The sequence below is a fragment of the Thermochaetoides thermophila genome (genome assembly GCF_000221225.1).
Source record: "Thermochaetoides thermophila DSM 1495 unplaced genomic scaffold scf7180000011816, whole genome shotgun sequence".
Lineage (NCBI taxonomy): Eukaryota > Fungi > Ascomycota > Sordariomycetes > Sordariales > Chaetomiaceae > Thermochaetoides > Thermochaetoides thermophila.
The window spans coordinates 434,920-502,107 of record NW_006383032.1 but is presented as its reverse complement, the minus strand read 5'-3'; the positions used below and the strand labels follow the sequence as shown (position 1 = coordinate 502,107).

The 67,188-nt window shown below is 53.4% G+C and overlaps 16 protein-coding genes across 16 annotated transcripts in view; 7 read left to right on the top strand and 9 right to left on the bottom strand.

Annotated features, from left to right (window-relative positions):
- Positions 1-1,027: 1,027 nt before the first annotated feature.
- On the bottom strand, positions 1,028-3,588 carry CTHT_0022350 (uncharacterized protein; the record flags this gene model as incomplete). The annotated part of the gene is made up of 2 exons (XM_006692639.1): positions 1,028-3,388; positions 3,550-3,588. The coding sequence occupies 2 exons, from the start codon at positions 3,586-3,588 to the stop codon at positions 1,028-1,030; spliced, it is 2,400 nt and encodes a 799-aa protein (XP_006692702.1).
- Positions 3,589-8,740: 5,152 nt separating this feature from the next.
- Positions 8,741-10,387, top strand: CTHT_0022340 (putative sequence-specific DNA binding protein; the record flags this gene model as incomplete). Its single annotated transcript, XM_006692638.1, has 4 exons — positions 8,741-8,956; positions 9,131-9,329; positions 9,416-9,894; positions 10,064-10,387. The coding sequence occupies 4 exons, from the start codon at positions 8,741-8,743 to the stop codon at positions 10,385-10,387; spliced, it is 1,218 nt and encodes a 405-aa protein (XP_006692701.1).
- A 1,892-nt stretch (positions 10,388-12,279) lies between these two features.
- CTHT_0022330 (uncharacterized protein) lies at positions 12,280-13,697 on the top strand (the record flags this gene model as incomplete). The annotated part of the gene is made up of 5 exons (XM_006692637.1): positions 12,280-12,297; positions 12,538-12,556; positions 12,695-12,847; positions 12,918-13,010; positions 13,072-13,697. The coding sequence occupies 5 exons, from the start codon at positions 12,280-12,282 to the stop codon at positions 13,695-13,697; spliced, it is 909 nt and encodes a 302-aa protein (XP_006692700.1).
- A 1,154-nt stretch (positions 13,698-14,851) lies between these two features.
- On the top strand, positions 14,852-15,598 carry CTHT_0022320 (uncharacterized protein; the record flags this gene model as incomplete). The annotated part of the gene is made up of 1 exon (XM_006692636.1): positions 14,852-15,598. The coding sequence occupies one exon, from the start codon at positions 14,852-14,854 to the stop codon at positions 15,596-15,598; it is 747 nt and encodes a 248-aa protein (XP_006692699.1).
- Positions 15,599-15,826: 228 nt separating this feature from the next.
- Positions 15,827-17,750, bottom strand: CTHT_0022310 (uncharacterized protein; the record flags this gene model as incomplete). The annotated part of the gene is made up of 3 exons (XM_006692635.1): positions 15,827-16,717; positions 16,782-17,289; positions 17,347-17,750. The coding sequence occupies 3 exons, from the start codon at positions 17,748-17,750 to the stop codon at positions 15,827-15,829; spliced, it is 1,803 nt and encodes a 600-aa protein (XP_006692698.1).
- Positions 17,751-18,723: 973 nt separating this feature from the next.
- Positions 18,724-20,079, top strand: CTHT_0022300 (uncharacterized protein; the record flags this gene model as incomplete). The annotated part of the gene is made up of 3 exons (XM_006692634.1): positions 18,724-18,827; positions 19,099-19,327; positions 19,381-20,079. 3 exons carry the CDS (start codon positions 18,724-18,726, stop codon positions 20,077-20,079), a joined length of 1,032 nt encoding a protein of 343 aa, XP_006692697.1.
- A 7,437-nt stretch (positions 20,080-27,516) lies between these two features.
- CTHT_0022290 (uncharacterized protein) lies at positions 27,517-30,089 on the top strand (the record flags this gene model as incomplete). Its single annotated transcript, XM_006692633.1, has 6 exons — positions 27,517-28,491; positions 28,564-28,645; positions 28,709-29,056; positions 29,126-29,585; positions 29,666-29,753; positions 29,808-30,089. 6 exons carry the CDS (start codon positions 27,517-27,519, stop codon positions 30,087-30,089), a joined length of 2,235 nt encoding a protein of 744 aa, XP_006692696.1.
- A 3,506-nt stretch (positions 30,090-33,595) lies between these two features.
- On the bottom strand, positions 33,596-39,533 carry CTHT_0022280 (uncharacterized protein; the record flags this gene model as incomplete). Its single annotated transcript, XM_006692632.1, has 3 exons — positions 33,596-36,413; positions 37,203-38,837; positions 38,938-39,533. The coding sequence occupies 3 exons, from the start codon at positions 39,531-39,533 to the stop codon at positions 33,596-33,598; spliced, it is 5,049 nt and encodes a 1,682-aa protein (XP_006692695.1).
- A 1,226-nt stretch (positions 39,534-40,759) lies between these two features.
- On the bottom strand, positions 40,760-43,232 carry CTHT_0022270 (uncharacterized protein; the record flags this gene model as incomplete). Its single annotated transcript, XM_006692631.1, has 2 exons — positions 40,760-41,482; positions 41,535-43,232. The coding sequence occupies 2 exons, from the start codon at positions 43,230-43,232 to the stop codon at positions 40,760-40,762; spliced, it is 2,421 nt and encodes an 806-aa protein (XP_006692694.1).
- Positions 43,233-43,962: 730 nt separating this feature from the next.
- On the top strand, positions 43,963-44,514 carry CTHT_0022260 (uncharacterized protein; the record flags this gene model as incomplete). The annotated part of the gene is made up of 2 exons (XM_006692630.1): positions 43,963-44,014; positions 44,087-44,514. The coding sequence occupies 2 exons, from the start codon at positions 43,963-43,965 to the stop codon at positions 44,512-44,514; spliced, it is 480 nt and encodes a 159-aa protein (XP_006692693.1).
- A 365-nt stretch (positions 44,515-44,879) lies between these two features.
- Positions 44,880-46,241, bottom strand: CTHT_0022250 (uncharacterized protein; the record flags this gene model as incomplete). Its single annotated transcript, XM_006692629.1, has 1 exon — positions 44,880-46,241. The coding sequence occupies one exon, from the start codon at positions 46,239-46,241 to the stop codon at positions 44,880-44,882; it is 1,362 nt and encodes a 453-aa protein (XP_006692692.1).
- A 7,162-nt stretch (positions 46,242-53,403) lies between these two features.
- CTHT_0022240 (uncharacterized protein) lies at positions 53,404-54,763 on the bottom strand (the record flags this gene model as incomplete). Its single annotated transcript, XM_006692628.1, has 4 exons — positions 53,404-53,587; positions 53,746-53,855; positions 54,319-54,401; positions 54,604-54,763. 4 exons carry the CDS (start codon positions 54,761-54,763, stop codon positions 53,404-53,406), a joined length of 537 nt encoding a protein of 178 aa, XP_006692691.1.
- Positions 54,764-55,606: 843 nt separating this feature from the next.
- On the bottom strand, positions 55,607-56,619 carry CTHT_0022230 (putative FMN binding protein; the record flags this gene model as incomplete). The annotated part of the gene is made up of 2 exons (XM_006692627.1): positions 55,607-55,753; positions 55,813-56,619. 2 exons carry the CDS (start codon positions 56,617-56,619, stop codon positions 55,607-55,609), a joined length of 954 nt encoding a protein of 317 aa, XP_006692690.1.
- A 1,219-nt stretch (positions 56,620-57,838) lies between these two features.
- Positions 57,839-60,190, bottom strand: CTHT_0022220 (3',5'-cyclic-nucleotide phosphodiesterase-like protein; the record flags this gene model as incomplete). The annotated part of the gene is made up of 3 exons (XM_006692626.1): positions 57,839-59,102; positions 59,211-59,734; positions 60,065-60,190. The coding sequence occupies 3 exons, from the start codon at positions 60,188-60,190 to the stop codon at positions 57,839-57,841; spliced, it is 1,914 nt and encodes a 637-aa protein (XP_006692689.1).
- A 2,592-nt stretch (positions 60,191-62,782) lies between these two features.
- On the bottom strand, positions 62,783-65,233 carry CTHT_0022210 (uncharacterized protein; the record flags this gene model as incomplete). Its single annotated transcript, XM_006692625.1, has 1 exon — positions 62,783-65,233. The coding sequence occupies one exon, from the start codon at positions 65,231-65,233 to the stop codon at positions 62,783-62,785; it is 2,451 nt and encodes an 816-aa protein (XP_006692688.1).
- Positions 65,234-67,053: 1,820 nt separating this feature from the next.
- The window catches only part of CTHT_0022200 (uncharacterized protein), a gene marked incomplete at both ends in the record, with an annotated part of 5,843 nt that continues 5,708 nt past the window's right edge, over positions 67,054-67,188 (top strand). The window contains one exon of the mRNA XM_006692624.1: positions 67,054-67,113. Coding sequence (XP_006692687.1) covers positions 67,054-67,113 — 60 coding nt within the window. The remainder of the gene's footprint in view (positions 67,114-67,188) is intronic.

The following is a 67,188-nucleotide window of genomic DNA, read 5'->3' as shown; positions in this document are numbered from 1 at the left end:
ACACCCATAACATCCCCAATGCCAGAAGCACCATCCCAAACTGACACACGCCTGGCCGCGGGATACAAGCTGGCCACAGCCCCAACACACTGCAAGTGATATAAGTGCTGCATGGCAGCGGGAGCATGCTAGCCGGGCTGTGGAGGAGGGGCCAATGACACGTGGGTGGAATGACTGGTATGGATGGTTATCTTGGTATTGGGATGACGGAGGGGTGAAGGTTCTCCAGCAGAAGGTGCAGGTGAAGGGGACAGGGTCTGGGACAGAGGGCTGGGGAGATTGTGATGCTGGGGTCATTTCGGAAAAGAGAACTGGATTGATGTCAAGACGCTGAAGAGACGGCAGCTAACTCCATGAGTTGAATGGCCATTGGAGCTGGGAGATGAGAAGAGAGCAATATATCAAAAGTCTGAATGGATGACGCGAACACGGGAAATACTGAAGCTTCTACGACATAAGAAAGACCTCGATGAAGCGAACATGACACGACCCAAACACAGCACTACCAACAAGGGAACCGAGATTAGCAAGGCAAGAACCCTCTATGAGTTCTATTTACAAGGAAAGAACAATCAATGGATACAATAAGCAATTTACAATACTCCTACACACTGCGCCACACCAAAGATCCCATGCAATATTAACGCCCATTAGACCGACCACCGAACTGATCGCCCATGTTCTTTGCATTCCGAAAACGCCGCATCCGAATCATGCGAATGGAGAATATGAGATGGTTCTGACCCCCATCAAATGCAAGCGCAATGCCATACAATCAGGATGACCCAATCACTCAACTGAGGTGGGATTATGCTCGCGTAGAGCAACTTGTCCAAGCTACACTCGCGGTGTCACCCACATCGCCCGGACATGACCCTCAACACAAGTAGTCCAGTCCGGTCGTAGCCGAACACTCATTCACCAAACTGACAAAGTATCTGGCCAGCTGAAGACATGCTGTCTGTCGAACAAACTTCAGGCCCATCCAAGCCATGTTTACCAACGATCTGGCAAGACAACTTCACCTTTACTTCCTCATTTTAGGCCTAGCCAACGCACTCAGCCGACTCAGCGAGATACTAGTCTTCTTCTTAATCGGGCTAGGCGTAGCCGGCGTATGACCAGGTAGTTCGACCTTCTTCGGGCTACCAGCAGGCACAACCTTGCTAGGCGACCCGCCCGTCGTCACTGTTCCAGCAGGACCCTTCTTCATCACGCTGGCAGTAAGCCTCGGCGCAAGTAGGGCATCGCCCTCCGGCACAAGTTCCATCTTCTGCTTCTTGGCAGCGCGCTCAGCAGCTTCCTTCTCCGCATCCTCCTCATCCGAGGTCGGACGGTGCCGCTTCTTGTTAGACATGCCATGCGGCAGGGCAAGGAAGACGCTACGCTGCTTCTGAATGGTCGAAGGGGCCACATTCTCCTTGTTCGGGCTGGTGCTGGTTGAGACGACGGCTTCGACGACAGGGAGCTTCTCCGTGGGGAGGATTGAGGGCCGGACAGGGCGGATGGTGGCTTGGCCGGGGGACGAGCCGAGACTGATGGTCTTTTCGCTGCGGAAGGTGAACTCGCTGATGACGGGTTCGGCAGTAGAAGAAGTGGGTTTGCTGGGCGACTCCTTGGCAGGAGGCTCGGGGAGCGGGCGCGGGCCAGCAGCTTCCTGCTCGGCGAGCAAAGCATCGAGAGAAGGGTAGTAAACTTCTCCCAGCAGCTCTCTGGGCTTGGGCAGCTGAGGAATGTTGGAGGACTTGATGGGAGACGGTGAGTTCTGCGTCATGGCAGCGCGCTGTGTCTCAGGAGTAAAGGACACCTGCTTGGCAAGCTTGCGGCCAGGTGTGGTGGAAGGCACGGGTAGAGCACTCTTCTCTGGGCGATCCGGGGCTGGAGTCTTGGACGTGAGCGAGGCAGGCACGGGGAGAGCGCTCTTCATTTTGGCATCCCGAAGCAAGGCCTTCATCTTGTCCAGACCCATCTTCTCGAAGCGGGACTTCGACGGGCTCTTGACATCCTCCGTAGTAGTGGTAGGCTTGGCCTCTGGAGCAGGCTTAACCTCAGTGGTAGCCTTGGTCTCCGTAGCCTGTGTGGCCTTAGCTTCAGGAACCAGAGTAGTCTTCTTCTCGTTGCTCTCGGCAGCCTTGGCTGGAGCAGGCTTAGCACTTGGAGGGAAAATCCTGCTAGGAGAGTGAAGGTTGCTCGTCGTAGCAGATCTCGGGATACCACTGAGGGCTGGCTTAGAGAGGCTGACGGTCGGCTTCGATGGGGACTTGATCAGAGAGCTCTGGGCAGGGGTTTTGGAGGTTACAGTAGACGTCCGAGCGAGAGAAGCCTTCGTCGGAGTCAGGAGAGAAGAGGACAGAGTCGGCTTGGACCGAGGAATACCCGACACGGACTTGGGAGCTGGGATGGAGCTGCCGTCGCGTGACGAAGGACGTTTACTCGTCACATCTTCGTCCTTGTGCTGACGGGGGCGCTTCACACTATTCGGTGGCTCAGCAGTAGCAGCAGGAGCTTCCTTCTTGGCTGACCTGAGCCCGGGCGTAGCCTGCTTGGGACGAGTCGACTCCGATTCGTCAAGATTGGCTTTGTCTTGGGTCCGCTTGACACCCGGCTTGAGCGGGCCGATGTGAGCAAGACGGTCTGGATGATATCGGAGAACGGAGGGATGGTTTTCAATAGAGTCCATCTTCTTGAACTCGGCCATGTGAGCGGCACTGAAGCGGCCCGCCTTGCCCTTGGCACGAGCAATCTTGCGGTCAGCTGTCAGTTCTTCCTCGGTCTTCTCGGCCTCCTGCTGCGCACGCAGATCCTCCTTGAGCTTAGCGGCTTGCTCGCGGATATCGCCCATCATCTTCAGAGCCTCATCGCTCAGACTAATATCGACAGAGGCAGTAGTTGGCTTGGCTGCGGCAGTGGGAGTGTTGCGCGTCATGCGGAAAGTGAAGGCTGACGAGGGCACGGTAACCTTGGATGGGGTCGTTTGTGCAACGGCCGGAAGACCATCGCCGCGGTTTGCCGCCGGCTTGATGTCGGTGAACCCAAGACGCAGAGCAGACGAAGGAGGGCCCATAGTCGGGTGAACCTTGCTTGGATGCATTTCCGACATGGGCGGCTTCATGGGAGACGAGCCGCCAGGTGTCTTTGGAACCCGGACTGGGGACGGCGCACACGGTGCAGGCGGCTCGACATCATTCTGTTGTTTTTTCTCGGGAATTTCTGGCTCCTCGATTGGCTTGGTCTCAACAGGCTCAGGCTCGGCGGGCTTGGTTTCTTCAGCAGGTTGGGGCTCAGTTCGCTTCGCTCTGCCGCGTCTGCGCTTAACAGGCGGCGGCAGCTCGAGCAAAGGCTCTTCCTGCTCCTGAATGGGGGGAACCGGCGACGATTCCTCGGGGCTCTGGACGGACGCATCAGCTTGTTTTGCCTACAGGGGAATCCAAAAAAAAAAGAGCGTGTCAGCGTGCTTGCAATGACGATGGCAATGCAGACGCGACAATGGGCGGTGTATTTGTTTTGTTTACATCCAAAAAAAAAAACTCGGGAACGAAGTCAGCTCACCTTTTGCAGGCTGGCTATGCGCGCGGAACGGCGAACCATTGTGGTGACGCGCGCTGCAAGCAAAATAGAGCTCAAAAATGGGTTGAATGAAGCTAATTGACGGACGTGTTGCGAATAGATCGAGGGAAGGATGATGTCAGTCGGACGCGCGCGACATGGAATGTAAGATGGAGCTGTGCGTGGGCTGATGTTTGATTCGTCGTATGTGGAAAGTAAACAAACCCTCTGGGGGGGTCTAGAGTGTGGGCCTTGAACCGTGTGTAGCACAGTGCTAGGTCTAAGTCTACAGTACGCGTATGGTGTCTTGGCATCTTCGAACCTCAAACCCCTTTTCAACTTTGTCGACTGCTGTTGGCATCAACGTCACCTTCAAGTTGGCCTGCATCTGCAGACATAACATGAAAGGAGAGACCCCTCTTGGGTTAGAGCCACAGCCCTCTTAAATACGGCTTAATTTCGCCCAGTTGCCAATTTTTCTGTTCCCTCCCTAGCCATTCCCTCTCGATTGGCTCCTAAGCTCCCGATCATCCCGCGCGCAAAGTCAGCGCACCCCCAACTTCAGCCAGGCTCGGTAAGCTCACTTCCTTCAGCGGGTAACTTGAAACAGGAGTGCCATCGAACAAATGCCGCATATCACGGAGTTTTTGTCTCTTTTCGACTCGCTTGTAGACGCATTTTGGGATCGAGTTGAATTGCGGTTAGCCTTCGCTCCTCTGATATCTCCAGTCATCGAAGATGGTTGGACGTCACATCCAAGGCTAGGAAGAACTACTGTCCAAGTCCCCGAATCGCCTGAAGCTCATTTGTCGGGACACTACAACGCCATTGACCGTTATTGGAGGGGGTATAGGACATCGCCAAGTTTGTCGAAGCCTTGAAACTTCTTAGCTGATCACGTTAGTTGCGACCTCTAACATAACCACGACAACTCATCCCACATCAGGAATTCGGCACTCAGCAGCCAGGCTATAACTTTGAACGAGGATCTTGCGGGATCTTCTGACGATCGAGGGCGGCAGATGCAATTTCAAGAAAGTCGATGTTGGCAATACGTCTACAATTGTCATGTGAATCTTGCTTCCTGGGACGATACCAAAGATTTCGGCAATCACATTGTCGGTGAATGTGAGACTTCTCTGCTTTCAGCTGAGAACCAAAATGATGTCTGGAGTCTCAAGTCTGTTCGGGCATATCTTTGAGCCAGACAACGGCTTGAGGAACCGAAGCCAGACGATGAAACATGCCCAAAATCACAAGAAGTGCCGTCCAAGACTGTTCCCCCGTGTCATCGTCGGACCTCTGCCGTTGTCCGTGGTCAAAGAGACGGAAGGTTGGGGGTCATCCTGCTCGAACCCCTTGTTCTGAGGCGCTCAATCCGTGGGGTTGGTGTGGAACCCCACGAGCTCCCTGCAGGTCAGCGCATTGCGGGGGTGGGGCTGTCAAGACGCTCAACGACAGCCATGTTGCAGGTGGCTGTTGACTGTTCAGTGACGAGCCTTGCAACACGATGCTGTGGCAAGTTGAGCAAGTATAGGTACGTACGTAGGGAGGTGCTCCGTATGGAAGAGGCATGTTTGATCCTTCATGCAGAGTTCCCCGAGTTCCGGGATCCTAACCAGTGGCCTTCATTGAAGGACTCGGGCGAGCTCTGCCGCGTCCGGACCTCGCCGGTTTAGAGCAGCACAGCATGAGTCTCTCTAAGGAGGCTGACGGCTCAATCCTCGGCCGTCCTTATTGTTTCGCCTGCATTTCGCAGGTAATGATAATTGGGCAATCTTTTCCAATGTTATACATCGAGCACTCGGCTCATTCAGTCTTTGTCTGCTTGAACCTATCTGGAATCTAAAGCCGCTCCAGGATACCCGGTTATGGAGGGGCAATTCCAGAATTCGTTTTTTGTGGCGCTGTCAATTGTCGATCCCATCTTTTATTTTGACTCTGATCGTGGTCTGCTTGTATAGCGGTTCGACACTGTGGGGGTCGTCTTCGGAGACACACAACACTGGATGTCTTGGCTCGCTCAGGTGATCGCTGAAAATTTTAACATCCCTGAAGGCTTGGCAAGAACGTCAAGCAACGCGTCCCCGCCAACATGGTGATCAAAAGTCGATCTAAAGGGCGCGGAATCCGGTGACATCTGCAGGATGCACTGTCGGGATGTCATTACCTCCACTTCTAGCCCCTCACCACGACCCCAAAAGCGCCCCCTCTCCCCGGAATGACCGATGTCGGTGTCCTCGAGTCCCCTGACAGAGGACAGACGTCCTTCGCAGACAGACCGCTGACAATACGTGGCGCCCTGGAAATTCCTTGGACACAAGGTGTCTTGCAGCCCATGCATCTTCCTAGACAAAGAGCTTGTGCGAGGCTCTCTGCCCGGTTCGCGTGCATGCGAAAGCTTGGAACTGGATCCTACCTTGGGATGTTGCCTTTGAAAAAAAAAAAATCTGCAGTCACCGGCAACGGCAGAGTGTGCACGCCGCAAGCAGGTACACTGCAACGACTGCAACAGCACCTCGTCTGGAAAATGCCGAATGACGTTGGTCCCCGACGTCGCGACCCCCGTTTTGACTTGGGAATTGGGCTTGAGGGGTTCGACCAACCTGACTTGGAAGTCTTGTCCAGAAAGCTGAGCAGAGGTACAGCTTGCTTAAACACTGGGTGACCTTACTGGGCAATTAGTGGCGAATGCTACAAAGAGAACAACACTGCAGGCGACGGCCAAGAGCTCCGAAAAAAACGTAAATTGTGCTTTCCCACGGCATTCAGTTGATCAACTCAAGACAGCATTGCTTCCGCTCAATGTTGCCTCGAGATGCGATAATGATGTGCCCCCAAAATCTCGCTCAAAAGCTTCGTTGAAGTGGGCCTTTTCCCGCTTCCCAAATAGGATATGTCGCGAGGAGGGGAGGGTGGGTGTGTCTGTTTGTACGCGGCTAGCGGGCGCCATGCCAGCATCACGCTGACCAGGGGCCTTTTGGACCAACACACCCGCGCTTCCAGACGCCCAGTTGCCCGCCCAGCAGCCGCCCACAGCCCTCACACTCACACCGGACATGGAGGTCGCGGGCCCCTGCGCTCGGGAAGGTGTGCCTGAATGAGGTGAGAACAGTACCTTCCAGTGCCGCAGAGCAACACTAGCAGATCTCCGAGTCGGGCAGCCGTGGGCTCCAATAGAACGGGATGCTATGCCCTCCAGCCTGGAAGCAGCGTGGGGAGCGCGACTTCCTGCCCAAGGACCTGGTTCAAGGTTTTCATTAGTAACTTATAACGGGGTGTGCCACCCTGCTGGAAGGAACTGTCACAAAGAAAACAGCTTCCCAGCGCTTCTTCGACCCCTCTATGTTCCTCGAAATTGGGATGCAGTCCGCAAGGTGAGAAATCTTGCACCCTGGGAGTCTTGGGGAGCACACCGGCAACGGGGCGGCTGTCGGCCTTCTAGAGTCCAAACCAGCAAGTCGCAGTAAGACGTATCCAGCACACACAGAGACGCACACTCGGGAATACTAGACACCGAGTGTGAAGCCACTGACTTGGCTCCGTCACGCGACCCCCCTATCTCTGCCCCGCGACACCCTTAACTGGCCAAAGCAGACAGCATTGGCTCGACACCAGCAACTGCGTTGGCCGTGCTTCACAAGCTCCAGCTCTCTTGAGGTCTTCCGAGGCGGATAGAAAAGCACCTGTTTGCGTATCCCCCCCTTTCTGACGAATGGGAAACCACCAAAACTCGGACCCCGACCTCGCGAACAGCTAAATCCACAATCCGTACACCAACACTCCAGTCGCGCTCCATGCGGCTGCCAGCCTGAGGACGCGATCGTATATCGACTGGAGGGTCCCCAGAGCTGCGCACTGGCTGTTGTCTGCACGTCGACTGAACCGGAACGAGTCGCATCGTGTTACTCTGCACCGCTGGTGGACATTTTTCTCGAGGCCCATTGGACGTCGTTCAGGAGCCTTCGAGTGGATACCAGGCCATTCATCGGCTGATCGAGCAACCTGGAACTATTTGGGCGAGCGGGAACCAAAACCCTTCCAGGGCACAGGCACCAGGCAGGGACGCAGTGAGCAAGCTGGGCGCGCCGGGAATCAGGTACATTACCGGCCGAGATCGAGCTGTCCTGTCTGCTGTCAAGTGCTGCACAAGCGTCCAACAAATCGACAATCCGCGGAGACGGTTCCCTGATCCTAATATATTCGAGTCGGCTGGAGACGCCCCCTCCGGCAAAAAGAGGTGCGGTGTGTGAACGGCGCAGACGGTGCGTGGGCAAGCAAAAAACGGGGCCAATCTTGGTGCGAGGATCAGGCCGAGAAGTGAGCCCAGGTGACCTGGTCCAGTCTAAGACTGGAGCCGTGGCTAGGGGAGACAGCTCGCTATTTGACCCCTCTGGTGACCCCAGCACGCCCTGCGTGGTCGGCGGGCCCCTCCCGCTTCAGGCGGCATTAACATTACATAAAACCCTCCATTTTTCTCTTTTCTTGACACATACTCAACCTACCATCGACCTTTTGCTTATCTCTGCCCTCCCGGCGTCACCCTCGACAATCTGGTTTTGACACACGGAATCCGGGGACATACTCCCTGATCCTCTAGCCTTACCTTATCGCCGGGACTACTGTCATACCCGGTCCCAGTCTGTCGGATCCCGCAAGCGTTTCCGTTTTTTCCCCCATATGACGCACTGATTGGTGCCATTCCCGGCTCTGAGCGCAAACACCCCGGGCGGTACTTATCAAAGCTTAAGACATTTTCTGGCCGTTGTGGGTGGGAGATACAGCACATCGCAGCGCACCTTTGCTGGCACGCCTTGTTACTCACTGTGATTATCACTGTCACCATCCCCTTATCGCTACAGGTGTACCTGCTGCTGGGTCTTGCAGTGCTTGCCGTCCGCTAAGCCAGATCGCCCGTGCAAGCGGCTCAGCAACGGGACCCTCCCCCACACACAATCACAACGCTCACACATAGGGCTTATCGCCCACTGCTGTCGCCAGTGTGCCACAGGCCACAGTAGTGCCTAGCAGGTAGCAGTCAGTTAGCTTATCGGTGTACACACTGGGCCGGCTGCTGCCAAGCCTAGAGTGAGAGAAGATTTGGTGCTGCCATCCAACAGCCTCTTCAGAGAAGGTTGTTGTGAGAGACAGTTCATTGTCTCAGGCACAGGAAGGCTAGGATATGTCCGATAAGATGTCTGTCGACAAGAAATCTCCACCAAAGGAAGAAAGTGAGGAGTCCATGGGGTCGAGCCCCGAGGGTGAGGCTCCTGCTCAACCCCCTGCGTCGGCAGCACCTGCTGCTTCATCGACGCCGGCGGCATCTAATGATAATAATGCTAGTGGTGCTGGTGTTTCTGCACAGCAACCTGAGAATCAGCAGCCGAAGCGGAAAGGCGGTCGCAAGCCGGTACGTTATCAGTTGGCTGTCGTTGGGTGTGCCCAAACTGCAATCCTTCCCCTGAAACGCTGTTCCGATCGTCCAGTCGGAATGAGATCACCCCTTATCTTTCATCTCATCTCATGCCCATCTAGCTGCAGAGTTTAAATCATGCATGACCATTGAGCTAACCAGCACCTGCAGATCTATGCGACTTCCGAAGAGAGAAAGCAGAGAAACCGTCAGGCCCAAGCAGCTTTTCGGGAACGTCGCACCGAGTACATCAAGCAGCTTGAGGAGGCCATCAGGACTCATGAGCAGAACCTGGCCAACCTTCAGGCGGCTCATCGCCATGCGGCCGATGAGTGTTTGATGCTGCGGTACAAAAACTCGTTGTTGGAACGTATCTTGCTTGAAAAAGGTGCCTATCAATCTCTGTGTAGTGATATGATCTTTTTGCGATACATGGAAATGCTGACACTGTCCCAGGTATCGATGTACAAGCAGAGCTTCGGGCCAAAACTGGCAGCCCGAATCTTGGGCCAACGCATATTCCTCAGCCTACTATCGTGCAGCCGCCTCCCATCCAGAGGCCAATTATCAATAGACACCACCCACGCAGATCAAACTCTGGCATCGCCCCGAAGATTGAGCCAGGAATCAATGTAACGCCACTACCTCCTCCGCTTCAACCACACTCGGCCTTGTCGCCAACGAACCGGCCCACGCCCTCTTCTCATTCGGCTTCGCCACCTGGAACAGCGTCGTTCGGCTCTCAGCATGCTCCGTCTCCTGCCGGATCCGATCATCTGAACCCGTCCATGCGGCCCACGCCACCATCCGGTCCGGTAATGAAGGCAACCCCTCCACAAATGGGTCCGCCGGTGCATGGGCTTCCAACACCGCGGTCCATGCACCAGCCGATTGGGGGACTACAGCATAGCGTCAACAACCAGCCGCGGCCCAGTGTAAGCGGAAGCACGGCTTCGTTCTATCCGACTCCCTCTTTCCAGAACCACATCGAGCAGCTCGGCAAGTATACCCCTCTCCTTTCTTTTCTTTTCTTTTCTTTTCTTTTTTTCTCACCCCTTGAGTGAAACTTTGTTAACCTATGGTTAACACCGTAATACAGAACAGGAATACGATGCTGCAGCTGACATGATCGACGACACCGCCGACACACCCGACACACCAAGCGGACCTGGCCCTTATCCGGGACCCCCGTACCCCGGAGACCCGCAACCAATGTCCCTATCATCACCGGTTACGACAGGACCACCTGGCAGCCAGCCCATGGCTGGACAGTCCCCGATGGACTCAAGCGTCGCCCATGGTCAGCACGGCACGTATCCATCGATGACTCAGCTGCTCGACACCAGCTATGACTTCGATCCTTTTGGTCTCAGCGCAAGCATGGCCTTCCCAACCCAGTTTTCATTCGATACCAGCAACATGCGATAATCCCATGCAGCACCCAGGGTCACCGGAGTAAGTGCGACTGGTTCGCCTACCTTGGTGACCCACTTCTGATTCTGGGGCTTTTTCATTGCCGAGGAAACTTGGTGGAAGGGGGAAAAGAGTGGGAGGAAAAGAGGGAGCTTCAATCTTTGGGCAAGTTACTGGAAGGACGATCCGGAGAAACGACATCGAGATACCCTCGGAACATTTGCATTGGCCAGCGGGATCGGTTCGGATTTCTTCGCCAGTTAACACCGCTCTTATATTCAACAGATGAGCTACGGAATGTTCATTGCTTTCGGATACGGCATGGGGCAACATACTGTGGAAAACAAAAATCTCAAAATAATACCCAAAAAACTGGGCGGTGGTTTTTTTTGAACTTGCATTTTGTATATTCGCAGCATGGTGCAGGAGAGGCCTCGACTTGGCTTACTCCTGAATGACGGGAAAAAAAAAGTTTTGCAATTTAAGGGAACTTGTAATGAAGTGGTCAAACACAACGGGGACAGAATGCCACGACATAAACGTTAATGAGGAACGACACCGGAAGTGAGACGATACTTCGGCATCCACAATGTGACCATCGAGACACTAAACGGCTAAGTTTCGAGCATTCGGCGACAAAAGATCCCAGGGCACTTCTTCCGTCAGCCGGGTGATCTAGGGGTCTCTCGTATACTTTCTCTTGGGTTTCTTTGAATGCTTGGGACTCCAAAGGGAGTTCTTCACAGTTCCGAAGACAGCAGAATTAAAGTCGTGGGTCCGTCTCTCGATTAATTTCATTACCATCTCTTTCATGTCCTGTGTTTCCGGTGTTCCAGGGTTCCACAGGTGCCATGTGATTAATACCTGTGATGTTTCCTCATCATTACGGCCATGGACATAGTGTTTTTGGTTCCCAGACACATGGAAGTGATTGAGCTGTTTACAGCGTATACCTGTTATAAGCTCGCTTGTTTTTTGCTGAGTCTTCACGAAGCGACAAGGCAGAAGGTAGGTTTTCCAAAACTATCTGTTTCATTTTGCCTGTATATATTCGCGAAGGGCTATTATTGCCATGAAAAATTGTATAGTATAGAAAACAAAAAAGCCATGTAGTTTAGCCTTTTGTAACAACGCTACAGCAAACGGGAGTTTCCTTTGGTGTTGGGACGTTCGTAGTCAAGTCTTCTGACGGGTCCCTTTGGCTTCGGGCCGCGGCCCTTTGCCACAACTTGTTTAGGGTAAGGGTTGTAGCTTGACCTTCCGCACATCACAGCAGCCCCTGCCGTATGTGTGGTATGTGGGTGGGTGGCAACCGATGAGCCACACACAAAGATGGCTATCTGGATGCGACAGGGTTGGCCACACAAATGGTTCGTGGTTCGAAGCAAAAAGCAGAATGATGATGTAGACTGATACCTTTCAAATGGCTTTCTGCAATTGAAAATACAAGGAATGAACGGATGCTTGCTGAATGCAGAGTTTTCGCGGTTGGTACTCTCGCTTGTTAAGGGCGCGGCTCGAGTTGCAACAGAACAAAGAAAAGCAAAGCCCTAACTCAAGGTGAACCCCGCACACTGAATTTCGAAAAAGGAAAAACATTGGTAGTCGCAACAGTGTGTGGTGGGGCAGCAAGCGATCCGTGCAGGATTGGGTAAGCAGAGAAGGCGCAAAGCCAAAATCTCTGAATTCTTTTGCCGTCGTGACCTTGAACCAGGCGAAAGAACAAATTTCCGCCCGTGGACCGCCGACCGGAATCCAATCCAATCGCACCGAACGTAGGGCATGTCCTGCTGAGGTGCCAGTTTCCGCCTCCATTCTTCTTTCTCCCTACGGTCTTCTCCAACCGGATTCATCTGCGGTCGGTTCTCATCAGTACGCCTTGAAGGGCGATAAACCACAGCGGCACGATGTCTGTCGCTTCTAAGGTCCGTTTGCTCGTCATCGTCCCGGCCCGTCATGCGAATTTTTTAGATCCCTCTTTCAGCGTTCAATTGTGGCCCTGCTATCATCCAGGCCATCCAGCTGCCACTGCGGGGTATCGCATTTTGTGTCTGCCCGGCCAGTCGCATGGACGAGGCATCTCGAGCCCCGAACTTCGGGAGCTGATACTCGATCTTTTTTGATGGCATTGGAATTGAGAAGCTGACTCGCTGTTTGTCCTGCAGAACCCATTCGACATTCTCGGTTGGTCCCCATCTCCTGCCGCCTCCTGCTCGTGACGAGCCAGCCCCGTGTCCCCCACAAGGCAGTGCTCGGCGAAGAAGAAAAGTTTCGACACAATCTTCGATGTAATTATATACTGACACATTGTCTCGACAACAGGCAACACGGAGGACGAGACCCCCGTCGTCCCCGTTAAGGCCGTTGAGAAGACATCGACTCACACGGCCAAGCGCAACACCGATGGCCTTCCTCCCAAGGGCCATGCTGCTGGCAACCGCCGCGGCGGTGCTAATGTGAGCGGCAACGAGGCTGGTATGTAGTCTATAGCATTTCAACTTTGGTTGGCTTATTGGGACGATATGCCGCTGACATTTTGCTACAGCTTTCCGTGATCGGAATGCTGGGCGCGATGCCAACCGTGGTAAGCCCACTGATGAGGCCGCTCCCCGCGGTGGTCGCCGTGGTGGCTTCCGTGGTAAGTCAACCTTCCGGTACAATTATCACATTGCCAGGACGAACAACTGACTTTGTCGTAGGCCGTGGCAAGCGTGAGGAGGGTGACCGTCACCCCACTAGGAGCGCCCCTCGGAGTAACTCCGAGAAGCAGGCCAGCCAGGGCTGGGGTGCCACTGAGGGCGAGGCCGAGCTGAAGGACGAGCAGGCCGCTGAGGAAATCGCTCAGACAGAGAAGAAGGAGGCCGCTGAGGGCGAGGCTGCCCCCGAGGCTGAGGCCAAGGAGGAGGAGCCTCAGGAGAAGGTCCTCACCTACGACCAGTACCTTGCCAAGCTCGCCGAGAAGAAGCTGGCTCTCGAGCAAGAGAATGCCCTAAAGGTCCGCAAGCCCAATGAGGGTGCTGAGGACAAGTTCAAGGGTCTCAAGCCCCTGACCAAGAACGAGGACGAGGCTCTCTTCGCTCCTACCGTCCAGAAGAAGGAGCGCCAGCGCGAGCGCAAGACCAAGCAGATCATCGAGATCGAGAACCGTTACGTCGAGGAGCGCCCCCGTGGCGGCCGTGGCGGCCGCGGTGCTCGTGATGGTGCCCGTGGCGGCCGCGGCCGCGGTGGTGCTCCCCGCGGTGGCCGTGGCGGCGCTAAGGAGAACGCTGCTCCCGCGATTAACACCAACGACGAGACTGCTTTCCCCAGCCTCGGCAGCCGCTAAAGCGGTAACACATCTTAGAGCCTGGCACAGGAGATACCCCTGCATGATCGAGGGTCTCTCCCCTCTCTTCCTCTAGTATGCGAAGGGATCTAACTTGGGCGGCTTTTGATGAATTTTCATGGGAACGGGAAGCATCTGTCGCATACTGATTAGCGACAGGCCATAGCAAGCCATGTCTTGTTGGCTTCCTAGATGGTACAAAGACAGGCAAGGCAAAGGCTTCACTCGGTTTACTCGTTCACGAAAATGGAATGTTTCGTCTTTTTTTCTCTCGGTCTGACCAAAATTGCTCCGGAAATTGTTCCCTTTATACCACACAGTAGCTGGCTATCATGTTTAGTGTGCGCGTATATGTCTACCGTGTGTGTTCTATTGGGATTGTAGGGCTACCGGCTTCGTGGGTAGAGAGTCCCCATCTGACAGGCCAATACGTCGGGAGTTCATGGATTGAATCATCCTTGGGCTGACTGCTCTGGTCAAGCATGTCAAGCTATGTTTCACCATGTGTAAGTGCTGGCAGACAGATTGAGACTGACTAGCTGATGTCTTTGCCCTATGAAGGGATAGCTCGAGCCAGAACGTCAGAAACAACTTTCAACTGCCTTTGTCCTAGTCGTAGTAGGAATTCCAAATTTTGAGTCATCGTCACAAGCAAGGTAAGGCTCAGTTTTACCTCACTGTACTACATCTTGCGTGTACCGTACACTGCTGAAGCAACGAGCTGGCCTATATTGTTACCGGCCGACTGGGTTGGGGTTTCACTCCGGTGTTAGCTATACATGTCGTATTACGGAATGCCTTAAAGAAGGTAAATTTTTTTTAAAAAAATATGTCTCTTAACACACGTCCTTGGGCAACACAGATGGAAGTTAAAAATTGTTAAGGAATTGGTAGGACGAGAGGCTACGGTACCTTGTTTTTGGCTTGGCCAGACTGTTAATGCGTAAGGGTTTCCTTTGAGACTTACGTGGCGAGGCTGAGGGTGCTTGGGACAAGAGAGAGCATGTTGCAAGGGGAGGGACACAATATCGTTGGTGAGATGATATGTTGGCGAGGACCCCAGTGTATTCAGTGCATTTATGAGCGGATTCAAGGAGGTTACTTTAAGTCCCTCAACACCTTCATTGAGTCCACCAGCAGGTTCAAGAGCTACAATGACAGCTTGGAGGATGGGTGTTGAAGAGCGTCATTCCGGATGCCCTCGAAGTTCTGCCCGTTCGCAGGACAGCAGCTCGAATTGGTCCAAGGACCTCCTTGTCGACACGATCACGAGCAAGTCGTCATCATTGTCGGCGAAGAAGAGTCATCACGAGTTGAATGGCTCCAACCCCCGATTTCCCAACGCCGAACTCAACCCCCCTCTATTCCAAACCCTGCGTAGACAGGATGCTCATCATTATCACGGATCAACGTCTTCCCTGCAGAGGGACCACCGAATCTCCAGCCGACAACCGGGTGTTGCTGAGAAAGAAGAAGGTGAAGGGCTCGACAACAAGCTTGTCGCTACTTCATCATCATTAATTTTCGCCTTTTCCTCTTCCTCCACAACACCATCCTTCTCGTACTCCTCCCCCACAGCACTGGTTGGTTCACCCGAACCGGAACCGGAACCAGAGCCCACTGAGGAATCAACTGAGTCGTTCTTATCAGCATCCCTAACGCCTGAGCAGATTTGGAGTTTGAGTAACATCCTTCCACCGGAGGTGATGGATCGACTGCTAGAGCTGCTTTACCCTGATTCGGATGAGGAGGACGCAGCTGGTGTCAGGGGTATGCATTTTGAAGAGTGGCTTGCGAAGCTGAGGGAGCTGCTGGAGCCGTATTTGGAGGTGGTTGGAGAACTGGAGAGGGCGTTGAATCCGGCGTCGTATGTGTATGTTGGGAAGCGGAGACACAAATGAGCAGGAAGAGGAAACGACTGGGGTTGTGAACTGAGTAGTGAAAGAAGGAGGATTGAGAGTCGAGGAGCAATAAAAATTGGTCAGAGGATGAGCCAAGAGGAGGAGGAGGGGGGGGGGAGTGGGATATAAACCTGAATGGAAAAAATGACTTGTGAGAAATGCCACGTAAACAGGATTATTCATTAACCCATCTTCGCTGATTTAAAAAAGCTATCCAATATACACACATCAATAAGTCCTCGCTGCCCGTGCCACATCGATGCTGAGACTGGCAAACAACAGCATACCGTTGAAGATGGCCATCAAGTAGAACGGGGCCCCCGTAGCCCATACATCAAACAGGTAGCCGCCAAGCTTCGTCAGCAATAAAATCGCGGCCCCTCCACACCACGAGTACACTCCTGCTACAGAGCCCTTCAACTGCACCCGTGTATTATCCTCCTGCTCAGCTTGCTCCTGGCTCCTCCCCTCAAGCAACGGCGCTGTCTCGCCCGCAGCCCTAACCTCCTCACCAAATTCGGCAGTCTCAGTTAGCGTCACCTGGTCTGCATCTCTCGTCTCCTCCTCCCTCTCAGGTGTCTCCTCAACCTTTAGCACACCCCGTCCGAGAGAGCCCAGGCTGCACACAATCGCGCCAATCTGGCTCACGCCCATCATCGCCGCAAGCAACAACACCACCGGCCCTCCCCCACGCCCATCTACATCACTCACCTCCGGGCTTTCCAAACTGGGAAACGCCACATACCCTACCATCCCCAACATACATGACACTGCCACAGGCCAGTTCACACAAGACCTTCTCCTCGCTAGTCGACTAGACAGATACCCAAACACAGGGGCGAAGATCAACCCCAGCAGTTGCGCCACGCCCGTCAAAATCGAAGCGAGGACGTACGCCTGGCGACACTCGCGCTTGAGCTCGGGGGATGGGTCGGTAGGGGAGCCCTGGCAAAAGCCGTGGCGGATGAAGAAGGCGTTGACGAAGAGGGGGATGAAGAGTGAGATGGCGACGGTCGAGGCGCGCGCGACAAAACCGCCTAGGTAGCCTAGGGCGATGTCGGCGTCGGAGAGGGCGAGGGAAAGGGAGCGGAGGAGGAGGTGACGGTAGGGGAGGATTCTCTGGGCACTGTTAGCAAGAACAGGCATGGGGAAAATGAAAGGGAGATGGGGGGGGGGTGTTTACGGTTCTGGTTGAGGAGGTGTTAACCTCGGGGTCTGAAGGGGTCGAGTGGAAGGTGAAGAGCAACCTCCAGCCTTTGCCTTCCTCACCCTTGATCCCCCGCAAGCCGATGGATACGAAGACGGCGACAAGGAAAGAAACCAGCCCAACAACATAAAACGAATACCTCACCGCATCAGCGAGAGTCACCCCCTCAAGGTGACTGAACCTTGCCGGCAGGGGCAAAAACAACACCAATGCCACAAGGGCACCACAGCCAGTAAACAAACCGACATAGCCAGCCAGCGCAGACGGCCTACCGTGGCCGGCGCGACTCCTCTCTCTGTCGTCGGAGTCGCGGCGAATCTGCGCAATCCTCGGGTCCTGACGGTATCGATCCGGGGTGATTGTCGCTTCCGAGTCGAAGGAGCGCGTCACTGTCGTGGGAGTCTTGGGACCATCATCCTCGTCCGCGGCGTCTAAGCCGGTGTCGTTGGTGAGAGAGGGGAGGATGGCTGTGACCATTGTTGCGCTATGTGGGTTATCAGTGTGCTGCTGCCTTGAAGAGAGAAGAAAAAGAAGAGCTTACGCTGCTGTCGCGCCAATGGCAAAGAATATCCTCGCCAGCAATAGCTGGGGATAGACATTTTTTGCCTGAACAAACAGGATCAAGGCAAGTCCGATGAGCGCGTATCCTACAACGGCGACCTGCCTTACGCCAGCACGGTCCGATATCAGCCCCCATAGTGGGCAAGCGACGAGAGCAACCAGCTCATCAACGAAGCCAAGCGTGCCCACGATGTCGCCAACGCCATGCTTGACGCCAATAAGGTCGGTGATGACGAAGGAGACGCTGCTGTTAAGGAAGACGAGGAATGAAATGCTGAACAAGGAGATGCCCAGCAGGTAGGTCAGTGCCTGGAGTGGTGTCGTCGAGGGCGAGAAGGGCAGCCGCCGGAAGAGCCTGGCTAGGCTCAGGCGGATGTGCTGCATTGGATAGATGGATGGGATGATGACACCAGACCTGCTGGTGACCTCAGGGCGATGAGTGATAGGTTTGTGAGATGAGATGCAAGATTAGGGTAACCTACAACGCAGCGGCAGGAAAGCCTATGGATGCAGGGCGGTGGATATCGTCGGGCCGCTGTGTATCTTTTGACGAATCCTTCTAAAGGTAATCTGTATCCGTAGACTGGGATGTTTTACATGGCTTCGAGTGCCATGAACGCCGTGTCACCTGCTCGTAGCCGTGACCGTAAAACTCCGTCAAAGACACAGTGCTAGCGTATTTCCAGCAAGCACCTGCTGACCATCATTTTTCTCAGTAGCCCGGATGATTCAGGACAAGAACAGCCAGCTCATGGACGGTGATGGAGGTCCCAGGACACGAATGCTTTCCGACGACGGCTAGCTTCACTGTAGCCGCAGCTTGTGGTCCAGTGGTGGTCCAGCTGCATGGAGATGCCCTTTCGTCAATGGTCAGCGACTGCAGCGTTGGAGCGGGGCACTGCAGCCGCCCCCTGTCAAGCCACTGGAGCCCTCCTGCAGCCGTTGACTGGTGGGCTGTTCCCCAGTGCTGCCAGTGAGGTCACAGACAGTCAGGGAGCGGCCAGACTCGGCGCTGTTTGCCCCGCGATCCGCTATCAAGACCCCTGCCCCACCGACGTCGGAGTCATTTTTCTGGAACGGCGACTTCTTAGGTTCTCTTATCTTCAGCCTAGTTTCATTCGTTTCACTGGTCACTGTCTTATTATTTTTACGATATCTCTCCTTCAGGAGTCGCGATTGTGTGCAGTCGCTTGATTGGGTCCGGATAATTTGTTTCTGGCGACCCAAAAATTCACTTGTTATTTTGACCGGCCATCGACCCTCGACCTTGGTGGTTGCCCGTGACACCCTCCTTTTCGTCGTCGACTGGTACAATATCGGTTTAGACAAACAGAAGGCTTGGACTGTCATCGCAAACATGTCTGCGTCACTTCCTGGGGGCCGCCAACTCCCCGAGTCGCAGTATGACCTCAGCACGTACTGGGGGCGCGTCAGGCATTGCGCCAGCATCACGGATCCGAGGTGAGAACGCAAAGAGGAGAAGGACTTCATATGCTGAGAAAGAGGAGGGCGAGAGAAGGGAGGGGGAGAGAAGGGAGGGGGAGAGAAGGGAGGGGAGAGAAGGGAGGGGGAGAGGGGGAAGGGGCAGACACACAACCTGTGTGTCTTCCTGATGGTACGCGATCACTTCAGACAGTCGCGGACATGGAACTGCTCTCGCGGAGGACCAATCGGGGGGATATCGACATCAGACTAGTAACAGAACAGGCACTGACATGTCCTCCATCTACAGAACCCTCTTTGTCGGCAGCCGTGGACTCGAGGAGGCGAAGAACCTCCTGATCTCGTACAAGCAGGGCCAAATAAAGCACATGACGCCCGATCTTTGGAGGGCAAAGAAGATCGTCGACTCGACCCTGCACCCTGACACCGGCGAGCCCGTCTTCCTGCCCTTCCGCATGTCCTGCTTCGTGCTGTCCAACCTGGTCGTCACGGCCGGCATGCTCACTCCCAACCTTGGCGTACGCTCTTCCTCCTCTCCCAGGTAGCGTAACTCTGCTAACACCTCCCTCAGACCCGCGGTACAATAGCCTGGCAAGTTGCCAACCAGTCCCTGAACGTCGCCATCAACTACTCCAACGCGAACAAGTCCTCCCCACTCTCCTGGTCCAAGATTGCTCAGTCATACTTCCTAGCCGTGACAGCCTCCTGCTCCGTAGCCGTGGGCCTCAACAACCTCGTCCCCCGCCTCAAGAACCTCGCCCCCAACACCCGCCTTATCCTATCCCGTCTGGTCCCCTTTGCCGCCGTTGCCAGCGCCGGTGCCCTGAACGTCTTCCTCATGCGTGCTGAAGAAATGCGCACAGGCATCGATGTCTTCCCCGCTAGGAAGCCCGTCGCCCTGTCCGAGAAGGAGGCCGATGCTGCAGTTTCTGAGGAGGAGGGTGCCCCCCAGAGCCTGGGCAAGTCCAAGAAGGCGGCTACCCTGGCTGTTGCTGAGACCGCGCTCAGTCGTGTGCTGAATAGTTCGCCTATCATGGTGATCCCGCCGCTGATTCTGGTGCGCTTGCAGCGCACAGAGTGGCTGAAGAAGAACCCGCGCTATACCACGCCTGTGAACTTGGGCTTGATCCTGGTGACCAGCTACGCCGTGCTGCCTCTGGCGCTGGCTGCGTTCCCCCAGCGCCAGAGGGTCAAGGCTGAGTCGCTTGAGGAGGAGTTCCATGGGCGGGGAGGCGAGGATGGGTTGGTTGAGTTTAACAGGGGTATGTGAGCGAGCGTGGAAAGGGGGATTGATATGATGCATAGCACTTTCTTTCGGGTGCCGGATTTTGTTTGTGATGATTGAAGCACTGAATCTCCATGGCATGTATTTGCTTCTTTGCTACGATATAGAAGCAAGATACCACTACTACTTATACCCTTTTCTTTGGTATACATTAAGCGGTACAAAGGAAAAAAAAATAGACCCAGCTTATGGTTGTTTATTTTAAACTAGTCTTGACAGGTCATGTGAGCGCACTGACATTCTTATTCTGCTAGATATTTCCTCTAGCTTAATGAGCTGTTAGGCTGTTAGGTAAGTGTCGTGATGATATCGATCTACAGAGCAGACATCAGCATGCAGAGATCAGGGTCAAGCCAGCAGGCCCATATGACTTCCAGTCTTAGTAGATTGTGACGATCTTGACTGTGCTAACAAAGCAGACACATTTTTATTTACTCAATTTCCCTTCTCCTCCTCCCCTCCCCCTCCCCAAGCAACAAAGACTGTTCATGGAATTTAACCCCTGAGTTGGTGGTATCATTAAACTCATGATAACCTTGGAAACTCACCTATATAGACCGCCTTACCCTACCCCATGGCAGTGCCTTTCCCGAATTCATCATCACTACTCAACATTATTCACTTATAACGTCTACTTGAATCAAACCCTGCCAGATCCTAACACCCGGTTTGATTCGCAAACATGTGGATGTTTTGGAAATTGAGGACTATAGGTGATATTCCCCAAGTATTCTCTCATCTTGAGCCACGCAATGAGCCGTGGATCATGATGTTCACGATGTTGATACAGGACTCTAGTCAGAAAGTGGGGATGTCCTCAGGTGGGCTATTGCTGCACGACCTTGACCCAACCCAGGAAAGGAGGGATGAAGGAGTTGTATATCCACAAACAGTCTTTCTCGACCGTTGGCTTTACAGAAGAGTCGACAAGGAGTTACATCAGGATCCAGTTCTGTGCTAGTAAGGTCCCGAACTAAGTAATTCGCGCTGCGCTTCCGTGAGACCCGATGTATTTTAACATCAGCCAGTTCAATCACCGACGCTGCCTATTGTGTTATACTGGTATGGCCCGGGGTGAGCTTAAAGTTCTCACTTACATGTACGGCGGAGTCCAGCGCCGGTGTCATCACCATATTTTCTATGCCCAGGGCATGATTGACTCGCACTGCGAGAAGTCAGGCACGGTTGCGTCCTCCCCCATGGCCCCTACAGATGATGCTTCGTTCGGAGAACTCCCGACTCCTGAACAATCCGGAAGTGTTAGTGGATTCAGCATGGGCGTTATTGTTTTGTTGGCGCGGCATCGGAAGAGGGGAGGAGAGAGGTTTGGGAGGGGGAGGGGGGAACATTTTTGGTGGTGTCCTTCTCTGGTGTCTTCTTGCTTGCGCCTTTATGCTGGGGAGCAATTGCCGTAGTAAGTATGCAATTGCTTGGAATGGCCAAGAGACTAGTAGTTCATCGAAGGAACATTGGTATCCTGCAAACGTAGCAGAGCTGGATCCAGATGCAAGACCGGGGGTTCCTGTGGGAATGCCCCGTGCTATCCTGCTGAGACGGATGGTCAACATTGGATTCAGGGGAACAATGCTTTACCAGGAAGTGGAAGGTGAACGAAGCTCGATCGACGGCAGTCAACAACCTAGAGGTGTGGGGCTGTAGTTGCGGAAAAGATGACAAAAAAAAGATAGTAGTACAAAGTACGGGATTAAATAGTCGTGAACAAGCATATGGTTCGGGAAGGGCTAAGGGAAGGTAACAATTGAAATAAAGACAAGCGCTGGGGTGACATAGAAGAGAGAAACTCTTGAGACTTATTGCTGTAAGTGATGCGGCCTTTTTTTTTAGTAGAGAAGCATCCAATAATACTAACTCCTATAACTCAAAGAAAGCGAGGCATGTTCTTATGGGAAAAGAAGTTCGTCTTTTTGAACACAGAGAGTGAAGAGGCTCAGCTGAAAAGCGGCATGTTATCCCTGCCCAAAGTGCTGTGAACAGGGAGAGCAAAGAAATTTGTACCACTTATACCATCTCTGCTCACTAGATTGGCCTACTACTTTGGATCAAGATTAAGCTCTGCCACAGTCTGAGATGCAGTCTTTACAGATAATATTCTAGGTCACAGACCACCTGCAGTAGTATCAGTCCTCTCAGTGCCTTGCTGATTTCCTGCAATATTAGGAAACCAATCCCAATTTTTTGTCTAGTTGTTTTAAGGCCCTGAACTCTGTGCAGTTGTCGACCGTGTATGAGTTCTCAGACCAGTTAGACACTCGCAAAGTCGAAATTCTGAGTCCACAGCGGCAGGCCCGATACAGTAGATATCCCCATCTATACCACATCAATTGTTATATGGTAGCTGAAGCATCTAAACTCGTGGAGTCGATGCCGCTGACGATAATAGAAGTCACTGAGCAGTCTGAGTGAGGGGTGTGCTGTGATAGCCTTGCTACAACTTCCACATCAGTCCTCAAACCTAGAAGCTTCAAACTTTGGTTCAACAAGATATTTCAGTCAGTACTTCTAATGTATGTAGGTGTGAGCTACGGAGACACATATCTGGCAAACAATGCCCCTCCCTACACCCGCACAGAGAGGAGAGGGGTTAGATGAAATCCCACAGCTTGTATCCTGCAGCCAACTATTACTGTATACCTTCCAATACTGGAAGAGGCAAGCTGCAATCAAGCTAGAAAAGTATGGAGTCGGCATGTGTGTGCTCCTCCGTGATGTGATTCCCTTATACGTAAAGGCTGTGCCTATACTGCCAACAGACAAACGTAGCCTGCAATTGAGGTGGGAGGGACTTGACTTGGAGATTTTACATTTGTGGCCTGCTACCGCATGAGGAACCTTCACTGCCTCTTACTATTTCTCTCATTTGTGCTCCCGCTACTGGAATGGTTTGGAAGAGGTTCAGCTACTCCATACTGGGCGGCCAAGCACCCACGGAAATAGTGGCTCAGCCGAGAGAGATGGAGGCCAGGAAGTGTCTCGCGTTGTAACCCTCCCGCTTGATTATACTCACCGATCACCGCGTCTAAAGCCTTGTGCTACATAGACTAGCTCGCATTCGGGCTCTAATTGTAATCATCGAGGGGCACCTGAAATCAACAAGGAAAAGAGGGGGTGATGGATGGTCAATCCACTGGATTGAAGGATGGGTTGCGATGCCAAGACCTGTGGCATGTTTTATTACGGAGGGCAGTTGCGCTTTGCTGTTTGGCATTTTTAGCCCCGAGAAGACTCCGTACAAGACACGGTGCAAAATCAACCTTCCTTTACTAGAGACCTTCACAAATGTTACGACCAACGTCCTTTCTCTCCTTTCACCCAATCTTCCCTATTGCAGGCTGTTGTGAAACCAACCCATAAGTAGAAGAGAGATTGAAAGACTCCTCTGGTAAGTGAGTGGAAAAGGGCTCCGTCGATTCATCACACGTGATGGTGAAGAGGGGAAAACATGGGACAATGAATGAGGTCATGCTTCCTTCACTCGCTAGAGGGCTCTGGCTGCTTCCAATGTGCAGAGAGATGGTTTGGCCACTGTGGGGACATTTTGATGTCTTTTTGTCCGTTCACGACGCGACGATGTTGCCTTGGAACGGCTGCCGCAGCGACGGGCGATGCTCCACTTTGGAGAGCGTCGTGGGGCATGTTGGCCATTGCCAGGGCCTGATATGCAATACTTTCCTGAAAGCTCAACAGCGGATTGACGGAAGAGAAGAATGTCAAGATTTTGGCTTGTTGCGAATGTTGCTGCTGTTGGAGACACCTGCTTGGAACTTCGCCGTAATCTGGCGTGTTTGGTAGCTGCCAGCTGGCACCGGTCGGTTTGTTGAGTGGTTGTTTCCCGTTGCTTTTCGGCAGCAAATTCATCCGATCCTTTGCTCGACATTTTGCCGTCATCAATTCACCCTCAATCTTGGTTTGCTGAAGAAGTCACCCCGCGCTGCGCTGGATTTGCTCGGCTGATGACGGCAGGCTCCAAGGTCGCGGCATGCTTTTTCTCACCGTTTCCTGCCAGTGGGGAAGGTGGGATGGTGCTACACCCAGTGTTCTTGGAGTTCCTGGTTGGGGATACTCTCTCCATGAAGGCCTCTACCAGTGTCTCTAATATGCCTGATGAGGCATGATTTCGATCGGCATCTTGTTCCTGTCTTCCAGCGTCAAAGGCCCTCAGGCCGATCCATTTATCGGGATACCTCGCCCCTATATGATTTTATTGATTATGGGCTAGGTTCGATCCTGTCGTCCCTGATTCGTTGGCGTTCCGCACGGAACACCACTGCACTCGTGGTCAGGGTGATTGGCTGACATGAATCGAGACAACGCTGGAGGTCAGCCCGGCGAACTGCTCCCCACATATGTCTCAGGCAGGCAGTCGTCCTGGCGATGGGGGGACACTTGGATGATGCGCTGTTGTTGTATGAAAAGCCAGACATATATGAGGACTTGTAACACGAATGTTTTCTTGGGAAAGCTGGTCATCCCAGAAGCAAGCGAGTGGCAGCGTGGCAATATGCCGGCCGTGCAAGTCTGAGAGCATAGTCGTGGCTTATATGTTCGGGCTGACATCTGTGGACATATGCAAGACGGGGGAAGGCATTGCGGCAGGGCTCGTGCCAACAGATCGCTCGAATAGCATCACGTTCACCAGGGACTTCCTTTCCCCCCTCCCCCCCAAACAAAAAAAGAACCGCGGTTGAACAAGTGGCCATACCAAGAAACGTTTTCTTTATCTGTCAACGACGGCTTGATATTTTAATGTTAACGGGTGACGGAAAGCTTCAAATGTGCATGTAGAAATCCGGGACTATCCCCAACATGTCCCTAGCGCGGTCCTTTAATGGTTAGGGTGGCAGCGCGCTCCGTGATGGACTTGATCGGAGAAGCCGCGCCACTCGATGGGGGTCGAGACGGTTGGCTGCGATTTGAGGACACAGACGGTATTGCAACTCTGCTTATGAGGCATATTTGGATTCATTTTTACGATACATAACGGGACGACAAAAGATTCTCGTTACATATTTCAGAATGGAAACAGTTAAGTCCATGTTTGAGGTGGAAGACATTCGACGATGGCTATGACCTGCACGATTCCAAGGTTTCAAGGTTCCATGGAAGGGCAACGACGAAGTGTCGAAGCGACAGCAGCAATGGAACCCCGCATCGGTGCGCGCGCGTGAAAGAGAAGCCTGGGAGACAGGATGGCAAGACCCACCTTCGCGGTCCAGTGGCGCGCCCTGCTGATAGGATGGCTGGAATGCGGCATTGTAAGTGTCGATTTCAGGGGCCCTTGGCTTGATCATCACTGGCCGCCCCGGCTGGGCTGGCTGCTCGGCGGGCGGGCACTGGGTAAAGGCTTGGCACCGCAGACTGGCAGATCGCGTTGCTGCCGTCGAGACCAATTCAAAGTGGGTGCAGGAAACGATTGCAATGCATAGAGGATTACTTGTGGATTTAGGAGGGCATGCATGGGGTTGGCGATGGGATGAAGCCTTCCATCAGTCTTCGTCATTCAAAATCTGCAACGCAGCTGCCACGAAACACTTATCAAAACAACAACAAATTTGGACAATCATTTTGTGTTTTTCGTCAGCTGTAACAAAACGTCATGGTGAGCGATCGTGGGCCCCTGGTGGCATCTTGGCAGCAGCAGCAGCAGTCACCACGTCCGAAGCTGATCTGAAAGAGAGAGAGAACAAAGTGGAATCTTGCGGGCACTCTGCATGCTTAAAATGATTGATTGGGGGACACGGAAATGATCGCCCTGCCAAGTGCCGGGCTGCTTTGTTATGTTCTGTTTAGGCCCGTAGTCGATGAGGGTTAAGGTAGATGAAGGCCATTTCATTAAGTGCTGGGTCTTGGGCCGGCCTGGGCCACAAGTGACGAGGCACAATTGGCAACTGACGGGGCAGAGATTTGCAGATTTTAGACTTGCTTGCCTCCATGCAACAATTCAATTTGAACCTTTGAAGTGCCCTAATTATTTTCATTCTGCCACTCTCAGCCCGCACGGAACGGAAATCTGACTGCTTTGTTGAGAGTGCCATTTGCGTTTCTATTGTTGTTTTTTTTTCCCTTTCCCCAGGCTGTTGCAAAACTGTCCCAGGGCGAAACCGTGGTACTTCGACTTATGCCTGGCACACACATACACACATACACACAAACACACACACACACACACACACACGCACACACGAGAACTCTGCCCTTTCTCCTCACCAATTTTCATCTCCTCGCTTCCTTCTCGGGTTCCAAGCCCTGACAATCTGATCGAGGAGGAGCCAGACTGTTGTTGCCAGTCGCTGCCGGTCGCTGCCACTCTCTGTTCTGCCACAATCCAGCAGCCAGCCAGCTCACAACCTGGGGGGTCAGCACTTGGGGCCACTGGACCTCTCAGTCCACAACCCACACACACAGACCGGGGCAACAATCTGCACCAGGGCATCACAGCGCGGGCCACTGCGCTGGGCGGACCGTCCATTTGTGGGCAGGGCTCCGAGACTCTTTTCGTTCTCTCTCTCTCTCTCTCTCTCCTATCAAGTTCCTTCCCGGTTCTCGCACGCAGCATTTTCTGCACTCTGCAGTTGCATTTCCCTCTTCATTTCCACAGCGACCAGCGGCCCTTTCTCTGTGCTTGCAACGCCGAAAACGATTTCCTGACGGCCACGCGACCGACCAACCGACTGCATCATCAAACCACCACAACTTTGACTCTACAACCTCAAAGGCTGACAACAGTAACAGTCTGGATGCCGGTGCGGCTGTGGCCATCGCGAGTCTGAGGTTTTGATCAGTCCTCAGCAGCACCAGTCCTCCTTGGGCGTTGCGCCTCCAGCTGGGGGGGCTCTAGGTCGATCCTTTAGCGGAACGCCAACGCCAGGAGTGCAAACCCAAAGCCAGAGTCGACCTGTACCGGACTCAGTCACCTCAACGTTGAGCCATTCAGGTTCCCCCCAGTACCGACACCTCTCACCAGTCAGGTCACAGCAGCAGCAGCAGCATCGCGCAGATTTGTTGAACCAAACCGGAAGCCAGTGCCACAGCTGCCAGCCCCAAACCTGCCAGCGACCTGACTCTGACGATCCTAACAATCCCTCCTCCTCACTCTCCTCACTCTCCTCTCTTTCCTCTCTCTCCTCATCCCCCAATCTTGCCAACCGCTCCCATCCTCGTCCTCGTCCTCGTCCCCGCCCCCTTCCCCGTCCCCTAGCCAATTTTCCTCTATCTCATCCGCATCCGCTGCCATCTCCACGTCCTCTACAGCAGCAAGCGACTCCGACTCCGACCAGTGGCTGGCCCGAAACACCCTCTTTCCTTCTTCCTCCTCTTTCGCCCAGCCCACACACTCAAACCCCCGACGCCATTTTCTCGCAGAAACGCCGGGAACTTGCGCGCAGCAGCATCGACAGCAAGACCATGTCGACTCCGACCACGGCGACCGCAACGCTTCCACATTATAACCCACATCACTTGCGGTATTCGCACCACCAGCACCACCAGCAGTACGCCTCGACCAACCAACCGAACTCGTCGGCCTATCGCACTGCAACTGTTCTTCCTCCCGCTTCTCAGCTTTCCTATCCTTCTGCTACAACTGCATACCCTCCTGCGACAGCGTCGACAACGAACGGCCTTGCCCCGGTGTCCGCGTCCGACCTGACGAGAGTCCTGCCGCATCACACAGCCGATGTGACAACGTCTCGCTCTGACCACTACTACACAGCAAACATGTCCGCAGGTTCGCAGCATCACCACCACCACCACCACCACCACCACCATCTCCTCCAGCAGCAGCAGCAGCCCGTAGCCGAGCAGCCCCAACCGGCTCGCAAGAGGAGACGCTCGCGGGGCCCCGATTGGGCTGAGTTCTACAAGAATGGTTTGCCTAAGGAGATTATCGTGATTGAGGATACCCCAGAGCCCCAGCAACCGCAGCAGCAGCCACAGACCAACAACCATATAACCACTTCTTCGCAGGTGACTGCGGCTAGCTCGTCTCAGGTTGTTGCAACTAACGGCGTCAACGGCTCTGGCAAGAAGCGGAAGCGCGATGACGAGCACATGCCTTATGATCCTGTCCACCACAGTGCTGCTATCGGTTCATACACCCCCAGCAAGTCGACTGTGGCTAGCGATCGGACTACGACAACCTACCAAACCACGGCTCCGACCTCGTTGGGCTCTCTGTCGTCTAATGGGCAATATGAGTACGATGCGCAGGCCTCACAGAAACGCAAGAGAACCACTCGGCAACAGGTGGCAAATGAGGCAAGGCGCCGCGAGGTCCCGCCTCCGCTCCCTCCGCCCATGACCGATGCGTTCTTGAGCTACAAGCCTCCGCCGTTCCCGCCCAAGAAGGCCAAGGAGGTTCATATCCCCGTTATTCCTGACGTAGGTGGCCCACTGCTTTTGGCTGGGTTGTTTTTTTTTGGTAAATTTTACTGACTTCTTAACGACACACAGACTTCGCCAAACAAGAATGTCCGTTACGATGATGATGATGGCCACTACATTGTCGTCCCAGAGGCCGATCTGACCGATAGATGTGAGTTCTACTTCATCACCTCTGCTTACCTCTGCTCTACGAGACGTTCACTAACTGTGTTAGATACGATACACAAGCTGCTCGGCCAGGGCACGTTCGGCAAGGTGGTCCAGGCGAGGGATAAGGTCACCAACAAGTTTGTTGCCATCAAGATCATCCGCTCTGTGCAGAAATACCGCGAGGCGAGCAAGATCGAGCTGCGGGTGCTTGAGACGCTCCGAGCAAATGATGCCGAGAACCGGAATCGTTGCATTCACTTCCGCGACTGCTTCGACTTCCGTGGCCACATCTGCATCGTTATGGACCTGCTGGGCCAGAGCGTGTTCGACTTCCTCAAGAGCAACAACTTTGTGCCCTTCCCGAACAGCCAGATCCAGAATTTCGCGAGGCAGCTCCTTACGAGCGTAGCTTGTAAGACTCCCAAACCACTTAGATCAGCAGACACTTGTGTAGAGTATGATTGGCTGACCCGAAACACAGTCCTCCATGATCTGAACCTGATCCACACCGATCTGAAGCCGGAAAACATCCTGCTGTGCAACAGCGAATACCAGACATTTACTTACAATCGGAAGATTCCGTCGGCTAGCACGACGGTGTGCCGTCAGGCTACACAGCGAAAGGTGCTCCTGGACACGGAGATTCGATTGATTGATTTCGGCTCGGCCACCTTTCAGGACGAGTACCACTCCTCGGTTGTGTCTACCCGCCACTACCGGGCGCCCGAGATCATCCTTGGCCTTGGGTGGTCATTCCCTTGCGATATCTGGAGTATCGGGTGCATCCTAGTCGAGTTCTTTACTGGTGATGCGCTCTTCCAGACGCACGATAACCTCGAGCATCTGGCCATGATGGAGTCTGTCGTGGGCCAGCGGATCGACGTGCCTCTGATTCAGCAAGTGCACCGGATGACCCGCAACGGCGGTAACTCTGCGGCCAAGTACGCGACTTATTTTTCTTTTTTTTTTTTGCACTTTCCAAGTTATACTGGCTAACAACCTCCTCAATTTTTTTCTGCAGGTATTTCAAGCGCTACAAGCTTGATTATCCCCAGCCTGACACCACTCGTGCGTCTAGACGGTTCGTTAAGGCTATGAAGAGATTGGATGTAAGCTATGCTCGATGTGTCCCTTGTTGATGAGTAATCAGCTGACGACAACAGGAAATCGTTCCCCCGACAACGCGGTTTTTGGCGCAATTCTTGGATCTCCTCCAGAAGATCTTTGTCTACGACCCGGCCCGGCGTATCACTGCGAAGGAGGCTCTGCAGCACCCGTGGTTCCGCGAGTCAGCACATCCCGATGATGGCACCGAGGCAGCTCGTATCCGTCTCGAGAGACAGAGACAGAGAGAGCAGCAGCAGCAGCAGCAGCAGCAGCAGCAGCAGCAGCAAGCCAATGCACATCGGCCTTCGTGCGAGGTTCAGCCGTCAATAGTCAGATGATGGCCATGATACAGACTGACAGCGTCAAATAAGTTACTTTCTCCGCACAAACAGCACTTTTGCTGTATCAGGCAGATTGGGGACTTTACGATGGGAACGTCTCTTAGCAGGCATGGTATACTTTGTTATCCTAGTGTTTTCTTTTTGTTACCTTCGGCATTTGTTGATAGGGGTGGCAATGGTGCGGCGAATTAGGTGCGATGATTTGGGGCATGAGAAACCCGGGGGAGAGGGGGGCGTCGTTGATAAGGGAAAGGTTTTACGTTTTTTTTCTTCTTGACTTTCTGTTAACTTTGCTTTTATGGTCATCTCTCGTATGGGCTGATGGGAAATCATAATGGGTCAATCGATCAATGATGGGAGTGGAAAGGCTTGATAGAAACGTGGCTCCTGGGCCCGATCTCATAGCTTTTTTTTTTTCCCCTTTGAGGCAACGCTCTAGCAGCGAGCGAGTGAGCCTCTCTGGTCGGTTACACTTTAAGGCATGACTATCCTGGCCTTGTTCCAACAGCGTGTTGCAAGGTGCTTGGTGGTTGTATGCTGTTGAACATGCCTATCGAGTTGTTTTCAAGAGGCCCGATTCGATTCGTTTTTGGGAGTGACCGATGTTCGTTCGTGTTGGACGGATTGAGCAGCAGCCTGGAATACGGTTGTTTCAAGTGAGTCTGTTTGAGGTGTTGATTTTTAATATTGTCTTTAACTGACGTTGTTTCTAGATATCGGTTGATCTAAAACGAAACTGGGTCTCTTAACTCGAGGCTATGAAGATCCTGGAATAGCTCGCCAATTGTTCTTTCTAGAAAGAGCCAATGTCTCAAGCGAGGTTTTGACATTTGGCTCGCTTACCTGCCTGCCTATGCGAAGACGTGAAAGCGTGACACCATCCACATCTTACGACTTACCTGCCTGCCTGCCTGCCTGCCTGCTTGCTTGCCTGCCTGCTTGCCTGCCTGCCTGCCTCTGTCTCATCTGCTACATAGCTCGCTGAAGATGGATGGATATATAAAGTAACTGCCTGCCTGCGTCAAGCTGGCCAGTCCATTCTGTCTGACGCAACAATGCACTGAAAGATGGAGTTGCGGATGAAAGGGTGGTCTTTGTTCTGGTCAAGTCAAGATACTGTTGGATAAAGGGCACGTCGTAAGGATTTTGGAGGGTATAAGGCTTATGGATGCCTATGGTACGTCGTTTTCTATCCATCCACATTGGCTAACGACGGCCAGAGTGCAGAGAAGAGCCGTCGATCATCAAACAGCTGAGATCCCTGGCCAGTTGTCATCACTGTTCCAAGCATTATTCGCCCATCTCGGGAACACCTAGGCAGCGCCGATACGTCTCCACGAGGCCATACATGCCCTCGAAAACTAAACCCTCGTCCTCAACCTCGTCTTTCTCAACCTCCGGCTTCGGCTCCGGCTCCGGCTCTAGCGCAACCGTCGTCCCTGGCTACGCCCACCCTGATGACCCGACCCTTCTCGTATGCGCAGCGCAGTGAACTCGGATTCGGGTATACCGACGCGGCCGTTGGGGAGTGGAGGGGGGTTGTCAAGGAATGCGTCGAGCGTGTGTCGGGTGTGGCTGGGAGGTTGTTTTTTTTGATGGTGCGGACGGGAGTTTCGAGAGATATTTTGGAAAAGGAGTGGGGAGGGGGTGGAGGTTGGCGCTGGTCGTGTCACCGGGAGACAAGGGGATTGAGGGGGGGAGAAGAAGTGTGCATGCGCATGTGGGAGTAGGCTGTAGGGCGTGTATCCTCTCCGTTCTCGGCGGACTTCCTCAGGTTTTGCTCTGCTTGAGGGCGAATATGCTTACCCGGGCGAAACCTAAGCGCCCGAGGCTTTTGAGGGTTGTTGAGGCCTGATTGTGGTTTTACCCTCATCATCAGGAACCTTCTGATCAGGAAGAGAGGATGATGAAGGTTATGCGCGCGGCGAAAGCTGTGGTTCGCCAGGGGAGGTGGGAGAGGAAGGGGTGGGAGCGGTTGAGGGGCATGGGGGTGAGGATGGGGGTAGGGCAAGGGAGGAGGAATAAACATCGTGGGGGTTTGCCTGGGCGGGTGAGGGTTGTTGGTTGGGGGGGGGGGTGCCGGTGCCGCAAGTGCGATTGCATATTTGGGAGGAGGAGACGGACTCTCAGGGTGATGAGGAGGCTGGGATGAGAGAGTTGGATTCAACGGATACGGGACGTCAGCCAGCGGGGGCGGCATATACCAATCCTGCGTTTGCGGTTATTGCTAGCAACTCCCCAGGACAGTCCTCTTGCTCGAGTTTGTCTGGCAACAGCAGCAGGGTTAAACAGGATTGGCCTTGCACGACGACGGCGGTATCGAGCACATCAACCGACCTCGTTCCCCTCCACTCGGTGCTAGCAGCGTCTCAATCCCATGATGAAAGCTGCTCTGATACCGAGATCGAAGTTGTCAACCCGCGGATGTCATCTTCCAACAGCAGCAGCGTGTATGTTCTGCCGCGGGAAACGACACCCGCTCGTGCTCGCCATCCTCCAGCGACGACCGCACTCTTAGTCTCCTCGGCATGATCAGACCGCCAGCAACAAGCGAGTACCTCTGTCTGTGCTAGGAAGTGAGGAGGATGATTTATGGTTGTTCATGGTATCAACTCCCTCAGGGACCGGCCCAAAACCAGCAGAAACAAGAACAGCAAGCAGTACTACGAAGAAGCGCAAGCCAGCGCGATATGAGTTTTGGGATGAGGTACAGGCTTACTTGTCCTGCTCCTGCTGGTCAGGAGGGGGAGGAACAGGGACGAGGAGGGGGACGGCTGGAGCTGGGGCAGGGACAGGAACAGGAACAAGAACAGGGACAGGGACAGGGACAGGGACAGGGACAGGGACAAGGACAGGGACAGAGGAGGATGGCTTGGCCTGCGTTGAGCAAAGGGGTGAAAGAGTATTGGTATTGGAGGATGTAAGTTGGTGTGGTGCTTACTTTTTTACTTTCTCTCCCCCGTTCTGAGACCTAGAGTCCCCCTTAACTAGATCGAGCGAGCGATACATAGAGAGGAATGGCTGCTGATAATCAAAAACAGGTGAGTCCCTTCCCTGACGTTGTTCATTGCTAACTGGTTGATTGGGTGTGTTGTAGGATGTTCCTCTTGTTGGTTTGGCCCCCTCATCGTGGTGTATGTGATACCGGTTGTGTAGATGGTGACGTTGTTGGTTAGTCATGAGTGGACAAGCTGGAAGAGGTGTTGTAGTACTTGGAGATAGAGCGATAGAGCCGTTCGAAATGAGCAAATAAAGTTCACATTGAGCGTTGCCTGTGTCAACGACTATTCAATTATGCGTCTTGTATGTGAGCCCGAGGTGATCCCAATTTTTATTGTCAGAGAACAGAATGTATTTTATATGTAAATATATATATTACCGTTTTCACCACCGATCACGAACCCTCTATACCTAGGTACACAGCCCGATACCTTTTAAATATCGCATACGTACTAATACAGCTCAGAATCCCAAACCCCCTTTTATATCCCCATACCTTCCGCCTACTCTTCTGCTGCGACCTCCTCCGGCTCCTCAGCTTCATACAATTTCCTCAACGCCGGCAAAAACGCATTCGCATGCTTAAACTCTCCCAACCTAACCCTCATCAAGTCAAAGGCAAATAGCACCTCCACATCCCTGTCCCCGTCCTGTCCCTGCTGCAACACTTCCTTGCTCACCGCCGGCAGCTGGGGATACCGCTGGCTAAAATGTGTCAGCAGGATCCGGCGCGCTTGCATATCCCTCCCTACGGCGAGGGCCTCTGACAGGGTAGAATGCTTCTTCGCCAGTGCGTCGGCCTGCAGCCCGTCCTCGAACGTGCATTCATGAATCAAAAGGTGGGCGCCGCGCCCGACGGAGGCAAATTCCGCCGACGGGCGGCAGTCGCCTGAGTAGGCGATCTTCAGCCCGCCGTATCTAGCGTCTTGATCGAAAGTAAAGATTGTCGCGGCGGCCTCGTAGCAATGGTCTACCAGGACGGGCTCGATCTTGGGGAGGTCGGGGACGTTGTAGCTGTTGTAGACTTCCAGCACGCGACCCGGGACGTGGCGGAAGTCGGTCTTGCCCAATGTGACGGGGAACACGCGGTCGAGGAGGCCGAGGGGCTGGACTTGGTGGAACTCGCGGATGAAGGCTTGGTATTTGGGCGCGGCGATGATGGCTAGCTTGCCGGAGGCTGTTTCCTCCCTTTGGGAGGTGGCTTTCAGCCAGGCGTCGATAACCGCCACGGTGCCAAGGTGGTGGTCCGCATGGCTGTGCGAGATGTAGATGGCGCGGAGGTCGCGCAAAACCTCGTCAGCGCCTGCGTAGCCATACAACCGGCGCAGCTGACCCAGGGTATTCTCGCCGCAGTCGAGGATGAGACTGCCCCAGCCGGGGATGCGCACCAGGTTTGCGGAGACGTTGCGGTAGTTGGACGGGATGGAGGAGCCCGTGCCGAGGGGGATGATTTCAGTGTTCGGGAGGGGGAGGTCCTGTTGGGCACGCGCGACCTCGGCTTGGAACTCGGGGCTGGCGATCCGCTCGCGGCCGGCTTGGGCCAGGGCGAGGATCTCGGCGCCGTTTTGTACGAGGTCGATCGACGGCCACTTGGTGTTCATCGGGGGGATGATGTTGTCCGTGGGGAAGTCGATGCGAGGGAGGATGAGGTAGGTGTGGCCTGCTACACCGACGGTTTGGTCAGGCACACCATCCCCGGAGGGCAGACTACCTCCGTTGTTGTCGTAAACTGGCAAAGGGTAGCGGTCCGGGTCGATGTGGTGCATGCGGATAGTCTTATCGGCGGCTTTCATCATGGCGATGACGTTGGGGTTGAGCGACTTGCTAAAGACGATGTGCTTCCACGAGGAGTGTGCCTTCATGAACGCCTGGATGCGCTCGTCCTTCGCATCGACGCCGTCACCCAGGATCCAGTACGCCACGTGGACGCCTTTGACGATCTCCTCTTCATCAGCCCACTCCGGGCGCGCGAGAACAGCGTCGATATACTCCAGCGAAGGGATATCGAGAATGGCAAAGCCAGCCGCAGGGACAGACGGGCCGAGGACCATATCTGGCGTGACAGTAATACCATCTTTGCCGGTGACATTCTGCCCATTGGCAAGGAACTTGCGGTGCTGCTTCGGCACACCAAGTTCATCAGCCTTCGTGACGTCAAACTTGCCGCGACGACCATAGTTCTTGACCACATAGCACATGGTCTCCTTGGACGGCTCGGTCTTGGGCAGCTTCTCGACGCGGGATGCGGGCCAAGGCAGACGCACAAAGACGTTGATATCCGGGGGATTGTTGGTGCCGTCGGGCAGGGGGCCGTTGTACAGCTCGAGCTCGCCCTTTTCGTTCTTGACAAAAATCTTGGCGGGAAGCTTGACCTGTGACAGCTTCATCTCGCGCAGGGTGTCGAGACTCCAGTGCGAGCCGAACATGTCCTTGACGACCGATTCGCGCAGGTGCTGGTCTGCTTCTTCGTCAGTCATGGACGTCGATTCGTTCTCAGCCTCCCCTTCAGCGGTGCTGTCCTCGGTCCGCTTGCGCTTCCTAGGCGGCGACTGGTCGCTGTCTTGCGCAACAGCAGCAGCAGCAGCAGCAGCAGCAGCAGCAGCAGCAGCAGCAGCAGCGTTACTACTGCTGTTCTCTGTCGCGATAGAGGCGGGGATCGACCACACGCGAATATTCTCATCCTCATAATCCGGCCTCTTATTGCCGTCCGCCCTCGGATCCCTCCTCACCTCCCTAGGACACACAGGCATCGCCTTCCTGAATATAAACCGCCTCGCCGACGCCAACATATGCACCAAATTCTTCCCACCATGCACATTGACATGCCCCTCATGATACTTCACCTCCTTCTTCCCCTCCCTCCGAGCCTTCTCATTCTGGTCCTGCAGCATCTGGTCCGACCGCCCTTTGATCTCCGCGAGTGTCAAAAACATTCCCAACAGTCCGCCTGTCGACGACCAGTCGATCCGGCCGGAGAGGAAAATATCCGTCGCCTTCATCAGCGAGACCGTACGTTGGTTCAAGAGCCTTTGCGTTCCTTCGGCGACCCGACCGAAGAAGTATCGCCGGCTGTCGAAGTGCAGCAACAGACAGACTCCCGGTGTGTCTGCCGACGGGGCGGACACTACACGCACGTAGTTGTACATTGCCTTCGGATTATTCGTAACAGTCGGCGAGAAAGGGAAGTCGGCCGGGTATTCAGGAGTGCCCGGCTTCGGAATGAGAATCAAACGGCCTGTTCGCCTGTGATCGGGGCGCGCGACGTGGTCTGGGAAAAGAGAAGGGGGGATGCGGAGCGGGGTTGAAGTTTGGGAGGAGGGGCTGTTGAAATTGTTGCGATTAGATTTCTTTACGCCGGTTTTCGAGCTCGAGATGGTGAAGCCTGGCGAAGGGCGGCGCGGAATCCAAAGTCGCCGCGATGGAGTGGGTGAAAAGGCAAAGGAAGAAGAATAGGACCGAGTTTCCGAGAGCGCAGTGACTCTAAGAAGCCGTGTTGACCTTGACGAAGCCGAAGAATGTATCAGTGGATGCAGCAGGCGTCCCGCGCGAGCTGCCACATACATGGCTCAGCCTGTGCGCGCTCCTGGGACTTTTGTCCTTTTTTTTTGTTTTTGTTTTCCTTTTTGACAAGGAGGGGGCACCTGCTCACGCCGACCGATTCATTGGCTGCCTGTGTCCGAAATGAAGTAGCGCGGCTGAACGATTGCTGGTGACTCAATCAACCAAAATGCTAAGCTTTTCTTTCAACGAATCTTCAGCTTTCTATTTGACGCTCGCCGTTGACTGCCGCCACATTTTTTTCCCTACCTTTTTTTTTTTTATTTTTTTGGTTTTTGGAGGCAGAGGGTCCTTGATGCGCCTGAAACGGGTAGGCGGTCACAGACCAGGGTTAGGGTCGGCGTGAGTGTGCGGGTTAGGGTTTGAGCAGAGGTAAGCGTCCAAAGGGATCTCTCCTCTCGGTCCCCCTTTCTGTTTTTATTGCTGTCATTTTCTATACATATAACAAAACAGCATCTATAGCTTATATATTAATACCTCTTTATAACTCTTTCCTCCCAAACTCCCTCATAAGTATATATTATGCTTATCCAACCCAGGCTCCAATCCTACTCTACCTCCCCCCTATTCAGGGCCTTCAACGCCTCCCTAACAATCCCCTCCGCCTCAAGAACCACATCATCCCCTTTTCGCCACGTATATAGCTTCACTCCAACGGCATCCAGCACTTCGTGTGCTCTCGCCAACTTCCTCAGCCATGTCTCGACCTTCTTGTTGACGAACTGCCCCGAGGTGCCCGCAGATGTGGTAGGCTCACTGGTAATAACGGGTGGGGTCGTGGCTGTTCTTGAGATACCCGAAACAGGATGAGATTCTTGTCCCAGCGGACGGGTAGATGACCTAGGAGGTAGCCTCGGTGGATCTGGTTCCCGGCTTGACTCGACAGAAATCACCGGCCCTGCAGCTGTGACGGCTAACGGCGTCGTCCTCCGACGGGGAGGAGGGGGAGGGGGAGGTGTTGGTCTCGCGCTTGTGCTAGGCCGGACACTCTCTGTTGATAACTGCGGACTTGGTCTCGTGACATCGGCGCCTGCTGTGCGAGGCCGGTTATCCGACGGTGCCCCGCGTAGAGCGGCCGGTTTCGATGGTCGCGGAGGGGGCACCGGCTTTCGGGGAATATCTCTCGTCCCATCAGTAGGCGATTCCGTACTCGGTAGCCCCAAACTCCCCAAACTCGGCGGGGGAGCAAGCGTCCTGGGAGGGAGCGGCGGCCTGTTACTTCTTGCCCCATTCCTAGCCGTCTCAGCCTGCCTGGTCCCCCCAGCTCCGTTGCCAGCGCCAAAGGAGCTGTCGAAGAAACCCGTCGTCTGCTCCGGCGTGGTAACATCCCTCACGAAAACTGCCAACACTCGCCCCGGATTCTGCACCGCCAGCTCCGTATACACCTCCAGATCGGCCTCGCCACTATCCCCCACAAGCAGAAACTTCCTCTCGGGAAAATCCCTCAAAATCCCCTCCAGATTCGCCTTCTTCCTTTCCGCGACCGGCTCAAACAGCCCCTGCAGCATGCCGCTATACTGCTTCAGATGCATCGACCCCATCGGGAGGCCTGCCACATGGAAAAAGCAGCCCAGCATGGGGTATAGCTGCCAGGGGCTGTTGGAGCAGTAGTGCATTTTGACGCCGAGGGCTTCCATGCGGTTGAACCATTCACGTACCCCGTCGACGGTCTGGTTTTCCAGGGAGCGCACGAAGACGTTGCGAAAGATCTCGCGCGCGCCAAGGTAGATGCCGGAGTGCTTGATTGTGTCGTCGATGTCGCTTATGAGGCTGATGCCTTGGGGGGGCGTGACTTCGATGGGGGATACCATGGACAAGTCCTCGTTGGCGAGGACGCGGATGTGTGTGGGGGTGAAGGAGAGCGCCACGCGCGTGCAGAAGTGGCCTGATGAGTCCGTAAGGATAGTATGCGAACGGGATCTGGTGTCGTTATAGAAGAATAGTGTAACGGGCGTCTGAGCGACAGCTGTCGTGACAAACGGCCCAATTCTTGCCATCAGTGTCGCGTTAGCAGCCGCTTGCTCCTCCTCGGTCAACTCAACCGGCGGCCCGGTCGTCACAGTCGCCGCTGTCGACAACCCCGTACCCGTCGTCCTAGGCGGCAGAGGAGGCCTCTCCCCCTCTCCATCACTCCCATACTCTCCCAACTCCCTTACAATTTCCCCCCTCCTCCCCCTTCCCCCCTGCCTGTGGTTGTGCCGACGAAACGCCACTCATCTTCCTCGCCAAGCCGATCACCATCCTATTCTTCCTCGTCAACGGTCCCCGATGCGGGCGATACACCCACCCGCGTACATCCACATCCACGACGGCATTTTCTTCCATAACAACCGTGCTGCGCCAGTACTCTTCCTCCTGCGGCGGCAAACGTTCTGCCCCGGTCTGTATGGCTGCTGCAAGCGCCTGATGGAATGGATGCCCGGGCGGGAAACGCGTCGATAAGTTCGATGCAGTGCTCTTGTTAAACCGTTTTGTATATGTAGGGAAGAGAATCAGATGCTGCTCCTCCCCTCCCCCCCTCTTTCCCGAAGTGGCTATCTTAACATGGGGAAAGGAGTTCGGTATCGAGGGGATAGGCGACTCGTCTGCCCCTGCTGCCGCCCCTGGTCCTGACACATGCGATGAGGGTATCCCCCTCTCCGTCACCCCGGTATCCCGTGCTGCTGCGGCCGCCGCTCGGCTGTTGTAATACTGCTCTTTGAGCTCTGATGCGGCGGCTACACCCGCGCGGTAGACGCTGCCCGCTACGGCGGCGATTTTTTTGCGGCGGGCGCCACGCTCACGTTGTGGTTGGGGAAGGGGAGTGCCGGTGCCGTATGGAGAGTATTCGAACCCTGAGTTGGTGCTGGTGGTGGGGGGGGAGGTGTATTGGTAGGGCCGCATCTTGGTCGATGTGTGCTGCAAGGCTTCGTGACTGAAGGAGTAACCTTCCCAGGTGGCAGTTTGGGACCAGGGTGGTAGTTGTTGGTGTCGATGCTCAGCCTCAACCTCTACGCTTTTGCCTGACCCTCGAAGCCCGGTATTAGTCCTCCCAACCGCCCCGAAGGGCAGACCCAAATTGAATCTCCTCTCCGGTTTGATCCCAATCGCCCTCCGGATTTGCCTTGAGATTATATATGCCCAAATCCGACCTCGTAGCTGGGTACGATAGCTCGTGAAGTTTTCGCGGAACGGGACAAGCAGACGGAGCGTCGATAGGACAGCCGATCTCGACGAATGTATACGTTGGAAGGACTGCACAAATAGAGGAACAAGAGTACGACGCGAATGCGAATGCGCAACGATCGGGCTTCCGGTTCGGGGATGCCACCACAAGATATTAGTTCTGTGTCCCGGTAGGCGCTTGATTGTCTTGTTCGAAACCGGCGTTGTTGTTGAAGCCAGTGAGGATGGTGAGCTCTCTGGAGCGGGCGCCACGGTTCTGGTTTGTTAAGGATATCCGCCCTCGTTTTCGTTTGCAGTCGGTCGATGGAGAAAAAAAAAAAAAACAAAGCTCTGGTGCCTAGCCGGGAGACGGTCAGTCAGTTAAAAGTTTTACCTAAGGTGTCTTGGAGAGCGCGCTATCGCCTATGATGCCCAGCGCATGCCAATTTCTGGAGGGTCAATTGGCGCGCGCAAGATGGGGATATATACAGACCGTTGATGTTACTGCAGAGTGCGCCGAAACGATCAACCAGAAATATCCTAGTTTAAGACAAAAAAGAAGGATGACCTTCTCACAGCAAAGAAAACCAAGGTGGTGAAGATGCGGGCTGGAGGTGATGCAGTTTATCAACAAGTTGCATTCACAAAACGCGCCCAATCGCTGCGATTGCTGGCCTCAGCCAGAGGCCGCTGGAGGCCCCTTGAGCCTTACGTCACCCGCAGGTCTGGCCCATTGAGCTAGCTCTAGCTTTTCCCCCCCTTCCCCCCCCCTCCCCTCCCCCAAACAAAAAAAAAAAAAAATAAAAATAAAATAAAAATAAAAACCAACCCAACCCCCTAAAGTGGAGAGGTACCCTTTTAACAACAGCACAGATTGGGATGACAACATGTAAGGTATCCAAACCTCTATGTAGATAGATGAATGGTATCGATACATCATACCACATTTCCTACCCCCAACTACATTATTTCCTCCCCTTCCCCTTCGCCTTATTCTTCGGCTTCCGCTTTATAACCTTCTTCAAATTTAACACAGCTCCCTTCCCCGCTCTCTCTGCCCTACCCTTCTTCCACGCCTTCCCCTCCTTTCGCTCCCTCATCGAATCCAGCTTCTTTTTATCCTTATTACTTAACTTCCCCTCCCCCTTCTTTTTCATCTTCTCCTTCACCCCATTCAGCGCATCCAGCCCGGCCTGCTTCGCCCGCTGCTTGTCTTTTTCACTCTCAAACCACGTTCTCTTCGGCCGGCTCTTGATCTCCTCCTCGTGCTTGATCAGGTTCTCACCCTTGCGCACCTGCATCTCCATCTGCTGCAGTTGCTTCTCTTCCTTCTCCTCGCGCAGGATTTCTTGTACCTCCTCGGCCATGGCGTCGACTTCGGCCTGGAGCTTGTCTACCTCGGCGGCGTCAATCACGCGGCTCACGACCTTCGCTCCGTGTTGCTTGGCGGCCTTGACGGCTGCCTTGACGACCTTGCGGTCGGGCTCGGCGGCGAGCGTGATGGCCGTACCGCTGCGCCCAGCACGGGCTGTGCGACCGACACGGTGAACGTAGATCTCGTGGGTTTGTGGGGCCTCGTAGTTGATGACTGTGTCGACGCCTTTGATGTCGAGACCACGCGAGGCGACGTCTGTGGCGAGCAGGAAGTTAACCTTGCCGTCGCGGAAGGCCTCAACGCTGGCGATACGCTGGGAATTGTAAGTTTGTGGTCCTTATCATGTAGATAGGAGTAAACCATACCTGAGTCTGGTTCATGCTACCGTGCAACTCGGCGCACGACAGGCCGTGAAGCCCAAAGATGATACGCGCCTCGTGCGCAACCTTCTTCTGCCGAAAGAAGATGATCACCCTCTCCGTGTACAAATTCTTGCAGATATACAGCAGATACCCCATGCGCTTGCCCTCGCGCCCCGGCCTCAAGCGCACAAACTCCTGCGTGAGCGTACCAGCCGTCTTCTTCTGCGAGTCGACCATAATCCGCGCCGGCTTGTTCAGCCCAACACGAATCAGCTTATCGACAGACGACGTCATAGTAGCCGAGAAGAGCATCGTCTGCCTCGACTTAGGCAGCGTCTTGAGAATCTCGTTCAACTCATCCGCGAAACCGTCCTCGAGCATGCGATCGGCTTCGTCAAGAACCAAGATCTCGATCGTGTCAACCGCAAAGCTGGCCGAATTGCGCATGTGGTCGATGAAACGACCTGGTGTGGCGATCACCACGTCAGGACGTAACCGCAACTCAGCTTCCTGAACCTTCAGACTGAGACCGCCGACCGCAAGGCAGAACTTGATATCGGTGTATGCCGCCAGCTTGGTGGCAACAGCATGGCACTGAATGGCCAATTCACGGGTAGGGGTCAAAATGACGACGCGCGTAGTCGGGACCTTCTTTGGGCGGTAGAGGAGGCGCTCGAGAATGGGCACGACGAAGGCGGCTGTCTTACCCGAACCGGTGACGGCGCCGCCGACCACGTCCTTGCCCATCAGCGCGATCGGGATCGTCTGGGCCTGGATAGGAGTCGGCTTCGTGAAGCCGACGGAGGTCAGACCCCTAAGGATTGGTCGGGAGAGGTTCATGCTCTGGAAGGTCGAGGCCTGGCCGTTCTTGGTCTCAGTCTCCTCTGGCGCAGCAAAGAACTCCTTGGCCTTGGCTTGCTCCTCTTCGTCTTCCTCTTCTTCAGATTCGGATGATTCGTCTTCGGGGTGAGGGTTCGGAGTGGCGACGGAGTCGTCGTCGTCGTCGTCGTCGTCGTCGTCGGATGCGGCTTCGTCCTCGTCTTCCTCTTCGTCTTCCTCCTCCTCATCTTTTTCACTCTCCTCACCCTCACCCTGACCCTCCTCCTCATCTCCAGACTGTGCGCCCATACCAAACGCGTCATCAGCCAGCACCTCATCCTCATCGTCATCCAAATCAACACCCTCCATCTCGACATCCTCATCATCCTTTTCCTCACTATCCTCCTCCCCTTTCTGCTTCTTCTGCTGCTTCTCCTTTTTCTCCCTCCTCCTCCGAATAATCTCGTCAATATCCACATTCACCTTCCCCGACTCCGTCGCCTTCTTCGCGCCTTCAAACCCCCAGCCTTCCCACTCCCCATCCCCAATCAAATCCGTCGCCGGGTCCAGCGCAAACTCGAACTCCGAGTCCATCGCCCCATCGTCATCATCTTTCTTCCCCCAAATACCCGCATCCTCCTCCTCTTCGGCGTCAGCCTCACCATTCTTGGCCTTCTTGCCCTTCTTCTTCTTATCCTTCTTAGACTCTTTATCGATGGAAGTCTTGGCCTTCTTCTTCGGCCTGCCGCCCGCGCCAGCACCGTTCACGTCGTCATCGTCTTCGGCAACAATGTTGTCGAGCTCGGGGACGTCTTCGTCGTCGGAGATGGTGTGGATAAAGCCGTCGTCGTCGGCAGGGATCTTGCGCTTGGAGGGCGCCATGGTCGAGTCTTCGTTAAGAAGGCGTATTTAATTAGGATAGGAATGAGACAGTTTCTCCTTGACAAATGCCAACGGCTGTGGGAGAGTGTCGATGCAACAAAATGGCGGGTCGCGGTTGGCAGACCCCTCAATTGAAACAAATGTTCTTTTCGACGAAGTGATGAGCGGCAGAAAATTTGGGAAGTAGAGGTGCTCTGGAACTTTTTCTGCCGGGCGGTGAGAATGGCGGTGGGACGGTCTTGGCGTGGGGTCCTGCATTAGAAATGAAAGATCCAGGGTAAGGGTTGGACTGTGTAAGTGAAGCACCCCTTCTCCTGAGCTCTTTCTTCCTCCTCCTGATAAAGGTAATTTCTGCGTTCCTTCCTTCAGTTTTCTTACATGTTTCTGGTTAAATTGGAATTGTAGTGAATATCCAATTTGAATTGCTGCCGGAATCTCTTTTTCAACGACTCTGGTAACCGTCAAGTCACCCTGGAGACCCCAAGTCCCCTCCAACCAGGACCGTTGACTCACTCAGCGAAAGTGATCGTAATCAATAATATTTCTCTTTATTCGCGAGGCGATTAGTGTCTCTTCAAAGCCTCTTTTGGTTGTCCCAGGTCGATGTGTCTATCAAGCTCAATTAAAGCCAACTGAACGGCCCCATCAAAGCTCATTTTCAACTCAACCCCCCCCCTCATTTTAGTCTTCCTTCACACCCTCTCTCTAATTCCCGACTCAATCCTCCCAAATGGACGACTTTCACAAAGCACTCCTATCCACATTCGCCCGCGTCAGCGAATGTCTGGAGCTCCATCTACACCAACTCACCAAACTCCGAAAACTGATCCACGAACACCAACAAACACTTATAGACATGACCATCCTCGTGAACCGCATAGTAAACATGTTCTCCTCTCGGCTTCACCCCATCCCACCCTTCGTCAATAATGACGATTTTCCGGTATGGGAGGCCCGCGTTCGCGGGGCATTGCAGAAGCGAGGGCTATTGGAGTACATAGATCCCGGCGTTGAGGAACCCGGGGAGAAGGACTCGAGGGAGTGGGATGTGTGGGAGTTTGAGAGTGGGGAAGTGTTTGAGTTTTTGGAGCAGAGCCTCGGGAATGGAGTGTATAGGAGGATGACTGGGTTGGGGTGGGATCCGATGGAGAGAGATCCGCGGAGGTGTTGGGAGATGGTGTTCAAGGCGATTGCGGATGCGCCCCAGGTTGGGGGGAGGGGGGAGGTTAGAGAGAGAGGAGGGAGTGATGAGATGAAGGAGGAATGTCTTACTGAGCCATGAGGGTCGGCGAAGCACTACCATTGGTGCCTTTGGCGTAGGGACTAGGCTTAGATAAACTGCGTATGGGCTGGCCAGCACGGAAGAGTTATCCATCTCCTCAACTGTGCTGATGTGTTTCATGCGATGATGAAGATTAGACCAGTTATATCTCTAACTAGATACAAGCAAGCTCCAGACGCCTTACTAATGGTATCATGCTGTCTCTCCCAACACTTTAAGGCCTGTTGTTGCACTGTTCTCCCATTACACCTGACCTCGAGGTTCAAACCATGTAATATGTCCGCGCCTTAAGCCATTAAAATCAGTGATATATAAATACCCGATTGCTCCTGGCTTCGCTCTTCATCAAATCTCCCACATTACCATTAACTCATCAGAACCACAAAACTCGGCTCCATCAACTCCCAAGGCGGCTCCCTCTCCTTCTCTTCTTCCTCTTCTACCCCCTTCCCCTCAACCCTCTTGACAATCCCCTCCTTCAACGCTCTCCCAACATCATCCAACAAAACCTTCTGCTCTTCCATCCACACATCTTCACTCCCCATACCCATCCGACCCCTCCTCCCCGCTTCCCAAGGTCTAAAGGGAAACAAAGGTTCTTTCCCCGGCCCCCATCCTCCTTCCAACTCAAACTCCTCCTCCTGCCCTGTTCCCGTTTGTTGCAACGCCACAGGCGCAAGGAAATGATAATACCCATCCTTAGTAGGCGGCAACTCAGCCTGGACTTCCCGCGGCAGTTCCAGCGTGCGTACCGCCCCGCGCGACATGGCTTCGTACTCTTCTGGCGAGGCATACGGCGGTAGGGGGGCGATTATTGGCTCGGGTTCTTCTTTTTTGGTTTGGTCTGGCTCCCGGGAGACAGAATGGGCGCGGGCGCTGGCACTAACGCTGGGTCGGCAGGATCTTGATGATGATAATGATGATGGTTCTGGGCCCATTGGGACGGACGGAGGGGGAAAGGAGGGGAGGGTGGGGGATTCTGCTTCCTGGGATGGAGATATGCTTTGTCGGCGATCGAAGGAGAGGTGGCCGTCTTGGGGGTGAGAGAGGAAGGATGGGGAGGGGGAAGGGTCCCGGTTGGGGTTGGGAGTGAGGCTTGCGGTTGAGTTCGAGTTCGAGTTTGCGTTCGAGCAGGCTGCTCGTTGGCGGTTAATGATTGCGTCTTCTGGGGGGACAGTTACGTTTGCAATAGGCGGGGTAGGCGTAATTCTATTTGGTCCATAAGAGATGATTGTTGGTCCAGGGGATCTTTGCGGAGGTGGGGGAGTCGGCTGCGGGTCTGGACGTGAAGACCCATTGAGGTAGCTTGGTGATGGTGTTGAGATGCGAGCTGGGGTTGGGGTGACGGGGTTTGGGCCGTAGGAGACAATTGGATTTTGGTAAGCGTTAAGCCTTGAGCGTTGGCGGGCTGCTTCGAGCTCTTCGCGGGCGTTGCTGCGGTCGGAGTCGTAGATCCAGAGGCCTGGAGTGCTTTTGTTGGGATGATCGCAAGGGATGGGGGTCGGAGAAGGGGTGCTGCTGATGGGTGACCAGGGGAGGGAGTAGGTTGAGTGGAGAGAAGCTGTATCGGCGTATCCTAGGGAGTTTGGATATGCGTAAGTATGGTGTGTTGGTGCCGGTGACGGGACAGTATAGGTCCTCGATGATGGAAGTGATGGCGGTCCATCAGACCTGTGTTCTGCGCCCTGCTCCCGGCGACGCCGCCGGAAGGGGAGAAAGGATCCCATCGTTGTTGGTAGTATAAGCTGTGGAGCAAAATGAGAGTTCTCAAAAATGGCTGGGAGTAATAGCGAGTTGTCAACGCCGATAAGAATTTGTGATGCGCTGAGGAACTTCGGTAGCCACTGCACGAGTTCCGTGTAAATCCCAATAGTCGCGAGAGGTGATGTACTATGGGTTGGAGATGATCCAGTAACAATGGCTCAAGCTCAGATTGAGTTCACAGGATCATCTAGCCCAGTATGCATAAACCCGACAGGACTCAGCAATCCCGTTGATAATCGAGCGCAAACGCAACTCCTCAGACCTCCTTGAGTCCCCTCTGTACTAAACTATTAGTCGGGCTTGTGAGATAGCCTGTTGGTAATAATCGATGCAATGCGACACAAAACTGTAATCAGCGGCGAAGAGAAGAAGCCATTGTCAGAGAAATGTGAAGTGTGAAGTGTGAGAGGAAAGCAAAATTATTGGTTTGACAATGTGAATGAAGGCTCAGAGTGAGACTTGGCGGCGACCCAGACTCATCGCATCGAGTTGAAAGGGGCAGTATCACTCACTCCGAGCTCTTCAAAGACAGAAAAAAGATTACGGTTTAAGATATCGTAATGCTGTTTCGAAGAATGAAAATCAAAGAAAGGGTGTTGAAATGATGGAATCGACTTCGTAATGCGGCGATGTGCTTGGCTTTGCTTGCACTCAATGCAACGGTCAGCCAGAGCCAAGTGCGGCGGGCCAAGCAAGCCATGGGAAGATGCGCGTACACGGATGAGCCCAAGCCCCTGGAAGGCTGGAAGTTGTTGCGTAACTCAGAGACTCGCCCTCACACTGCGGGTTCTGCTGCTGAGCCTGCAAAAGCACATTCAGTATTACCGAGGCACAATGGTGTTCTGACGCTAATCAGGAAGCTCAGTCTGCAAACGATATGGAGGATAGGGACACGAAACGATTACACGCATGTCACCCAAGGCCAGGGGAGAAGAGGCTGCGGCACAGTGATGAGCTGAGGTTAGGCTGAGCGCCAGGCGGGCTAGGATTAGACCAGCAGCCAAGCAACTGTGGCAGTCTCTCGTGGGGTCAAAAATGGTTTCTGATAAGAACGCGGCACTAACCCTCATGTTTCTGGAACAGACGCGACTAAAAAGGTTAAGCGTTGGCGGCCAAAAAAACGGATCCTCCTATTGCCACTGTAGCGATACCGTTTACAAACGGAGTAAAACGGAATAGATTAACGGAAGGCGCTTGACAGCAACAACCGTGTCGTAAGGATACGGGGCAATGCGGTTGCGACCGAGATATGTGTTGGATCTTTGATGTGGTAAGGGAGTATGCTAAGGCCTTCTTGAAAACCTTTTAGAGACATTATAGCAGAACTTCTGGTAGAGACTGCCCAGTACTCGGACCGCAAGAAGTTGCAATCATCCGAACTCGGGCAACTACCCGGTATATAGTTGAAGTCTGGAAAAAAAAAAAAAAACCTTGTAGTGGAGACTGACAATACTGTCTTACGGTCAGCAATACAAACAGCTACTTGCCAACTTATGACCACAGTGTTGAACGTTCTGTGTGAGAACTTTTGTCCCTCAGGTTTCGTAGCCTGGTCACTACCTTCAAGCTCATCTCAGGAGGCCGTGGAATCGCCACAGCTAGCATTCTAACTTATCGAGATCTCAGCCTAGCTCACTGGGAACTTTGCTCTCCGTTTACGCTTCGCTCAGGGCCAGCTTCGTTTAAGGTGATGACACAATATCCTGAAATACTATAAGTAAAGATTAGGGTTATGAGAATGAGCGCAACGTTTGCGATATATGATTTTCCCTCCAGATAGAGAATTAATATATTATCTGCTCTCCGATCATCTTAGAAACTTGAAAGGAAGCAATGAAGTCTACGGTTCGGAAATGAAGAGCAACGGAATATCATCTATGTATATATGAGAGTAACGCGGCTTTTATAAATTAGCCGACTAAGTAATGACCGAAGGAATGACACCAGTCTAGGATTAGCCCTGACTATCTCATTGAGCTAATTCGACAATCAGACAATAGAGCTCTAACAACCTCAGTAAAGCCATACTCTGCAGCATAACTCAGCGGCGTTCGGCCTCGCTCGTCTTGTTAGTCTGGATCAACTAGGCCATCACATAACACAGCTTTAACAACCTCTGTATGGCCATACTCTGCAGCCCAACTCAGCGGCATTCGGCCTTTTCTTGTCTAGTAGGTCTGGATCAATATCCCGAGCACGCTCAGGGAATGCCTTGACTAAATTATTGAGCCCATAGACCCCAACCATGTGAAACGCATTCTGAAATGGCCTCAAATTCTCTAAAGAAAGCTAAAACCGCTTTCTGATCTCGGAAAATATGTCACGATGTTGTACCACCATGCTGACCCGTTCGGAGTTTGTCAACAATTTAAGCAGCTGAAGAGTGCAGAAGGAACACGCAGATACATGATGTCTCCAGTAGTCAACCGCATAGGAAAAAGAGGTTTTTACGTCATTCACACCCCTCCTCATACGTCCTGATAGGGCCACCTGTAAAGTTCTTAAGCGAAAGGTATGATATACAGGTTTTTGCGATATCGAGATGGACGGTCGGAAATCATTGAGTCAAAGTATTCTGGAATTATTCCTGAACCGTATGGTGGACAAGTCGAATGATTTCACTTTTTTTGTCGATGACAACGAGCCAGCAACATGTCGAAAGCATGTCTTCGGCACTGGGAATCGCAGCTTCATCAATCCCATTCTTACTATCCTTGACAGCCCATGCATACTGAACCTCTATCGGTTTCAAAGGACACTTGGTGCAGATAATCCACGATAGTACATGATTGGCAAGCTCCTTCTTCGAGTCCATGAAACTTAGCGCAAAGCGTATCCGTGAAACATTGAACAAGATTTGAAAAAAAAAAAAAAACTCTCAAAAAAACGAGCTAAAGATTGCCTTATTACGCCAGGCATATGACGAAACAATGGAACGAATCAATGGGCTGCCGGCTGATCACAAGAGGCAAGCGAGGAGGAACCTAACTTTGTAAGTAAGTATATGTTCAATTGAATCAATAACTCATGATTCATAGAACATTAAAGCTTACATGCCATCTGCTACACTGGCAATGCAACTGATTATCTCATGTTGGAGACCCAGGTACGAAGAGAGCCAGTCAAGCATTCCTCCATGTTTTCGTCGAGCTTCAGCGGTCTGTGTCCGTTGAATCATGAAAGTCACATCGGATACCACAATGTTGACGCCCGCTTCGATCCCACCCCTCTGCTGTTCGATAGACTGAAGGTTCTCAACTTGGGTCTCATGGTTTCGGTTCTGATCTTCTCTGGCCCTAAATTACCTGTTGTAAATTCTTGATTCTAAAAGCAAGTGCAGGGCTTGATATCGCCGATGGAGGTTTTCGACAGCTTCGCGCGCTTTCCTGCCACCAAGTGCAGCTTTGAGGCACTCCCATCCAAACCTATGACCATCTGCCCTCTTTTTCATTGTGGAAAGCAAACGTTGCAGCTCATCTTTACAGGTAGATAATAGGACAGTGGTGTCCATATCGTGCAGGGGATCAAGCTCAGAAAGCAATGCGGAAGAATCGTGTTCAAAGGCGTTCACAAATATCGGGTCTGAGAGGAGATTATGGACATGCAGTAGGGTGGTTTGAGGGCCTCTACTTCGAGAATGAAATTTTTTTGCCTCATCTTCAGCATCTTCCCAATAGTTATAAAACTTGAAGGCATACTCCAAGAATTGGCCGGCTGCTCCGATGACTCCAACGATACCAGTAGGATCAACCTTGATAATACCAGTGATGCTCTGGTGAGCGTGAGAGCATAGCAAAGTGTAGCAGGGCAGTATTTGAGAGAGTGGGATGGCGACGGATGTTTACAAGGAGAAAAAATAATGCAAAAGAGAGCAAATGCTGTGAAGGGACTAAGCAAAAAGTGTCCTTAGCCAGGGGGCAACGATGCGATCGTACGAACCAAGACAGCCAGATAGTGCAAATTGTCCTTGCAGATTTGTTAATCAAAGAGTATTTTTTAAGGTTTTTTTTTGTAGACTCTAGAGGCCTTTTTGGGACGAAATAGCCAGAGAGGTTCAGAAATTGTGACTAGTGTGTCTGACCCACATTACAAATGCAGGGTCAGGCTGAATCGCAAGCTCAAGGCAGCCAATGCCCATGGCAGAGTTCTTGTACAGTCGTGTGACCCAAAAAAGGTGATCTGATTCGTGGTAGACGCCTCAGCACAATGCTTAAGCCGCGCTCCTTTATGGCACGGTCGTCGCTGTTAGGTTCCTCCCGTTGATTTATGCCATTTGACGTAAACTTTCCCTCTTTTCTTCCCCAGGTTCTCAACCAGGGGACGACTAATCCCATTAAATCTACTAGCAATCTGGGCAGCCCTGGCTAGAATTGCACATGCTGCTCTGAGGGCTATCTTCCCGGTGTGATGTACTATCCCAACTTCATGGCTGTGGTGGCTATCCGGGCTCTATCCCCAGTATTTGCTAGGGTGAGAAAGAGAGAAATGGAAAGCCCGAGTTCGGACCTTACCGCCCGACCACTTCCTCTGGAGGAGACTCCAGTCACCACCATACAAAGGCTAGTCTCGCCTATGCCAGTTAGCCGCTGACGCCCAGTCAGGCCCTGTCTGGGAGCCCTGGCGACCCGGGCCTTGGGCTTGGCTGAGGCTACCCCCAAGTTCCCTTAGACCACGGAAGATCCCACCCCCTGACATAACATCATGGTGGCGGTCGAACAAGCCTCAGTCCAGCCTGTAAGGATAGCCCCTCAGTCAAACCCTTTCCCCGCTCTCCTCGACAGAAAGTGTCTGGCGAGATGAATCACGGAGACATCTGGACACGGGGACTTCCTGGAGTACCATCTCAGGTTCAACCACCCTCCAAGTGCGATCAAAAGTTGCCTTTGTGGTTCAGTGGCCTCCAGGGGCCATTTACTGAGATGCTCGCTTTCATCCTCCAATAACCCTATGGAAGGGCATCTGGACCCCAAAGCCTTTTGGCACTCGCACCAACTTTTTTGAAGTCGGGAAATTACAGCTCGAGCTTCACGTCTCCGCCTGAGATTAACAAGCGGGGCGAACTATTACCGACCTACACCGTCCTGTTTCTTCCCCTCGCTTAGTACAACACCCTCAAACCCTTCACCCCCCCCAGCGACTCACAATCAGTTTCAGAACTGCATAATTTGGATATTTGAATTTCTGGTATTTTCCTCACTTAACCATTTCCCCCATTCTCCTTCATGATATCTCTTCACGGAAACACACCGGTTTTCTCTCCTTTTGGGTTTTCCCCGCATGTTTTTAGCGTAGTCTAGGCAGCTCATAATCACCTCTTGCCCACCGCTGTCGTGGGCACGACCAAGCACCTTCACGGGTAAGACGGGTCGAAAATGCAATTCAATTTAGTTCCTACCAATAAAAGAACGTCAAGGGCCAAGAAAGTTTTATTACACATATCGATTGATTTCGTTGTAAGTGGCTATCATCTAACCCATTCGACTCATGGTCGATCCCTGTCTGCACCAGATCAAGTCCCCCGTTACACTTGACGACTTCAACTTTGTGCGTAGTTTTGAGAAAGCTACTTCTGACATTGATTTGGCAGTTTCAATGTTGTCATCGTGGGTGAATTTGCTGGCTGACTTGCCTCTGCCGATTCTAGCTTAGGCAAATCTTTTTGTTGTGCTAAAACTGCTGACATGTAGAGCTTCATCTTGTCTGCATTGAACTTCTCATTCTTTGCAGCTGCTGAATCATCTCAGCAAGCTTCTGGGTTGTTATGGTGTTGGAAGTAGTAAATTTTTTTGACATATTGTCGGTATGGAAATTGCTCTAGAGTAAAAAAGGAAGCAGCAACCTCTAATAAACTTTAGAGTGGCTTAAGATAAGTGCAAAGCAGTAGGTTAGTAGGAGATATAAACACTTGTGTAGGATTAAACTGTTACTCTCCTAGCGACTTAGGGTAGTTTGTTACTCGATCTGTGTCACGAGCAACAAGGGCTCTCTCTGGAAGAGTATTAATCGAAGGATGTTATGCGATTCCAAAAGCAATCCTGCAGGAAGATATTCTTAGACAAAGGAGAAGACTTTTGTATGCAACTTCCTTCTCGTGGTTTTGAAGCTTAAAGACTTGGGCTTTAGACAGTTCAAAAGACGTGAAGCCCCTTACATCGGGATCGTGTGCCATTGTCCAACACATTGTCGTTATCCACCCAAAATCTTATCAGCCTAGCAGAGCCAATCGGCTCCTTTTCTGATGACTCAAGACAAGGCCCGAGAATATAATCACCTTTTGAAACCAGCCAACAACACACTTCAATGTCTCATCCACGCGTACAGCACCCAACTCAAACATATCCCAATCATCCATTAGCTTGCTTCAACTCCTCTAACTAGAAGGGTCAGACCGGGTAAGTCTCATTAAATGTGAATTTCTAACTCACAATACAACAAATCACAGCAAAACGCGAAATGAACCCATCATCAAGGTTAGGTAATGTCTCTTGCAGTGAGTCAGTCCGACAAACTTTCCTAACAACAACCTCAGAAAAACTCTCAGCTTCCAAAACTTAACCAAAAAAAAAAAAAACACACAAGCAAGAAAAATGTGCATCACCGCCTTCAACACCTTCGCTTGCGGCTGCCGCAAGCCAACCTTTCTACCCTGTGCCTCTGCGAGTGGGCCAAGCTCATGGGGATCTAGTGTCCCGAGTTCGTGATCTCGGAGGATTGTATGGACAGCAAGGTTTATGATCCTGTTAAGTGTGTGGAGCATTCTTAACTTTTGCCAGCACTATAAACTATAATATATACCATCACCATCCTCTGTGGAACAAGGAGGGGTCAAAAGTTAAAGGTTGGGGGGATTGGGAGGGCTGGTTCCCTGAAATCACTAGTTGGGTGTTTGGGTTGGGGGAAAGGGTATAAATTGGATATGAATTTGGATATTATTTTTCGACCGGATCCACTCCTGAGGGTCCTAGATCGTGCTCATGGTGATTGCGAGCAAAAAGCTACATTACTGGACTATGTACATGTTGCACGAAAAAAAAAAATCTGCGTCGAGGGAAAAACTAGTGCTAGCAAAGGGGAAGGAGGGGTGAGGGTTGTGCCAAGGTCGGGATGGGGCTACCCCCATGCGGCTTAGGGGATCTGGATCTCCAACTCAAACACTGACTCGGAGGAGTCGATGCCAAGCTCTCCATCTCTGTAGGGTTGGGCTCGAGCACGGAGGAGGGGGTGGGGGGGGGGTCGCAGCATCGGTATGGGTTGCCCTGTGGCAGCGTCGAAGGCTTGGCCTAGGAGCTCGCTCTGGGAGGCCCTAGATCTGAATTGTTGGAAAGAGGACCAGAAGGCTCTCGGGTCCAGCCTCCCCACGAGCGGGTTGTTGGAAGGTGGTAAGGGCGCTAGAAGAGAAGTGACCTCTAGATACCACTCGGCCATAAGGGCACCCCTTGATCACTTCCGGGGGGTGGTTAACCGTACGTGGTACTCCAGGGAATCACCATATCTTGAGGCCTCCGCGAGCCAGCGGGCGAGGCATTGTCGGGAGAACCTCTCGAGAAAGGGTTTAGCTGTATGTCCGTCCCAGCGGGCTGAGGAGAGCCTGTTAGCTCGCCATCAGCTCCTCATGTCCGGGAGGGCACCTGGCATTTCTTTGGCTACCTTTTCTCTGTAGCAATTCATCTGGCCTCCCAAAAGAGCTTGCGGTACACGATTGGGTCCGTTTCCTTGGCTATTGCCAGTACATTAGACCACCATGGAGCGCTCTTAGTATGTTTGTCGGGGAGGACCGAGAAACGCCCGGCAACCCCAGCAAGCACATCAAAGAGAGTCCAAGCATATTGCTCGAGCATTTTCCTATCTGGGAAACTGGCCGGGGGAGCAGGGAGAGACTGGAGGGACGCTGTCAGAGAATGTATGGTCTGCTCGTTGATCAAATGGGCTGATGACAAACATTACAGTTCCTCTGCTCCTTGAGCTGTCAGCAATGCGTTTGCTCCAGCGAGGTAGCTGTGTGGGATCCCTCGGAAGGGCGACCTCTGCGTCCTCACCCACGCGATGAGCGTTCCAACTGCGTTTCAAGCGTTGCTGGCTCATCTTGAGGAGTTCTCCCTTGGCCACTGCCACGCCCTCGTCCTCTTAAAGAAACTCGTCCACGCGAGCTAAGCCTCGACATGGCGTCGCTTCTTAGTGCTCGCTAGGAAATCAGGAGCCATACTCTTCCACGCCAGACTGCTCGGGCTCTGACTCGGGTGTTCTTTGGGGGCTCCTAAGGAGTCCGGTTGGCGATTGACCCTCTAGGGAGCTTTGCGGTAAACCGCTTGTGCCACGCGAGCTTACCACCCCGATGCTCGGTCACCTCCACTGCTCGGGTTGTCTCTGAAGGTGCTGTGCTCGTGAGGTCGCCTGGAGCATCCGGCTCAGCTGTTTCACGGGAACTCCAAGCGACAATAATGGAGTCCTCAACAGGAGCATCAATTTTCTGGATCAAGTCGAGCATAGTAGGATAGATAGTTGGTTCAGGAGTTTCAATCTCCTCCACTCATTCGTTCAGCAGCCTTGATATCTAGCCTTCTGCTCGCCAGGGTCGTAAAAGAGGTCTTCGTCAAAACGAACGTTCCGCGAAGTGATGATCTCGTCCAGCTCAGGTACCGGGATTGGACAGATATTGGAAGCTCGATATCATGAGTTTTGGATATCAAGCTGAGAGATGTTTCTGAATGAAGCACAACTCCTCCAACTTAGCCCCTCTAGCTCACTCCACTTTCAGAGCGCTTGTGGTTAGATTCTGGGCATTTGATTGGCTGAAGTCTCTCGGCGTTGTGAGCCATCTTTCTGTTCCCGGCCTTGTGGCTTCGCCGGTTTGTCCACCACTTTTCGACCCTAGCTTAGCATTGAGAATATTTCCTTGATGAGGGCTACGGATCCGCCCCCCTGCCGACGCTATGCTATGCAGGTTTTGGGCCCCAAACTCTCAATTGACCTCTCTCAGGTGCCATTTTAGGATCAGTCCGGAATCAGGAATGAAGTGCGAGTTGACCCAATGCCCATTAGCCCCACGAACAGGAGCTTAGGTAGCAGTAGCATCCCAGCGAAGAATGATTCGACTCGGTTCTGCCTTGCCCCTACAATCAGACGTCGCTTTCAGCGCTCATGCCAAACCTTATTAACCTTGCTCAGGAGAGGCAACTTAAGTTACAATGAGAAACTTAGGTCTATCAGCTAACGTCTATGAAGCCAACGCTTAAGTTATCGCATGTCTATTCCCCTTCATCATGATGTTCCCCCCTTACCCCCCCCTCCCTCCCCCCCCCTTTTTTTTTTTCCCCTCTTTCATGTTTCATTACTCTGCCCGCGGATGCTTGCTCGGTAGCTTCGCCACTCCCTCATAGCCCCCTACGTCCTTCTCAAAGTCGGCCCTCGGCAACTCAAACCCTTCGCTGACCCGGCCATACGTTATACCACCCAGTCTCGCAATCGGGCGCAGCACCTATTCGACGTCAGAATCTCATCAACACCTCTCCCCGACAACAGGGCAAGGACACTTACATTAAAGTCAACCAAACTCTTCTCCTCATTAACCGCATCCTCCCTAACCCAAAACCTCGTCCCCTCCACAATCGCCAACGTACTCGTCACCTTCCCGGGTACACTTCGACTCTGAAACTCCCTCACGCTCTCCAGCCTCCCCTCAATCGCAAAAACCGCCTCCTTCACCCTTGCCACTTTCACCGTCTCACAATCATAAACAGGCGTCACCCCGGCAACATCCCACTCGCTCACCCCATACGGGGCATTGACCGCCGCGCTGTTAGCCGCCTCGATCCAGTGCTCACTTATGATATTAATCACGCATTCTTTCGTCTCAACCAAATTACGCAGCGAGTCCTTGGCCTTTGTGCTCTCTATAGGACAAGCAAAGCCGATCGTGAAGAGAGGTGGGTCGTGGCCGATGACAGAGAAGTAGCTGAAGGGGGCGAGGTTGGTTGTCTTGCCGTCGGCGGAGCGGGTCGAGAGGAAGGCGATGGGACGGGGGACGACGGCGGAGATGAGGAGTTTGTAGTTGAGTGTCGAGGGGCGGTTGGGGGCGTAGGGGTTGATGGGGATGTGCTTTATCTCAGAGGGCGGGACACACTTGTGGCCGTTGGTGTTGTTAGACTCGGATGTGCTGTTTGTCGAAGAGGTACAGTATAGGTGGTTCGCGCCGTCGCCAAACTTCCAGTTTGGATCGGGCGTCTTGGTGTAGCGGAAGTCAGAGCTGTTGTAGGGCGGGCGCGAGGCCTCGACTTTTTTGAAGTCGGGGTGCGGATTCCGCTGGAGCTGTTTTTCCCAATTGGCGGTTCGTTCGGCCGCCATATTGCTGACAATCCTAGTAGACGTAGACACTGTCCTGGTATAAGCCCTGGTGGTTTGGATTCGGCCTTTAGTCGCGGTATTCCTAAACCCAGCTTTAACCGCCGTTGCTGTCGACAGGGCAAACCAGAGGAAGCGCATAGATTATAATAGATGGGGCCCTGGGACATTTAAATATACATCGATAACGCGGGTAGGGCGCAAGCTTGATTAATGTATGTAGGAGACACCCGACATCAACAGAACAAGGGGCTTACTTGGCCCCGGTGATCAACCTGGGTGTGGGGGAGGGGCAGTGAGCGGGCCGCGCTTGTCGTCGGATAACGGATCGCGGAACGGCGCCCGCAAACGCCGGGGGCGTGGTGGGGCTTCTTCACCCGAGCTCTCCTCTATGGCAGTTTTGTCGCTCATAACGCGAGAATGAGATATCGGGATTTGAGTTATGGCAGTTCCCCATGTTATGTCTTTTATGTCGTCATCGTTTCCTGTGGTTGGTACACACAGATGCAGGTAGCATGGGGGGTTGTCCACAGGTGGTGCTGGAACCCTGAGGGCCACTGAGATCGGCAGCCGAGGCCTTCCCCCCCCCCCCCCCCAACTGCCGCTCGGCATCTCCCGGATAGCCCCGGCATCCGCTGGGGATCGGGTAAAGAAACCGCCGAGACACAGGAACAAGAGAGCCAAAAGTGAAATACTGCATCATCGTGTTGTACTTAAAAGCAGGGGGAGCTTTTATTGTTTTTTTTTTGTCTTTGTTTTTTTGATGTTTATATCATCACATTGTATTTGTCTTTATGAACATTTCGATAGACTGTTTTGCAACAGCAGACATATTCCCCCTCAATTCTAGCATCATGAACTTCACCTCAGGAGCACAAAGATCAATACGATCAACCAGTTCTCAAATCATCCAGGGATATACCGTACCAGCCATACCAAGCCATGTCATGCAAGCCAATAGCCGAAAAGAACTTCCAATGTAGAACCCCGTTTCATATACCCCTTCCATACCGTACTCAAGCCATATCAAAATTCGGATATATCCTTCCAAACCCACATAATAACTCCCACGCGTATCCTCCCAAGGCAAATAAATCACAAAAGAAACTCCTGCCCAAACCGACTCACTACAAACTCACACCCCAACCTCTTCTCCCTCTCATGCGCCATTAACTCCTCCGATATCACCTCCTCCGCTTGCAGTCCATCACACATCTTGCCCTTAACATGGATAATCACCACCTTCAGCCCGCGTAGCGCACCCTCCAACGAGTATGGCTGTGTTGTATGAAGATCGGCAGTGGGGTGGAAGGTTTGACCCTGGGGTTGTGAGGGTTGTGAGGGTTGTGGCTGGGAAATGGACATGTTCTCCTGCTGCGGCCGCTGCTGTTGTGGACAAGAAGAACGCGGATGGGAGGTGATACCCCCCCCCCTGCGCCGGCGCCGGCGCCGGCGCAAGCGACGTCCCCGTCAACGGTGTGGACACAGCCGTGCTGGCGGCAGTGGTATCTGCAACGGAACTCAGCGCGCCATCATAGAGCGAAGAGACGCCCTCCTCGCTCTCGTCATGGTCATGATCGTGGTCGTGGTCGTGGTCGTGGCCGTTTTCTGTTTGCAACACATCCATATCAGCCCCATCATTATCAGGCAGATCAACATCAACATCGCCATCAATGCCATCCAATTTTGGTGATGATGGGGAGGGCACACTTCGCGGGTTGCGGCCTGTCGCGGCTGCAACAATCGGGGGATGGCACTTAGGTAGTGTATCTGCGGCGCCCAAGCCAAAAGCGTGACGGGTCTTAGGAGAGACAGGGACATCAAGATGGTGGTGGTTCATCTCACGCGGTTGTTGGGGAGTCGGCGTTGATCTGCGCTTGGCAGCAACAGCTCCATCATCCTCATCCTCCACACCCCGTTTCCGCTTCTTGTCTGTGTTGACACATCCAGCGCAGCTCCCGTCTCTCACCACCATCTCCGCCCTCCTGAGCGCAAGTACCTCCTCCGCAAGAGCACTCATCTCCTCGAAAATAAACCGCGGCGTCAAATGCCCAAACAAGCGATCCGTCGTCTGCGAGTCGTCAAAACTGCACTCAATAAAAATCGCCACCAGCTTGCCGCTGACTACTTTCGGCGCCGCCTCCTGCCAGATCTGCCTGTTCCTTGGCGACAGGCTTATGCTGTCAGGCTCGACGTCGCCAAAGATGAGGATCTCGCGGCCCGTGGCGACGTCTCGCAGGAAGTACGCCGAGCTGTCGTAGACGCAAATCGACTCGTCTGCGGGCGGGACGCTAGAGAAAGGGCTGCCCCGCCGGCCGGAGGATTGCATCCTTTCCTGCTGTTGTAGGAACGCACTTAGTGTGGATGGTGGTGCGGAGGTGTATAGCTGGGGATTCCTCGCCGGGCTGAGCATGCTGATGCTCGCTGCCCCGCTGGGAGCAGCCAAACTCCCTGTAGACGGCCCCACCGAGGCAGCGGCATCAAAACTGTTATGTCTTGTGCTGATACTTCCCCGATGACTGTGTCGCTCGATACAATGTCCGTGACTGACGGACCAGACTTTCACAGCCAGCCCATCACACACCTCAACGTACCCCTTCCCTTCGCCCTCGCCTAGGGCGGGGGAGCCGCCTTCGACGAGGCGCATGTAGGTTACCAGTCCGGCACCATTGTTCTCGTCGCTGAGGTTAGGCCAAATGACGTTATTAAAGACATGCGTTTTCAGAGCATTGATGGTGCAAGGCAACCCAGCGATGCGTTTGGGACGGGCGCCCGGCGGGCCGGCGGTGTTAATCACAAATCCGGAAATGTGGTCGAGGTGAGGGTGGGTAATGAGGAAGGTCTCGATGAGGTTTTTGAAGATGTGAGCGGCGTTGGCGTCGGGTCTTGCGTGGGGTACTTGAAGGCCGGCGAAGGGGCCTTTAGGGATGGTGTAGGGTAGGGGGGTGCCGTCGGGCTTGCCTAGGTCGGCGGGGGTAGACTGTTCAAGGATGCGGGTGATGGCGCTGAGATGGACGCCTGCGTCGACGGCAACCACGGAGCCTTTGCTCCAGCCGGAGGCGAGGGAACGGACGAGGAACGCGGTGACGTTGCTTTCTAGAGGGCCGCCTCCTGAGCCCTGGGGATGAGTTAGTCGTCTGTCAACGCATCCAAAAAAAAAAAAAAAGGTTGGTCCGAAGACGATGCGACCAACAAAGACCGAGTTGATCGAACAATGTCGCTTGCAACAAAGCCATTTTGTAAGACGGAACGTCCCGTGCGATCAAGACATCTCCCACTGCAGTCTCAACCCTAATAACGCATCCTTCTACGACTGGCCGCTCTGTGCCGGTCATTGTATCCAAAAGACAAGGATGGCTTCACTTGGAGCCAGCCTGTCTTGTCGCATTCTGATGATGTCGGAATTACAATAAACACCCCAGGTAAAACAGCGCACACGGCGACTCACCAGAACAATAACCTGCAACGCAGGCGCCGTTGCCAACGAGGCGCCCGTCAGAGCAATCACATGGCCGGCAGTCGGCGGCGCATCGGCAGCTGCGCCGCTGCTACTACCAGCAGTGTCCAGTCCCATGTGTCCTCCCTTCTCTAAGACCCTCTGCCTCCGTTGCACGACACGATCAACTCCCTTCAACTCTTGCACCAGTACACACCTCTTGGTCACGATGCTAGTATTTTGGAGGAACAGACGGGAGAGACCGAGAGAAAGAGATATCGAATCAGATCAGACGAATCGCGGGGCTGACGGAGTGAGTGTTACTGCAGCTGCTCGGCGAAGGGGGGGGGGAGGGAAGGAATCGCAGCAACGCAGATGATGCTGTTGTACGACTTGTGCGTGCGTAGGACGGAACCTCAGTCAGATGGCTGTCGTGGCGAGTCCGGGATTGGGACTGATAGACTGTAGGTTGGTTGAAGCTGGACGTGTCGCTCCGGTGCTTTATGAAGAGCGATCGGGAATGTAAAAGGTTGTGCGTCTGCAGGGAGCCGAGATATTGTTTTAAGATGGTTTGAAGAGTCGATATTGTTGCCGATAAGTAAATCGCGATGGTCGACCTGGAGTAGATCGCCGCGCAAGGTTGAGGCGATATCTCACAATCGCAATAAAAATTAGGGCATAGAGAAATAAGTGGTGTTCAACCCATATACATAGGTAACTGTGATGAATAAGACAGCGAGCGGAAGGCGATATAGGAGTAACTCGCCGCGATTTGGGACCGAAAAAAAATCGGTCGCGCTGGGATGGAAGGTGCTGGGTCGCGGTTTAAACCTTTAAGGGTTCAGAGCTTGCAGGCGCTTGGTCCCTCGCCTTCCCGATGATTTGGGTTCCTTTGCCGCTTGCTTACAGCTGGCGCATGGGAGGAGGCCTACGCGCTGGCAGATGGCAATCACGTCGAGAAGTGCACCTTCTGAGACCGAAGGCTTGCAGTTTGGGCCTTTCAGGGTCCGGGTTGGATAATTGGGGTTTGGGGTTTTGAGTTGGGGTCGGTCTTTTTAAGTTGGTATGCTTCTTTTAATGCAGATTTGCGATTTGCGATGCCGTTTCAATCCCAACCCAAAAGGATTGGAAAACTTGGCGACCAAAATGCCTTTGGTTGCTTGTCAACAAGCACAACCCACCGATCCAGAGCAATTGAGGTCAACGCCATCTTTAAAACTTCGCACCCCCTGGTCACTCCACGACAGCGCCAATGCCCTTTTTGCCTGGCTGGCGCCTTCAAACATTCTGCGCTGGCCACGCCGCGGCGACGTGCAACAACAGTTCAGCAGCGCGACGTTGCATCCATCCTGTCGCCGGCCCGGCCAGTAAGCCATCCATTTTCAGCTCACCCTGTCATCCCATGCCCAGCTGCAGTTGCAGTGCTTGCCCACCCGCTAGGTAGAGACATTGACCCGGCGAGCCCGTTCCTGCAGGGCCAAATCCCTTCTCGGGGGACGGTTACGGGACTTGCCGCTGCAGGATGTTGTCCCTGATGTGGTGTGAAGCGACGCCGAGAAGGTATCGAAAGACGACTGAGCTTCTCGAATCAGCTTCTGACATTCCTCGCCGTTCGCCAACCTCGCCACATCACAGTTACACAGACGCAGACTTGCCCTCTCTGATCGAGTTACGAGGTCGAGGTGTGGAAGGTCGACTTCCGACAAAGCAAAGATCGATCCCCTGACCCGTCTCGCTGTCTTCGACATCTAGCCGCGTAGATCTCCTCCTCATCAGGGTTGATCGGCGGGACAGCCACGGTAAACGGTGGCTGCCCGCCCAACCGCTCGGGGCGGAGTGTTGCTGTGGAAGGGTCCCACTTTCGGCCTCGCCGTGCCCCTCATTGGGGACTTTTCCCCACAGTCTCTCGAGAACCCGCCGGCTCCATCCGCGGTGGTGCGGGGCCTGTTCGACGTGGAGCTGGGAGAAAACATTCAAGCCTGGACCCTGCGACGACGGTGACGAGAGGGATTCCACAACGTCGTTGCTCGGGATTATTGTTGCGGGCAAACACAGTTTGGGGCAATACGGAGATATTCTGCACTACGGGGTATTCAGGATATTTATCCATTTCGGCACATCTTGTTCACTCTCTTGTGTTCCCCACTGGCATCGCGTGGTGACGTTAGGGCTGTTATCAAGGCTTGCATTCACAAGTCTAGGTAGGGTCTTCCGGGGACGTCCGTTTTTTTTTTTTTTTTTTTTCGGGTGCAGCCAAAAGCAAGAGGTCTTGCAGGCAGCACCAGAAACTTTGAAGAGGAACTTGATTTCAGAACTGTGATGACGCAGAGATATCCCACATCCAGTGCGCAGGCAGCAACGCACTGGACTTGCGGCCAGATCGTCTGATGGAAGCATGATTTTACGAATCATTATCCGTGGACGAGAGTTCTCAGAATCTGCTTTCGAGAAATAAGAGAGAGAATAATTCCCTACATTCCACCAAAATACAGCCATACATATAATCTTCGAGTCAAGATATTATACACTTCGCTACCTATATATAGGGTATCTTTTCATTCCGCTATCTACACACTATTTCCCCTAACACCCCCCCCCGGGTCTCTAAAAAAATGAAAAACTCGAAAGATCAAAAAGACTGATTCCTCCTTCCATCCTTGCTTTGCTCCTGCTTCTGCACAAACCTCTCCACTTCCCTCCTTTGCCTCGTGTTCAACTTCCCCAGCCCGCTCATCCCTGCTGCTGCTGCTGCTGCTGCTGCTGTTGCACCCTCGGAACCGCCGATACAGCCAATCCGTTCCCATTCCCATTCCCAACCTCGCTCAGGGTCAGACCCAAACCCAGACCCAACCCCAACCCCAACCCCAGCCCCAGCCCCAGGTCCTGATCCTGGTTCTGGTCTTGGTTCTGGTTCTGGTTCTGGTTCTGGTTCTGGTCCTGGTTCTGGTTCTGGTTCTGGTTCTGGTTCTGCTGCAAACAAGGTTGAAGCACCATCGCCGCATACTCCGGCATCGCTCTGAAGACTTGTTCTTCCAAAATCGGTGCCGGAAGCAAGGCCTGTGCGTCCTGGAGCATTGCCTGCGCGGCGTGGGCCGATTTGCGTGTAAGATAGGGCGTTGTGGTAGCCAGCACGTCGGCGGTGATGGAATTGGCTAGCTCGCGCGTGCGATGCCGGGTCAAAGGGCCGGGGGATTGTAGGGAGATAAGAGTTGTGGGGGAGAGGGCTGTGGGAGCGGGCTGGAGGGGCTGGTGCAAGAGGAGGGGTGGGGGACGGTTAGGAGTAAGGATAGCGGGCTGTGGGTTGTAAAGCCAGGCGGGATTGTTGGGATGGGATGTGGGAAGTGGTGTTGTGGGATTGGGGATGCCGTAGGCAGATGATGTGGATGCGGAGGGACCGGCGGCGGCGGGGCGGTATTGTTTCACCCGCTTGAGGTTAGGATTTTGAGGGAAGGACTCGAAGGAGTCCTCGTCTCGCCTTCTCTTTGTCCCCCCGGGCCGGCCTTGGCTTTGACTTTGACTTTGACTTTGGACTTGGTCCTGTTCTTGGTCCTCTTCTTCCTCGGGCAATGCCTGATCCAGCTCCCGCCGCTTTCTCTCGATCATGCGCCGGCGCAGTTTGTTATACAGGTCCAGGTCGCCCTTGTGTAGACCGATGTGTACACCACCGCGCTGTTCCCGGGTTTGGGCTCTGCCCTTGACTTCGAGACTGAGATGCCTCTCGGTCAAGACGCACCCAAGACGCCGGGAATGCGGTGGTACCCGCGGCAGATCGAACCCCGTGTACATCTGTCCGACCGGATTACCCTGGTTCTGTGCCTCGAGCATGTCTGCCCTGGTTTTCTGCTCGGCTACCCACTCGTTATATGCGTCGAGCATCTCGGGATGGTCGCGGGTCAGCGAGGCCGGGTTCCGACTCTCGAACATGAACTCCCTGGTATCGGGTAGGATCTGGAATCCGTTGCGCGCAGCGCCATGATGAATCAGGTAGCCAAGATCAAAGAGCGTCTCGAAACAGTGCAGATGCATGTAACCTGCGTTATGCATCGGGTCGGTCACGATACCGGACTGATCGGAGTACTCGTCGAACGCGACGCGGAAGAAGCCCTTCAGAATCGTCCTTGACCTAGCCGGGCATCCTTCCCAGCGACATTTGGATGAGCTCGTGCCACAGGGGTACCGGTCGTTGACTTGTGCCGGGGTGTTCTGAATCCAGAGGGTTAGCTTGCGCGTCGGGTTCGGGTGCCCCCGTCCCCTGAGGAAGGTGATTAGCTGCGCTTTGTTCCAGACTACCATGGGCTTGAGCTCGGCGGTGGCTCGGAAGTATTCAAAGAGGTGATGCTTTTGTTTCGTTCCCACCATCGGGCCCCAGGGGGCTAGGCCGATGGGTGGTTCGTAGATCTGGCGGGGGTCGTTTTTCGGATCACCTTTGAGTCTCCTGTTGTAGGTGAGTCTCTTACCTTGGCGCATGGTCACGAACTGTTTGAGAGCGTGAGGGTGAGTGTCCTGTCGTAGTTGGGGTTGGGGTTGAGCTTCGTAGGGGTTTAAGGGGTATGTCTGAGCAGGCATGGACATGGGGACGTCGAGGTTCCCATAGGGGCTTGCCTGGACGCTCACAGCTGGCATCCCACAACCTCGCCCCTTACCTACTGCTGCTGTCTGTTGTGGTTGCTGTTGAGAATGTCCATATGCAAGAAGTGACAGTTGAGTCTTGCTGGCAGGGAGGGTGGGATTGCCATACTGTGAGACCGTGTTTATCCTTGTGGCATTGACTTGTCCCTTCAAAGGAAGGCGGGAATATTGACTCTGCAAGGGAAAAAGAGTAAGCAAACTTGGATCAAGCGATGGTGTAAGAATATCGGGTGTTGGGGGATTGAAACCAACATCGCGGATGTTCGAACTGATAGTAGACTTAGGAGTGGGAGTGGGAAACGTCAGACTCGCGGCGGCAGGTTTCGAAGCTTTTGTAGGAGTGGTCTCTGTAGGACTAGACTTCGAAGCTTTTGTGTCATCCTTGTGCTCTCGTTTTTCTCCGAACTTGAAGAAGACATCAGGTAGCTTGGACGGAGACTGGAGGGATGGGATTTCGTCCAGACCAAATGGGTCAGGCTCGCCAAAGAGGTTGTCTACTTCACCTGACCCCAGGAATGGATCAAAGGACTCGCTACCGTCAATTTTGCTCATGATTTGGACGGAAGACAATAGCGGATGGAGGCTTGTGTTCGAGTCCACGAGTAGCAGTCCAGCTGGACTACTCCAGAAGTGTACCATTTAAAATAAAGAGGACGGAACAGGAACAGTAGTGAACAGTCTCGGTCTCCAGCGGAGACAACTCCTAAATTATATGTATGATACAACCTGTTTATTGTTTGAACAAAGACTCTACACAATGGTGACAAGACCATTGTCACAGCTACACATAACACAAGACCGGAGTATTTTTGGACTTGGGACAAAGCCAAGACGTCCAGATAGATAAAGCAGTATTCGGGAACACCCCCCCTCCCGTCCAAAAAAAAAAAAAAAAAAAAAAAACTTTACCGCTATGCTTAATAAGACGTCCGACAAAGAGTCCGTGTCGGGGGCGACGCGAGAAAGAGGAGAGACGCCGAGGGAGGATTAAAGGTAGGTGAGGGAGGTTTCTGTCGAAGGGTCAGCAAGATTTTACCCAAGTTTCCAGCAAGACAAGATGGCAAGATAGCCCGAAATCAGTTGAGCTCAAAGCAGTTTCTCCTCACGGGTGTTCAGAACAGGTCTGTGAAATGCGTTGCTTTCATCATATGGGCAAAAAGAGGATGGAAGGAGGGACAATGACTGCTGGGAATGAAGATTCTTACGGGAATGAGGCGCAAGGCCCGCGGACTTTGTATTACCTAGCGGGCCGGGAATTTTTCATATTACTAAAGTTGTAGGAGCATAGAGAATGCTGAGACGAGCGTCGCAACGACCCCGAAATTATCTCAACATGCTCACAGTTGATGATGTCGGAGAAAAGTGTACGTAGTGAGTTTGAGTTTTTGAGAATTGCTCTCAAATTTCGGAAGTGCACGGGTTTTCGACTCCACCGATCCACAGCTCAGATCCGAATCCTTGGGACTTCGGATCGGATTCTTTGATCCCCGAGGTCAGAACAAAGCAAAGAAACCGGGCCTCCATAGTCCGACACATGAGGGGAATGGCCGCGGCACCAGGGCGCCCGTTTCAAAGACAGCCAAAAAATCCTCCTCTCATTGGAGAGGGGAATGCTCCACGCCCAACCGAGTTCCCCTCGCACAAACCAGATGCAGTCTGTCAGATGTCAAGATACAGATAGTTGTATGATATCAGAACTGTGTAAGATAATCAGCGAAAGCACAAAAGCATTTGCTTCCCAGGGAAGTGTTTGTCACAATCCATCTCATCTCACCAAAACACGTTTCTCTCTCACACTCATCAAACGGACACGCGAAATGCGTCTTAGAGGGGTCACGGTCCACGACAGAACAGGGACTGCGTCTTCCCGCGATGCTGATTGGCTTTCAACATTCCACCGTGCCCCACCAAAGTGGCCCATCCAAGGATCGGTCGACATCCTTGCTTGCTGCGACTCCTCGACCAAGCCCCTGGACTCAACTGACTCCATCGTCCCATCCTACGTCACAAGCTGCTCGGCTTGTTGAAGACTGTTGTGTTTGTGACTGCCTGTCAGCCTGATAGGCCATCGTGACCGGGGGCGCTTCCCGAGCCGATCGCTTTTATGACATCCTATCGTTGATCGAGCGCGAAATCGCGAAATTTGTTTTTGGGTTCAGGAATATTCCTTCGTCGTCATTGACTCGTTGGCTGTGCTGGTCCCTCGTCTAGCCCTACCACTGCCCTATCGCTGTCTACTACATCCATTAAGCGTTGCGCCGCTTCACCTGTGCGCCCTTCGTTGACCCCGATCCCTCAAACGCGAACCCTCGTGTGTAGTACGTTTGAAAGAAAAGAAATAACAAACCGGCGCTACGCCAGACACGGTCACCATGGCCGAACTCAACCCAGAACTGCGCGAAAAGCTGGATGAGCTGGAGAAGGAGCTCGAGGTGCGTTGATGTGACCCGAACCCCAAATCGGGCACCCTTCCCGTTCTATTGTCCGTGGTTTTTTTTTTTTTTTTC